At 39.1% G+C, this 70,359-nt stretch overlaps 3 protein-coding genes and 1 pseudogene across 3 annotated transcripts; all 4 read right to left on the bottom strand.

Moving 5' to 3' along the window:
- Positions 1–10,620: 10,620 nt before the first annotated feature.
- Positions 10,621–11,556, bottom strand: OR8S32 (olfactory receptor family 8 subfamily S member 32). Its single transcript, NM_001391067.1, is given in 1 exon segment — positions 10,621–11,556. A coding segment is annotated over 1 exon segment (936 nt).
- Positions 11,557–35,710: 24,154 nt separating this feature from the next.
- On the bottom strand, positions 35,711–36,649 carry OR8S25 (olfactory receptor family 8 subfamily S member 25). Its single transcript, NM_001391063.1, is given in 1 exon segment — positions 35,711–36,649. A coding segment is annotated over 1 exon segment (939 nt).
- On the bottom strand, positions 55,364–56,298 carry OR8S7P (olfactory receptor family 8 subfamily S member 7, pseudogene; annotated as a pseudogene).
- Positions 66,492–67,448, bottom strand: OR8S15 (olfactory receptor family 8 subfamily S member 15). Its single transcript, NM_001391059.1, has one exon. The coding sequence runs from the start codon at positions 67,446–67,448 to the stop codon at positions 66,492–66,494; it is 957 nt and encodes a 318-aa protein (NP_001377988.1).
- Positions 67,449–70,359: the final 2,911 nt, after the last annotated feature.

Genomic DNA, 70,359 nt, shown 5'->3' with positions numbered 1-70,359 from the left:
GAGTTGTATGAGTTCTTTGTAGATTTTGGATATTTACACTTTACCAGATACATGGTTTGCAAATATTTTTTCCCATTCTATAGGTTGTCTTTTCATTTTATTGATGGTTATTTTTTTCTGCACAGAAGCTTTTTAGTTTGATGTAGTCCCACTTGTTTACTTTTGATTTTGTTGCTTGTGCTTTAGGTGTCATATCCAAAAAATCATGACCAAGACCTATGTCAAGGAGCTTTATTCTTATGTTTTCTTCTAGGAATACCTTTGAAATAGTCTAAGCGGTACTCCAGTTGTCTTTAATTAGATAAGTCCCTGACTGTGATGTTGCAGAGATAGATTCTGGTGTGGAAGCTAACCTTTGGTGGCTTAAATGAATAATCAGATGAAAATGTGATATTCAGGAAAAAAACACCACCTCCAAATACAGAACCTGGTGGACCAAGTATAGTTGATTTCCAGTCATAAATGTCATCTCTCTTAGGCCCAGCACTGCATTTAGGAGGAGGATCAAGTGTTATTTACCATTATACCACAATAGCCAAGCAGATAGAGCCCATTACATACATGTTCTCATGATAAACAATAAGTAGTGCTTAAGTAAGAGAACTTGACAGCACCATTTACCATACATATGCTCATTCTAGATTTCCTGGTAATTGAGGTGATCATTTGTGTTTGCTAATTGGCTTTATCCAAAGAAAAACAAACTTCTCACACCATTAGGACAGGAGACAGTTTTGCAACTTGGAGTGAGGCCCCTCTGAGGTTAGGCTCCCATCATTCCACAGAAACTGGGAGACGGGTGCTATCTCCTCTGATCATTACATTTTAAAGAGATGGTCCTTGAGAAAGACGGTACTGGATAGTAAAGCTGACAAGAGACTTATTTAACCTTTGAAAAGATTTACATACATTTCAAAGAGACACAGAAAGAACTTAGAAGTTTTCTAAAGTGCATGCTCTAAGAAAAAGGGTAGGAGGAGGGAAGTCTCTCCCTTATTTTCAACAGAGAGAATTAGCCTTTTATTTTTAATTTGTATTTGCCCTACATCATCCAATTCTTCTACCACTACTTGTTGAAAAGACTTCCATTTCTCCACTGAGCTTCCTCTGCACCTTTTGAAAATCAGTTAATCATATTTGTGTGGATCTATTTCTGGATTCTTCACTCAGCTTCGTTGATCTACATGTCTAGTCCTTTGCTATCCTTTTGAAGATACAACACTGTCTTGAATACTGTAACTTTATAACAAGTCCTGAAATTGGGTAATGTAACTTGTTCAGTTTTGTTCTTCTTTCTCAGAATTGTTTGGATACTTTTGTACCTTTGCCTTTCCATATTCACCAATTTCCTCAGGCTAAGGTTTTGAATCCTTTTCCCTGGCTGCAATGGGACTGCACGAGCGCTCAGATGGGCTTTGATGAATTTCCTGCTTCAGGACAAACCTTTTGTTCCATAGAGGAGATAGTCTCCTATCTCCTGGGCCTGGGAGAATTTGATAGTGGCTGCTGTTCCCTGACTGCAGTGAGCACCATGGGAAAGCCTCACAGTCTCACATCAGCATACATTCTGCCTCTAGCAATTTGTCAAAATTTCTGGTTTAATTTTCCTACTAGTTTATACGACACCAGGCAGCTTCTGTCCAAGGTAAGCAAGTGCTCAGGTCCTGTGTCTCCCTCCAGGCACTCATTTCTCTCCAGATTATTGTAGGCCATCTGCCCTGTGACAGTTCTTTGATGGTCTAAGATAAGTTGTTGATTTTCAGTTTGTCCAGCTTTTTTCTTGTTGTAAGAGTGGGAGTGATATCTTTCCAACCCTCTATATCTCTGAGCTGAAACTGGAAGTCTGAGTTTTTAAATGAGAAAATTATAGCTCTTGGTTCCAGAGTGTAAAATTCTACTGTATTTGAATCTCTTTAACTGCCCTGACTATTTTTTTTTTTCTGTGCTGGTTGTTTAGGGCCATGTCTATCTCCTTTGACATTTTTTATGAGGTGGTTCTGATTATTCTACTTGATGTTTATCTCTCTGATTGTCTCTCTGTATTGTTTCGGTTGGCTCATTGTGGCCAAAGGCTGGCTGTTTGAGTTTCTTAAGTGGCAGCAGTCTGGGAAAGAACAGAATCTCCACTTGTGTGCGTGTGGGGTAGAAGTGGGCAAGTTGCTGGTCTCACTTTCAGGTACCTACTTCTGCACTCTAGTCTCCTCATGCTTTCCCATCCTCAAGATAGGAAGACTTAGCTTTGTTTTAGTTCTTGCTTAGATGCTTGGGAGTCAGACAGAAAGATACATTCGCATGCAGTAATACTAACCTTTCACCTGTAGGTCCATCACTTGAGTGCTAATATTCCCAGGAACATCCATGTTCAGCCCCTGGAAAGAAAGGCCTGCACACACTCCTCCTAACAGAGGGGCCTGAGGGCCTGAGCCTTACTATCCCCGGCTTGATGGCTTTAGCTGCAGCTCAGTTCAGGAGCTCCAGGAAGTTCAAACTTGGGATTAGAAGGTACAATGGGACACATTCAAGCTTCCAACTCTACATTTTTAGATATAGTAACACACTGGATATATTAATGGTCAATCACGTTGTATCTTAAGTTGATTTTGCCTATTACTGGCCTAATGTATTAAGTGTTGTTTTTGTTGTTCAATGCTCAGAGAGAGAAATCTATTGCTTTTACTTCCAAGTTCTTATGAGAACTTCATTCAAGTCCTTAATGACTTATAATGCATTCTTCCTCCAGATAAAATTTCCCCAAACCCAGATGTCTTCTAATTTCTCCTTTTTTCAAAACCCCCAGTGTTCTCTTTGCTTATGGGTTTAGGGAAAAATAATCCTAGTTCATCCAGACTTCATTGCAGAGGTCTAAATGACCAACCATTTCTCCCTAAGGCTTATGAGAAACTTGCCCTGCCAGCCATGCTGGACCTCCTTGCTGATCCCATACTTGCTATGCAGCTCCCGCTAAACTTCAAACTCCATGAAGGCAAGAGGTTTTTTTGTACTAATGGTGACAGGCAGGGTTCCATTGATAAAGAAGACTCAAAGGATCTAAAATGACAATGATTACAAATCAATGATGTGCAGGAAAAGGATATAATTTGGCAACAGATTTAAAGTAAGGATATGCATCACAACCAAGGGCTGCCTCACAGCAAGGACTCCAGAGAGGACTGAATGGAGCTCAATTTCCTTCCCTCTGCAGGGCCATACCAGCATGTGCTTTCTCTCTTGATCAGAAACCATAAATATGTGTGTGAAACACATCGGAACCAGGAGCTCAGACAAAAGTGGGTATGTGAGAGGTCGTTCCCTTGATCTAGTCTAGTAAGCTAGTAGCTGCCCCACAAAACATCCCTGCAAAGGTAGCAGCCATTCAAAGATCCAAAGTGCTTCCAAACATTCCCTCAGTAGCTAGCAAATGTTCTCCTCCACTCAGCAGTGTTCAAGGACATTGCCCCTTGATCTAAAATTCTCAGTAGCTGTTTCAATAACGGCTCATCAGGGAGCTGCTTTTAACATGCTACAAGAGTCTCAATTCTTTCACTCAACACTCCCTTACTTTCATGTTTCTTGCCCTCCATTGTCAGCTTGTCCCACTTGAATTACATTTTTTAATAGTAATTGGTCTCACAGGTGTAGCCAATTTATCATTGTGGTTGCTCAGGTTCCATGGTTGGAACTTCATCTACTGGCCAGAGGGTAAATGAAGCTCAACCAAAGGAGATTCTGAGCTTTTTTTTTGCTAACACTGAGTGCAACAACCACGGAACTGAATTTTAGCGGACCTGCCATCAGTTTGAAGTTTCCTGCTAATGCATTTTGCCAAATCCCAAGGTTTGAGTTTTATCATTTTCAGATTCCATTGGAAAGTTTTATTATCAGTAGCAGATTTCAAAGCATGTGCTACTTCAAACCAAGGGTTTCTTGACAACCATCTGACATCAGTGAGTCACTTTCGCCCTCTTTACCAGAATCATGCTTTTTGTATCTAAACAATGCTTAGCCATATTTTTAGCTAAAAATAAGTTGGAGTAGGCATGGACTTCCAATCCCACTTGTGATACCAACTGAACTAATGGCAGCAGTAAGATAGTGTTTGATGATTAAAGGACACTCACAGGGCCCCAAATAACAATGCTTACAGATCTATGATTATTGCAGGAAAAGGATAAACATGGCAATAGCATCAGGTAAAGGTAAACCTCACAGGCAAATGCTGTCTCACAGCAAGGCATCCAGAGAGAGCTGGCACAAGCTCCAATTATCCTCTCTGCCATATCAGGACATACGTTTTTCTCAGATCAGAAATCCACTGATAGGGTCATGGAACACTTTGGAATCAGGGAGCCCAAAAGGAGCCTGGACTGATCTTACAACCTGTTGATCATATAAGCATATTCTTGCTATGCAACCAGCCCCAACAGCAGAGGCCTCTGTGAGGGCTCACTGAGACCAGATGCAAATCATTAATCTCATTATCATCAACAAAACAATGTTGACACATTGGGATGGGCCACCTCAAAACTCACACTGGACTTCTGAATACAAAGCAATACTATTAATCAATATGTTTCATACTTAGACCAGGGATCAGTGCCATTCAAATATGTCTCTTATTTCAGTAAGAAGTTCAGACTCATTCAGGTCTGCTGGAATTAACCCTCACAGCACACTTTTCTTCTTCAGTGTTAAATGCCTGTCAATAAGCACAGTGCCCCACACATTCTAGATGTTTAAAATAAACTTGAAAGATGAATCAGTGAATCAGTAAACAGAATTTGAAATCTCAGGCTCTTGTTGACTGATTTCTCTTCCCCTTCTTTTCTTTCACTTTAGTGCATGTTTTCCATATTAATGACTTTTGGACACTGCTCACTGTTTTTGAATTGTTTCAGTTCTTTCACCATGGTTAGATCATCAACTCCTAGAAGTCTGAGATATTTCCTTCCATCACTACCTCTCCTTTCTAAAGCTCCCAGTCTCCCAGCTGGGTTGTCTGCTATAGTATCTGTCTCTCATCCATGCCACACGGTAGATATCAACAAAGCACTTATTCTCCACCACATGGTGGTTCCTCAGTGTACCATCAGGGAAATGAACACCTCATATTTCCTGGATCCACAGTATATTCTCAGTGAATATTTACCAAAAGTGAGTTACTCTCAGTTTGTATATATGTTTTGATTATATGTAGTTCCAGGAACAATAGATATGTTCCTAGGTTTGTTCATGATATCACTGAGTCCTTATAAAATCCACAAGAAATGTGTATATTATTATGCTCATTTTAGAGATAAAAGAAACTCATGAAAATTCAGTAACTTATATGAGCTCACACAGATGTTACATGCTTGAGTAAGGGTTTGAAATAGGATCTGTTTGAGATAAAATTTTTGCTGTTTCACATCACTACCACAGTCTCTCAGGATAGCTAAGAAAGCAGTGTGGGTCACATAAGCTATAAAAGGGAGGTCAAGGCCTTCTCTCTTTTCACCCCATCCCTGGTCCAGGGTTCAGAGGTGAAGCAATAACCCATGCAAGACACAATAAGGCCACCACAGCAGATGTGGACCTTTCAGTGGAGGAGCAAATGATACCAAACTATCAAAGTATCTTTCTTTTTCCATGTAGCTTGAGTGTCTCTATCAGGAGGGCCAAGCAAAGCCAAGGACCTTGGACCTTGCTTTACTCTAGACCTCAAGGGAGAGTGGCACTGCAAGTCTTTTCCATGGAGTAGGGGTGGTAAGCTAGGTATGGCTGTCTTGGGAGTCTCTTAGCTGAAGAAGCCGTGAGGACCCACAGAGGGTTGGGTCTAAAGGAAATGAAGAATGGAGAAGACTCCTTTGAGCAACTCAGTCACAGGTTCCAGAGAAGAAGGGTAAAATAAGTTTCCGGAGTTCTTTCAGGGCCTAGATTAGCTCACAAGAATAGGAAAGTAGGTTGAAATTTAAGTTAGATGCTCTAGCACAGTGATTCTCGACTAGGGTCAATTTTGCCCCCCAGGAGACATTTGTCAATGTCAGGAGACCTTTTTTGATTGTCACAACTGGCGGGGGGGTTCTACAAGTGTCCCGTGAGTAAAGGCCAGGGATGGTGCTAAACATCCTACAATACACAGGACAGCCCACCACAACAAAGAATTATTCAGTCCCAAACATCAAGCATGCTGAAGTTGAGAACCCTTGTTTTAGCAGAAATACAGTGTGTGTATTTGCCTTTTGTGTCCCTTACTCATTCTATTTCTTGGGCACAAAGTGAATGATCTCCCATACTGATCCCAGGAATGGCTGATTAGATCATTTACATGTCTAGTTCTGAGCTTCTTTTAATTTCAAAGAAGATAGATTTTAAAGTTTGGTACTCTGTAAAACGTCTTTGCTAAGACACTTTCCATGGGTCACTTACACAAATACACAGGGGTGAGGCATCCCTTGGGAAAGCAGCCCAGACTCAGTTCAACTCTGCAAAACGCGGAAGCAAGGCCTCCCAAGCAGTGACAGCAACAGTCAGGAAACAGGGAACAAAGGGTTCCGTCCACAGGGCCTGTCTCCAAAGAACATGGTAGATGTAGAAATCTAGATATGATCTGCCAGGCCAAATTTGTCTCTACCCTCCATTACTTTTGTTTAGAAACCGTAAAACCTAACATTTGCTGTCTTCCAAAACATTCACATCTGCCCTCCAGTGGTGAGGAACAACAACAGCATCTGCCTCCTTTTGGTCTTTGGTCTTGCGTGAGTGCATCTCACTGGCCAAAACTTCAGTTGGCAAAGGAGTCTGGGAAACGTAGTTTGCAAGCTTCTAGTTTCTGTGATTTGAGGTACTCAGAAGCCCAAAGATGCCATTAGGAACAAACAGACAATGTCTGGCTCAACTGTATTTCTTCTATTAGTTTTAGACTGTGTCTTTATTCCTGTAGTGCAACATAAGGAAATTATTTTCCTTACATTTCATTTCTCCTTTCCTGTTATATCTTTATCATTATTTGTATTGTTTGCATTATTTGCATTGTTTAGGATTTTAATATTTACATCACGCTTGTGGATTGATTATGAGAACTGAAAACCGAAAGCCGTGTTCTGACTGAGGCGATGTTATTCACTGAAGTGTAGGAGTGTGATTTCATCTGACAGTGGTCCTAAATATGTGCTGCTTTTGGGAATATGCATGCATCAAGTTCTAATTAATTATTTTTCTTATAGTCTATCAATTTCTTAGAATCATGCTACATTTTAGTATGCTTCATACTGAGCCATGACTTTCATGCATAAATTAGTTTTTTCCCCTTGATATTCTTATTTTCTTTATATTTCTTGTTAACAGCTTAGAAAATTCCTTAATGCTGTTTCCTAGTCAATCCATTCTGCATTTTATTCAACCTTGACCTTCTGAAATTTTATAATGCTGTATCTAGATGTGAGTCTTATCATTTATTGTGTGGGAACTAATTGGACCCTTTCAGTGTGAATATCATCTCTTTTGTCTTTTCCAGGAAACTCCTCTGATTTTTGGGAAGATTCTTCTCTTATTCCTCAGTTCTTTATTCCAGGGACTTGTCATAGTTAGACGATATTAGATTTGTGTACCTTATCTTTTCATTCTTCTTCTTCTTTTTAATGGATCTGCTTTATGGAAGATTGACTTCATTTTCCTCCTGACTAGCAGAGCACAGAGTTTCTGAAAACGGGGCCAAAATCAAGAGGACTTTGTTTGGAATAACAAGATTGCGGTGTCAGGCATGCTCTGGAATCTTTCACACACTCTCTCTGACACTATGGAGTGGGAGGGGGTGGAGAGAAAAGAGCAAACGCAAAGAAATGCAATCTTCTCAGTTTTGCCAAATGACTTAGAAGAACGTAAAGTGAACAGTAACATTACACCTATAATCTTTGTTAGATGAAGAGAAGGAAAGATGAAATTACCTCACACATGCACATATGCGCAGCTCTTATATTGCATGGTTTATCTGACAATTCTGTTTTTCTATTTCTTGATTAATTTTTTGCTTTTAATATTATCATTTTTATCCTGCTGCTTTTCTTAAGTTAATTTTGTTGGCCTTGACATTTGGAATCATTTATTCATTATGACTTTATTTTTAAATTTTCTGTTCAGTAATATAAGTAGTTAAGACTATGCATCTTAAATTCAATTCAGTTTTGGTCATACAATGTATGTTTTAATACTCAGTAGTGCATTATTTCTATTTCTAGTTAGTTTTTATTTTCAGTTTTGAGGTCCTCTTTGGTTCAAGTATTTTTAGTAGAAGATTTTAAAATTTCCAGATGATCATGTTTTTTGTGGTTTCTGTTTATTCGAGGAACATCTGCTATGAATTTGTAATTTTATCACATCATGAAATGAGAATTTAACTTGTTGCATTTCTACTTTTTGGAATTTTATGAAATTTTTTATTTGATCAATTTTTGTAAATGTTCCATAGACACTGATTTGCAGGGTGTATAGTTAGATATAATGTTATTAGAACATTATTGTTAATTATATTATCCTGTTTTTCCTTACCATTGCTTTTGTTTTGTCTATTTAATTTAAAACTCTAAAATCTCTATAAAAGTGTTTTACAATTATTATAAATTTGTTTATTTTCCTTATTATTTTCTACAGTATTTTCGCTCTGTGAGTTGAGCAGTTAAGGTTCACATCATTATATCTTCTTTGTGGCTTATAGACGTCATTGTGGATTGTACACTTCCAAATTTGAGAATTATATTCATTCAGTTAGCAAAATATTTATTGAGCATTTACTACATGCTTGACCACTGTGCTAAATTCTTTGTCTATTTTTTTTTTTTACTTTGAATTCAATTTTGGCTGACAGTTATACCTTTACAACTGCTTTCCTTTTGTATTCATTTTCTAGGTTAGATATTTGAATAATTTGAAAAAACTTTCAACATTTATGAATCACTTTGAGGTCTTTATTTTGTATATAGCGTATAGCTTTTATAGTCCAATCTTAAAGTCTTTTCCTTTTAATTCATGAGTTTATATTTCCATTATTGTTACAGTATACACTTATTAAATTTTTCTGATATCTTTTTTTAAACTTTTCTTTTTGTTTTTTACTGTTTTTGTGCTCTCTTGGTGCCATTTTGTTTTCTACCTTTTGTTTGTAGCAAAACGTCATGCTGTCCTTACATTTCTGAAGACCAATTGACACCAGATGACAATATATAATATATACAGAGGAAAAAAGATGGGACCCCAAAATTCTATAATGAGGCAAGTTTTCATTCATATGTGGAGTCAAAATAAAGAGATTACCGGATATGCAAGGTCTTGGACTATTTCATAATATTCGTTTCTTAAAAAAGTCCAGATAAGTGCACATTACAACAAAATAAAAGCAGAATGAAATACAGAACTCATGAACAATGATGGGTAATGCTCAAATGGTGGCTATTAGTTTTCTAGTTCTTAATGTACCATTTCATCTGATTCTCACAATATATGAGGTAGATACTGTTATTATCCCAACTTTATATATAGGAAACTGAGGTGCACAGAAGTTAAGTAATTTGTCAGGGTCATAAAGCTTGGGCAGAGCCAGGGTATGAACACATGCAACTGGGTGCTTAAGACCAAGTATCTAACTCTTATGCCCTCCTGTGGAAAAGAGGAAGTGAAAACATGCTATGAAAGGGATGGAGTGAATATTAAATACATTTATTTATTCATAGAATGAAGCCAAATAACTATAGATTATGATTAAAATCCGGAATATAATTGATTCTAAAGTCAAATAATGAAAAGATAATAATTTTTTGATAATATCCAGGGACAAAAGTTTCAGAATGTAAGAAAAGAAAGAAGGCGAGGAGCAGATTGAAGTGGCAGCAGAAGGAGGAAGATTGTTAAAGTAAAATAAACTTATGATCTTTCACGGAGGTGTCAACATATTTTGTTTTAAAAGTTAAAATTCATAAATATAGATTTAAGACTTTAATAAAAATAATATTTAATAAAAATAAGTAAAGAAGGAATAAAAATAGTCTAAATACTATAGAGGACAATGAAGTGGATGAACTCTTTAACAAAGTGTATCGAAAAGATGAAAATAATAAGGGTGACAAGATTAGATACATAAATGATTAATTCAGGAGATATAACATTTAGCTATGAGTTCTAGAAAGAAAGTGGTGGTAGTGATGTGAGGGAGTTGAAGAAAAAATAGACCATAGGTATACCCGTTATAAACCAGAGATAATTTCATATATATATATTTTTTAAGATTTTATTTTTTCCTTTTTCTCCCCAAAGCTCCCCAGTACATAGTTGTATATTCTTCGTTGTGGGTCCTTTTAGTTGTAGCATGTGGGACGCTGCCTCAGCGTGGTTTGATGAGCAGTGCCATGTCCGTGCCCAGGATTCGAACCAACGAAACACTGGGCCGCCTGCAGCAGAGCGCACAGACTTAACCACTCGGCCACGGGGCCAGCTCCCGATAATTTCATATATTTTACTTTTAATTGTCATTATAGCTGGGAGAGGGTGGTACAGGGCTCCTTTCAAGTTAGTGATCCAGAATTCAACCTTAAGTTCAAACACTTACTCATAGCCTACACAAACTCATATCCTACTATTCTATCTTCTTGTTCACTACCTAAAATATTGCAGATATTTCCCCAATGTCCTTTTCACAGCTGCCTTCACCTCCATGTTTTTTAGGCTGTAGATGAGGGGGTTTAGCATGGGTGTGACTGCACTGTATTGCAGAGAGGAGAGCAAATCTAGGGAGGAAACAGAGGTGGGCATCAGATAGCGAATCAAACCTGAGCCAAAGAATAGGATCACTGCAATGAGGTGGGAGGAACAGGTGGAGAAGGCCTTGCTTCTGCCTGTGGTAGAGCTGATGCTCAGGATGGTGGAAACAATGCGAGTATAAGAGAAGAAGACTGGGAGGAAGGTTCCAAACCCATGCAGTAAGATGGAGCAAATCAAGATGTCAATACTGATGGAGATATCAGAGCAAGACAGAGGGAAGAGGGAGGGCAGCTCACAGGTGTAGTGCTGTACGGTTTGGGCCTCACAGAAGTCCAGGCTAATAGCCAAGAGCACAATGACGACTGAATTGAGAGAGGCCAGGCCCCAGGAGGCCAGCACCAGCTTCACACAGAGCTGGTTGCTCATCAGTTGGCCATAAAGCAGCGGGTGGCAGATGGCAACATAGCGGTCATAGGCCATCACTGAGAGAAGAAAGGCTTCAGTCCCCGCAGTGAGAAACACAAAGAAGACCTGAGTCAGACAGCCCTCTACTGAGATTGTTTTCTTCTCAGACAGGAGGTCCTTCAGTAGCTTGGGCACAGTGACAGAAGAGAAGCAAAGGTCTGGGAATGATAGATTACTCAAGAAGAAATACATAGGTGTATGGAGATGGGAATCAGTCCTGACCACCAGCAGCATCGTCAGGTTCCCCATTATGGTCAGAATGTAAATCCCCAGGAAGAGCACAAACAGCAGAGCCTCGATGTGGGGGTCATCAGATAGTCCAACGAGAATAAACTCAGTGATGATGCTGTGCTTCCTCAAGGCCATTGTAGAGGATGTTTCCCTGGAATAAAATAAAACGAGAGGTGAGATCTCCTATGATTGTCCTTCTCATATCATTATCTCCTTCACAGCATCACCCTTTCTTCTCATCCATCTCTCCCTGCTCTGCCTGGACGCTGTGGTCAGACATCTCAAAGCTGCCCTCACTGTATCCCAGTAAGTTTTTATCCTGTTTTGTTATCACAGGTTTGAGTCACAGTTTTCACATACTTCAGAGAATGCTATTCCTCTTCCACGGGGATTTAACTGGAAAAATGAGTACCTCTGGCTCACCTACATGTTCACAGTATTTAGATGCTATTGCATTCTTCCTATTGTCTAGATATCCTAAAAATTCTAACACATATCCGCTGTGGTTTTCTAAGTCTGCTCTCTTCAATTTCTCAAACATCATTTTTTTGCTCAAAATCATCCAGTGGCTCCTTACCAAAGTTGGTACCCATGAGGCACAGTAGGTACAGTGCCTAGGGCCACAATTCTTCTGTGGCTGATGAAAATGTTTTTATTTATTTTAAGATCAGAGAAAATAATGAATATAACACAGAATGGATTATATTTGTCTTTATGACTACAATCATAAAGTATAAATTTTAATCTATTTTTATGGAAAAGTGCCCTAGAAAGGCAAAAGTGCTGGGGGCCCATGAGTCATAATGTGTTCTTGTTCCTTGTTTCATAAACAGCACATTTAACTTTAATAGGATTTCATTAAATATAAGCACTTTCTTAAACACTATCTCAATTGTTTCAAAGCAATTCTGTGAGACTTGACCAGGAATTATTATCCCTGGGGTAAGGAATTTTATCTCCATTTTACCTGTGAGAAGTCTGATATTCAGGGATATTTTGTAATGTCATGTTGACAATAAGTAGAAGAAACAGGAAATAAATTACATTGTTTTTGTCTAGTTATCAGGCCAATGTCTAGGCTTAGTTCGTAGTAATAAGGAAGACTTTTCTTTGACATTCAGTTCTTCCTCATCGGCCCTTAACCTTTCAGCCATTTTGGCTGCTTTTGATACCAGAAAGATCTTTTTGTGTTTGTGACTTTGCTCACCTTCTTCTCCACTTCAAATGTCCTCCTCTTAATTCCAAACTCTCATGGGCCTTACAATGTCACCTATAATCCTGCTTATTTACTTATAGGCTGTCTTGACTGCTCCCTCTTCTAACCCACAGCTCTCTGTTCTTATGTCATAGTTTGAATTCTATTTATTTTCTCATGTTAAACATCTATCTGGGTTTTCTTCTCCTGACTATGAGCTTCTTGACAACATGGACCACAGTTTAACAACAACAATCACAAATCAGCATTTCTCTGGCTCTGTCCTCACCCGTTAACTTCTCATTACCTCTCAAATTCCTCTCAGACTATTTTGGGAGCTTCTATATGGCATCTCACGTGTGCCTCAGACAAGATATCTTGACTACTCTAAGCACAATCTCATCCTTTCACTCCAGTGGCCCCAGTAGCATTAATGTCTGGTAGCAGTATTGCTGACATTGTTGTCCATCAAGGTTACCATGTTGCCTACCCATGTTGCATGTGGGCTACTGCTGCTGAATTTCAAGGATGCTGTTATGTACACAGAGCATGCTGTCTCATGTCACTGCAACATCCTCTGATGCTCTCTCATTTTTGTAGAATCCACGTGTACTTTTGCCATCATTGAAAGAAGCTTCTTACATTCATGTTGTGGATGTATTCTTCTTCTATTTTTTTTTAAATCTTTTTTTTTTTCCTTTTTCTCCCCAAAGTCCCCTGGTACATACTTGTATATTCTTAGTTGTGGGTCCTTCTAGTTGTGGCATGTGGGAAGCCGCCTCAACGTTGCTTGGTGAGCGGTGCCATGTCCGTTCCCAGGATTTGAATCGACGAAACACTGGGCCGCCTGCAGCGGAGCGTGCGAACTTAACCACTTGGCCACAGGGCCGGCCCCGGATGCATTATTCTTTTATTGTCCCATGAGGGTCAGAGTAAAAATTCTTATAGTTTTTAGAAAAACTTTTCTTGCATCCTCTTGTTATAGGTATCAGCTGTGTGTATAAGAGGGCCAGATGATGAGCAATTTACGTTAATGATGATACTAAGAATTGTTTTAAATCCTAATTTCTGGGACTATACAGTAAGTCATTGTCCTATGTGAAGATCCCTGCCTCAGCTGGACTTTTTGAGGCTAATTTACCAGTATTCTGTTTTTGTCTGTCAGTCCACAGTCTGATCCTATGGTAGGCTTTTATCCCCACAAAAATATTTAATCTTGATGATTCAGAGAGCCCTGTTTCTGACCCTTCTAGCCAGGAATCTATGACCAGGAGCTAACTTATATCAAGAGAAACTTAAATTCTGATCCCATTAACAAACCCATCAGCCCAGCTTAAGACCATCTTAGACCCAAGTCTATGTTACCTGTGTGCCAGGAGAAATAGGGCAATGTTCACCTTTGTGTGTCTGCAGGATTTTAGCTTAGATCCAGAGATGGTGAAGCATAACCAGTTGGAGAAGTTATTCTTGAGGATCCTGCATGGATAAAATTGAAAATTCTTTTGAGAGCAAACACTTTATCTTGAACCTATGCAAGCAAAGTACAATGATGAATGGAAGTCATTCTTTCCAAAGATTTGGATGTTTCAAAATATATGTAGATGTGGCTATCCTGAATTGCCTCTACTCTTCCACTTTCAGTCACAAAGGAGACCTGGATACAGGGCTTCAAGCTCTCATCTTAAGAAGACCATAGCATTTGTGGAGAATCATTTTCCGTCTTGTCTGACATCCATGTTTTGTGTGAATGAAGGCAGCAGGTATTTCTCTCACATGATTTTCAAGTCATCATAGAGAAAGGAATCTCCCTCTGCTCTCACCATCCCTAAGTAGCACCTCCAACTGATGTGTGAGATTTCTTTAATAACTAGGGACAAATCTTCTCATTTAAGTCCTAGACCAGTTAAGCATAAAAATGAATCAAACTTGCAATCACTCTTGAGAAGGGAAGATACTGGCTTCATCTAGTCCTGAAGTAGAAAAGACTGATGCCAGATTTAGAATATGGGGTAAGAGCAAGAAAAGACTCAAGGAATAGACAGGGGGACCAATCATGGAGGGGTAGAAGATGTAAGAGGAGGACTTCAGAAGTGTCTTAGATAAGCACCTGTGTCACCATTTTGCCAATGCAGACACTTCATACCCATGGCACATCTAGTCATTTGATCAATTTCTCTTACAAGGGGATGAAGCAGAATATTGGATATGTTCGTGATTTTATGGCTCTCAGGAGACTCACTAAAATAAGCGTCTTTCCCAATTCAGCTGTTAGTGCAGAAAATCACAGATTTACTTCACCTACTTAAGGATCAATCCCAAAGTTAAGAAGAACAACTCTGATGGAGATATCTTAGTTACCCGATCTTGCCCAAAGGGGTCAGCTATTTGACAGCAGGTTTCCACAAAATGAGAGATTCTTTAGGTGTCTGGCAAAGTGCCTTGCTTTGCCTTTGCTTTGCCTTTGCACACTGGCTGCTTAAAGATGTTTTTGGGATGAAGAAATGAGAGAAAGGTGTGTGTGGAAGGTCAGGCTGGACAAGGTGACTTGAGGGATCCAGTGGGCTGAGGGGTAATGTTCAGCCTGGGTGCACCCTGGATGCATGGGAGAGGAATCTGAACTGGGGAGAAGACTATCAGTCTTCAGGAAGGACCAGTGACAAACTTCATCCACTTGAAATTAATCTCGGAGCTGTCCTCTGCTGTGCTCCCTTGCACTATTCACATCTCAGTGATGACTATATCTGAGGATGATTTCAGTAACAGGAAAAAGTCTGCTGCAGTTCTCCTAAGTGAAGTACTGAGGAAGAGGGAAAATAAGTACCTCAAACAATCTAGTATCTATCTCTGATATCCTTATTTCATTCTAGGCATCAGCTTTCTGCAGCCTTTCAGGATCCTGAGGCATGAGAGGATTTATGCCTAGGCTTTAAAGTGTCACTGTCCTCAGCGTTAAGCAGGGAGAGAAGAAAGACCTTCCTGAGAAGGTGTCCAAGGCACCTTGTGCAAATGCACTGTTTGGAGAAACAGATATCAGAGTCCCATCCGGGAAGATGGTCTGCCAAGAAGCAGGACGTTTCCACCTCTAGCTTAGGGACAAGGGATGGATGAAGCAGGACCCTCAGGTTTTAGGATGAATGGAATGGATCATGCAGTGGCAGGAGGTAGAGGTTGGGGAGAGGGTAGGCAGAAGGATTAAAACATACACAGAACTTTAAAGGTAGAAAAACAGGGGGAACACCAGAACATTAGAGAAGACATTACCGTTCTCCTGGTTTTTCTTGAAAGAGGCAGCTCCACATGTTCTGTCTTTCCCATCACTGGTAGACACATCAGAGCTAAAACCTCCCGATAAGATAACTCCTGTCACAAGAATCTGACTCTTCACAGAGTGCATAGCTTTTTCTCTTTGCTGTCAACGAGTGAAGAAAATTAGTATAATTCAAGCTCTGAAAGCATTGGATACGTCACAGGATCGGGATTATTCTCTTGAGTACCTTAACTTAGAGTGGTATCGTTGTGCAATGCAGGACACTGTGTATATGGGAAGACAAGGACAATCTCACTAAAGAAGCTCGTATTCGGAACAACAGACGTGTATTTCATTAAAACCTTCTCACGTGATCTCAGGTGCAGTCAGGTGTCTTGTCTTCATTTATTTCCTCTGTGATTCTGACTACTCTTTCAAGAGCATCACTTAAAGAAAGAGCAATCTAACAGAACCAATCAGAAGGCCATCTGTGCTTAGGCAGCCATGGGCTTGGTCAGGCATCCGGGGGAAGCCGGGCCACTGCTGTGTATTCCCTGAAGTCTCAGCCTGAAGTTGAACTCTGACTCGCTAACTACATGGTTTCCAGTTAACTAGAAAATTAACTTAGTAGGAGCCACAGGGATTCTCTCCAGGGCGGTATTGGAAGTTTCTGAATGGAGACAAATATTTAAAACTGAGAGGAGACTATTATTAGGCTTGGGAGGCTGAAAAAAAGAAGAATAAGCAAGAGATTTAAAGAAAAATTTATCTGCTGGAAGATGGACATTTTCCTGGTGGCAACGTGGGGCTCGGAATGCCCTTTAGGAATTGTCAAGAGAGCTGAGCTGTGACACATCACTGAGCTCCAGGTCATTTTTGAAGGTACATTTGAATTTTCTTTATTTCTACAAGATTGTCCACTATAATAACTAAATGAGAGCAGATAACTCTGTCCTGGGAGTATTACTGAGCCTTAAGTTTCTAGAGTTTCTATTTTAAGCATATAATGAATTTTTAAAAGAGTTTCTTAAAGAGTAGTAATTCAAGTATATAATGAATTCTTTTCAATAAACCATGCAATGGGTTTTTGAAATGTCTAAAATCAAAAATTTGTATTTCTTATTTGAGGCAGAAAAGAGTCATCAACACTTGAATGGAATTTACATAGAAATAACAAACACAGAGAACTTGTTACCCTTACATTAGCCCAAGTGATGCAGACATCAATGAAACATGTATTCATTCAGCCTTTCTTTGGTAAAAGTGGGTGCCAGGCACTGGGAGAGATGGGAGAGCCTAGAATAAACAAGATGTGTTCTTGTTCATCCACTGAAGTCCTCCTGCGTGGCAATTGCATTATCTTTAAATGTCATCCTTTTTTTTCTCTTTCATTTGGTTTTATTGAGCCCCTGTTAGGTGTCAGACACTGGAGAACAGCAGTGAACAAGACAAAAATCTCTGTCCTCCTGGAACAGCTACTCTGGAGATAAATACGTACATTGTACAACAGGAGGTGATGGCAAGCACTATGAAGGAAAATAAAACAGGATAAGGAGAGAGAGTGATGGGGCTCATGCTTTAGACTGAGGAGGCTAAAGAAAGGCCTCTTTGAGGAGGTGACATTTGAGGAGAGATCTGAATGAAGGGACAGAGAGTCATGTGAATATCTCGGGGGAACAGCAAGTGCAAAGGCCCTGAGGTTGGACTTGTAGGAAAGTTGTATAGAACCAGGTATCACAAATGAAATCAGGCCTGGGATCTGGGTAGCTGGGACCAGGGGGTAGTTTCTTCAGGATCCTGCTGATGGGATGATGAATTCCTGTGGCTTGCAGTTTTTGTGTCACTAGGGGTTTAAATTCCTGACTACCACCTTCCAGTCCCATTTGTTGGCCAAAGGATGTCCTGGCCTCTTGATTGACAGGCCCACAATGGCATAGGAGTGGCAGTCCCCAAAGAGAACTGAGACATTGTCACCAGAAGGAGGGAGGGATGGCTGCCCAGCACGTTCAAGTAGGAACTGTTCCTAAATGGAAGCAGGCAGTATGGCATGGGAGCTGGGAGCCTGTCTGGGGAAGGATGGGTGTTCGCCGAGGGAGGAGTAGCTTGGTTGTTCAGTCCATATTCACTGAGCATCTGCTCTGGGCTGGCCCTGTCACTGTGGGGCACACTGTGCACAGGAGACACGACTCTACCCCACAGTGACAGTTGAGAGTGTCAGGGCTGTGATGGGAAAGCCCAGCCTCATGGAGGGAGCCCAGAGGAGGCTCCTAACCCAATGGGAGTGGGGGTTTGGGAAGGGTAGGAGTTGAGCAGGTGAAGAGGGAATTCGAGGGTGATCTGGCTGTGGGCGCAGCATGTGAGGGGAGGGTATGGCCTTGGGAACTAGAGGTGTTCTTCCTCCCCAGCTCAGCATATCATGAGTAGGGGCCAGGGGCGGAGAGACAACAAGCTCGTGGGCCAGACTGTGTGCGTCTCTCAGGGTCCCTACAAAGGTGACCTTCGAGGCCATGGGAAGCCTTGGGAGGAGCATGGTGAAGCAAAGGCCCACCCAACCTGACCTCCTGCCTCCTCACTAGGCTACATTGGTGTGGTGAAAGATGCTACGGAGTCCACGGCCTGTGTGGAGCTGCACTCTCCTGCCAGACCACCTCTGTGAACCATCAGTGGCTCACCATGGTATATGGGCCAGGCCAAGGCAGGGCCAGGAGGGACATTGTTGGGCAGTGAGAGGGTCCTACTCACCTCACTTGTTCTCTGTGTCCACAGGGGCTCCTGGATCCTGGGTGGCATGACCTCGACTTATGGGCGGATGCTCACGTATGGCTCTGCCTCTCATGTGCCCATGTACTATTCCTAGACATCTTCAAGATGGTGAGTGCTTCCCAGGGACAGGGAGGAGGGGCAATGTGGGGGCAACTAGAGACAGGACAGAACTGAGGGACACATGCATCTCCCCAGTTCCAGGCAGCCTCACTCTCCATTATGGGTGGCAGATGCCCCTGCATGATGACAGCTGCATTCCTGCCCAGAGTGAGGCCCGGGACCCCATCAACCCTAACACACCATCACAGTGAGGGCCAGGAGCTGGGAGGGCAGGGTTCCCGGAACCACTGTGTGTGTGCGCCTGTGTGTGTGTGTGTGTGTGTGTGTGTGTGTGGGCTGAGAGTTAGTGGTTATGTCACCCACCAATTGCCCCGAGGAACTCAAGGGTGGGTTTAGAAACATTTAACTGTTTAAGAGACGCAATCACCAACCACCCTGAACCAGACCAAGCCCCATCACAAGATGGTGGCCTATGACCTTTGCCTCATTTTTTTTTTTTAAAGATTTTATTTTTCCTTTTTCCCCCAAAGTTCCCTGGTACGTAGTTGTGTATTTTTAGTTGTGGGTCCTTCTAGTTGTGGCACTTTGCCTCACTTTTAATGCTAAGATCTCCTCTCCAGGAGGAGCTCAGGCCTTATTACCATAACCTGCAGTGTGTGCGGAAGCATGTTTTCCACGTAAGCCTGCACAAGCGAATATCCCCCTCTCCCTGTGGAATATTCATTCCCCATCCGAGATAAAAGGTCCCTGCTTCCCTTTGTTCGGAGACTCCATGACTTTGGAAATGATTCTGTGTGGCCTCCTATTTACTGTGAATAAGTTCTACTTTGTGTGACCACTACTTCTGGTCGAGAGTCTTATTTTAACTCTGCCAGGAAAAGAACCTACTTGGTTCAGTAACAGTTACACTGGGTGTTTGGGGGATGGAAGGCTTTGCATGGCTCACCCTGAATTCTCTGCTCCCAGCCCCAGGCTGGTCACATAAAGTAGGCATGGCTGGAGCTGGGGGCAGAACAATCTCCTCTCCAGCCCTGACCACAGTAGCACGTTGTAGTTAAGACCTGGGCTTGGGGACAAATTGTGTGACTTTAGTCATGTGACTGATTGTGTGACTTTGGGCAGGCAACCTCGTTTCTCAGCCTTCCAGTCTCCTAAGCTGTGAAGTAGAAGCCTGTGGGTGGGCTGTTGTGAGGATGAAGATGCCTCAGTTCTGCATGGTGTTCAGTGCTGTTCTGGAAGCATTTGCTACATTGTTGTGATCACCACAGTCATTATCAACAGACTTCTCTCCCCAAGAGGGCTGGATACCAAGTGGTGGGGCAGACAGGAGTCATCCACAGTGTCATGGGAAGTTGGATCCATCCTGGTGGGTGGGCAGGCATCCTCTCCTTTGGGGCCCCCAATCTTTGTGGTTCCAGGTATTTTTTTCTTTTTAATTAAGTACATTTTCCAGTACCCACTTATAGCCAACTTTGGAAGGGATCAGGGAAGGCTTTTTGGAGAAGGAGACATCTGTGCTGGGACCTCTGAATAGGGGTCTCCCAACCCATCCTTTGGCAGAAGTGATGTAATGTCCCATGTATGGCCTGAGTTGTGTGGTGCCATTTGACTCTTTATTCCAGTTGGCACCCCTCCCCGGGGGCAGCCAGGAGGATGGCCCTAGGCAAGTGCACCTGTGGCATTCACCAGCAGCCTTTTGTCTCTCTCAGTTTCCTGTAAATGTCATCCTTTGAGAGATGTTAAATCCAGACTCAACTGATTGCTTAATATCTGATGGTGTGCCAGCAAATAAATATCTCAATTCTGGGAAGCAAACATTACTCCTTGTAATAAAGGCCAATTTAGTATGATTCTGTGGTGTTTGGAACATGTTAATCCTTGGCTGGCATTGCACCTGTAAAATATGAGTGTAAATAAGATAAGAGTCCTTAGCATTTCTGGCAGGATAGGACTAGACATGCTTGGGTCATGAGAGAAAGGACCACCGATGGAGCAGTAGGGATTTCGTGCAGCCTTATTGGCAGGTAGGTAAAAGAGGGGCACAAGAGAGTGGGGCTACATCTTCTCAAGCCCCCAGTTAATGCAGAGAAATTCTACTTTAATCACTATTTTATAATTTTATGTAAGATTTAAAAAATAACATAGTCAAGGCTAAAATACGTGTGAAAACATTTGATTTGGTGTAGCACTTTATTTTAAATGAAAAAAAGTGACTTCTGTCAGATGAGACAGTTGGTGGCAAAGCATGATTTTCATGCAATAAATTTTTGAGGTACTCATAATTTAATTTACACCACCAGTCATATGCAACAAACAGAAGGACTATGAGAGTTTCAGACTTATTAACGAGAAAAATGCATGAGGATGACATAATGGGGGATAGGTTTCATGGAGTGCTTGGTTCATGGTAGTTATTTTCATAAATATTTGTTATGTAAAGATATTAATAAATATACTCTATATTGTATATGATGCATTTGAGATATGTGTATAACATCTGGGAGGATGTGTATGTCTTGGTCAGGAAGTTAGTCTGGACTAAAGATATAGATTAGGGAGTCATAAGCATGTGGGTCATTGGAAAACCATGGTGGTGAATAAAATAATGCCGGGAAAGAATGTATATGGAAGGAGAAGTTTCCCAAGGACAGAATTGTGGGAATGGCATCATTTACAGAGGTGGTAAGGAAGTAGAAACTTCAAATAGACTGAGGTGGAGTTGTCTTTCAATCTAGGAGTGACATCCAGAGGATCCAAAACCAGAGTTACTAAAGAAAGAAAAGGATCATCAATACTGTCAAACTGCCATCAGTTACTAATGATAAAGACTGAAGAACCTGGAGGCACTACTTTAAGTCCATCGATTTATGTAAATTGCTTTTGAAGTTCCCCACCCAGATTGCGTTAGGTACCCATCCTCTGAGTTCTAGCAGTACCCTGTACACAGTCTGAAAACAAAATTACACTATTGTGATATAGTTACCTGTTTATACATCTGTTATTCCCACTAGACAGTCTGCCTGAAGGCGGAAGCTGTGTCTTTATTCATCTTTATATCTTGACAGTCCTAGATGGTAAATCAATATTTTATGAATGGATGAGCAGGAATTTAGAAATAGGAGAGAGATAAGGCTGAGGACAATAGAGTTGAGGAAGGATAAGTATTTTATTTTTTAAGATAGGATAAAATAGCTTGTTAACACCTGTGGAAAAATGTTTATGCCTATAGATATAGTTTATCCCTATAGGGCTGAAGAAGGTAAAAATGTAGCATAAAATGGTAAACAATGATGAAACAAGGTCCAGGAGGAGGTGGTAAAAGATTCACACAATCCATACACACATACACACCCACACACACCCACACATACCCACCCATCCAGGTATATAAGTTGTCCTTATGGAATTTTTTACTGGCACTGAAAGTAAGTATTTAAGTTATGTGCAGATATAGATAGAATTTTGGGCATGGAGGAAATGGTTAAGATATTCTTCATCAAGTGTAAAGGAACATCATATTCTATGATCTCCTTGTTAGCTTTATGGAGGGAGGAGGATATTAATTCTGAGGGTCAAGCTATGTTTGAAGCATAAACCAAATTCCAGGGAAGTTAATGTCCTGGATATGGAAATGGAGAAAGTATGTGGGGCTTGTGAATGCAGTGAAAGAACAAATGGGCAAGACACTGAAGGCACAGACATGAGCGTTACTAAAACGATGCACCATGGGTTCAGGGGAGAAAGAAGTAAAATGAAGCTCTGATGGTGATGGAGTGATGGATAGAATGAAGGCATGGACTGAAGAACTAGAATTTTTAGAGAGCCACAGTGTAAATGAAAAAGTGAGAAGCTGGGAGAAGAGAAGATTACAATCAGAGATTAAATATAACAGTGGTGGTAGCATTCAGATAAAATGAATGATCAGATCTTGAGGGTCACCTTATTAGTATGATGCTGAAATCAAGTTGAGCAACAGGGGAAAGAGTTAGACATTATAGAAATTCTAGATCAGGTTATTGGGTGACTTATCAACATTAATGCTCAAGTCGGCTGTTATGACACTGGGAACTGAGGTTTAGGGGAACACTGTGAACCCACCAAAGTGCAGTACGAGTGGGAGGAGGGATGAGAACAGTTGGAAGGTCAAAACAGTGAAGATAAAAAAGGGTATGTTTTAGGGATGACCTCCACCCTGTGGGCTTAAGTGCACCTGAATTGTGGTAGCCCAGCCTCCATTCTCTGATGGGCCCACGACCTGGGTGTAGACAATCATAGCACCCAAGTCTCTTGGTCACAGTGATTAGTCTAGGAGCAGAGATTGAACTTAACCTGCCTAACATGAAGGGCTTCCTTGGCAGTTTTTCCATTGGATCGTCTCAATTCCCTATCTTCATTTCTCCCTCTGCATTGCCTTCCCTCTACATACATAAATATGGCCAAATTGTTTTCTCTTATTTTTTTATGTTTGTCTACCAGGGTAACTTTTTTCCCAATTATTTTATCGAGGTCATAATGGTTTGTAAACTTGTGTATTTCAGGTGTACATTATTATTTATCAGTTTCTGTATAGATTGCATCGTGCTCACAATCAAAAGTCCAGTTTTTTTTTTTTTTTAACAAGAGTGTAGTTTTTATCCTTCACCATACATATGTGCCTCTTTACGCCTTTTGCACACTCTTCCACCTCCTTCCCCTCTGGTAACCACTAATCTGTTGTCTTTATCCATGTGTTTGTTTGTCTTCCACATATGAGTGAAATCGTGTGGTGTTTGTCTTTCATCGTCTGACTAATTTCACTTAACATCATACACTCAAGGTCCATCTATGTTGTTGCAAATGGGATGATTTTGTCTTTTTTTATGGCTGAGTAGTATTCTATTGTATATATACACTGCATCTTCTTTATCCATTCATCAATTAATGGGTACTTGGTTTGCTTCCACATCTTGGCTATTGTGAATAATGCTGCAATGAACATAGGGGAGCATAAATCTCTTTGTATTGTTGATTTCATATTCTTTGGATAAATACCAGTAGTGGGATAGCTAGATCATATGGTATTTCTATTTTTTAATTTTTTGAGAAATCTCCATACTGTTTCCCATAGTGCCTGCACCACTTTGCATTCCCCCAGCAGTGTATGAGGGCTCCCTTTTCTCCACATCCTCTCCAGCATTTGTTATTTATCCTCTTGGTAATTATAGCCATTCTGACAGGTATCAGGTGATATCTCATTGTTGTTTTGATTTTCACTTCCCTAATAATTAGTGATGTTGAACATCTTTTCATGCACTTGTTGGCTATCTGCATATCTTCTTTGGGGAATGTCTGTTCATATCCCCTGCCCATTTTTTGATTGGGTTGTTCATTTTTTTGTTGTTGAGTTGTATGGTTTCTTTATATATTTTGGAAATTAACTTCTTGTTGGATATATGATTTGCATATATTTTCTCCCAGTTGGTGGGTTGCCTTTTCATTTTGTTCATGGTTTCCTTTGCCTTGCAGAAGATTTTTAGTCTGATGTAGTCCCATTTGTTTACTTTTTCTTTTGTTTCCCTTGCCTGGGTAGACATGGTATTTGAAAAGATGCTGCTAAGACAGATGTCAAAGAGTGTACTGCCTATATTTTCTTCTAGGAGTTTTATGGTTTCAGGTCTTACATTCAAGTCTTTAATCCATTTTGAGTTAATTCTCATGTATGATGTAAGATAATGGCCTACTTTCATTCTTTTGCATGTGGCTGTCCGGTTTTCCCAACACCAGTTATTGAAGAGACTTTCTTTTCTCCATTGTATGTCCTTGGCTCCTTTGTCAAAGATTAGCTGTCCATGGATGTGTGGTTTTATTTCTGTGTGCTTTCAATTCAGTTCCATTGATCTGTGTGTCTATTTTTGTGCCAGGACCATGCTGTTTTGATTACGATAGCTTTGTAGTATATTTTGATGTCATGGATTGTGATGCCTCCAGCTTTGGTGTTTTTTTCTCAGGATTGATTTGGCTTTTCTGGGTCTTTTGTTGTTCCATATAAATTTTAAGATTTTTTGTTCTATTTCTATGAAGAATGTCATTGGGGTTCTGATTGGGGTTGCATTGAATCTGTACATTGCTTTAGGTAGTATGGACATTTTAACTATGTTTATTCTTCTAATTGATCAGCATGGAATATCTTTCCATTTCTTAATGTCTTCAATTTCTTTCAATAATGCCTTATAGTTTTCAGTGTATAGGTCTTTCACTTCTTTGGTTAAATTTAGTCCTAGATAATTTTTTATTTTTTTGTTGCAATTGTAAATGAGATTGCATTCTTGAGTTCTCTTTCTGCTAGTTTGTTATTAGCATATAGAAATGCAACTGATTTTTGTAAGTTTATTTTGTACCCTGTAACTTTGCTGTAGTTGTTGATTATTTCTAACAGTTTTCTGGTGGATTCTTTAGGGTTTTCTGTAAATTGAATCATGTCATCCACAAAGATTGTGAGTTTCACTTCTTCCTTTCTCATTTGTATACCTTTTATTTCTTTTTCTTGCCTAATTGCTCTGGCCAAAACCTCTAGTACTATGTTCAATAGGAGTGGCAAGAGTAGGCACCCTTGTTTTGTTCCTGGGGGATGGCTTTCAGTTTTTCTCTGTTAAGTATGGTGCTGGCTGTGGGTTTGTCATATATGGCCTTTATTATGTCGAAGTACTTTCCTTCTATACCCATTTCACTTAGAGTTTTTATCATAAATGGATGTTGGATCTTTTCAAATGCTTTCTCTGCATCTATTGAGATAATCATGTGATTTTTATTCCTTATTTGTTAATGTGGTGTATCACACTGATTGATTTGCAGATGTTGAACCACCCCTGTGTCCCTGGTATAAATACACTTGATCATTGTGTATGATCCTTTTAACGTATTGCTGTATTCGATTTGCCAATATTTTGTTGAGGATTTTTATGTCTATGTTCATTAGCAATATTGGCTGGTAGTTTTACTTCTTTGTGTTGTCCTTGTCTGGTTTTGCTATCAGGGTAATGTTGGCCTCATAGAATGAATTAGGAAGCATTTGTCTTCTTCAGTTTTTTGGAATTGTTTGAGAGCAACAGGTATTAAACTTTGAATGTAGAATTCTCCAGAGAAACCATCTTGTCTGGGACTTTTGTGTTTTGAGAGGTTTTTGATTACTGCCTCAATGTCTTTACTTGTGATTGGTCTATTCAGATTCTCTATTTCTTCTTGATTCAGTTTTGGGAAGCGGTGTGAATCTAGATAATTTTTTATCCCATTAATTGTGTTCTTCATATCCAGAATTTCTGTTTTTCCTTCTTTTTAAAGGGTTTCAATCTCTTTGGTGAAGTATTCCTTCTGCTCCTTAATTTTATTCTCATTGAACATTCTGAGTTGAGTTTCTTTATGACAACTATTTTGAATTCTCTGTTGTTTAGATTGTAAATTTCTGACTTCGGGATTGGTTTTTGGAGACTTGTCATTTTCCTTCTGCTCTGAAGTGTTATTGTAGTTTTTCATGGTGTTTGATGAACCGAACCTTTGCCAGTGCATTTGTGATAGTGTCAGGTCTCAGATTCCACCTGTCAACACTGGTAGGAAGAAGGAGCTGTGTTTCTGATCCCACACCATCTGCTGAAAGTTGTGCAGGTACGGCTGTACAGGCTGGCCAAAGCTGCTTGGTGTGTTGCTCTCTTGGGGGCAGAGTCTCTGTGCCTCTGTGCTCAGTGTTTGGGTTGCACAGGCGTGGGCTGGCACTGTGCTGGCTGGTGGTTTTGCTGAGCACTGTACTTGGTGGGTGGGGCGCCTTCCCTGGGGTCAAAGCCTGGCAACACAATGGAGAGAATTCCCACTGGCAGGGTTGCCAGGGTGCAGTGGGTGCTCTCACAGGCTGGGCTACCCCTCTGAAGGCATTCACACAGGCGGGCTGTCCCTGCCTCCTCTTACAGTCAAGCTGGCCACCGTGCTTGGTGTGTAGGGCTCCTTCACTGGGGCTGAGCTGCAGCCACTTGGTGGGGAGCGTTTCCACTGGCAGGGCCACCACAGCAGGGTGGGTGCTCCTGTGCACTGGGAATGCATTTGCACGCAAGAAGGGCTGTCTCTCCTTCCTTTTAGTGTTGGCTAGCTGCTATGTGAGGCTTCAGGACTTGGCTTGCTGCTGCTGTGGAGGGTGAGGGATGCACTCATCTATCTCCACTACTTCCTGGGGTTCCAGTCCATCCACCTTCAGATGTATAGCTGTGTGGGTCTCTCAACTGTCCTGTTGTGCTGTGTGGGCATCCTCTGTTGGTCAAAGAATGTCCATTTAGTTGTAATTCAGAGGGGGCGAGACAAAGGGAATATCTCTCTCTGCCATGTTGCTGACATCATCTAAATTTTTTTCTTATGAAAAACAATAATTCCTCACTTTGACACCATTTCTTGTTACTTTACTCTTTCATTCTCTTAATGCTAAACTCCTCAACAGTGTGATCTGAATTAACTGCTTTATTTTGTAACTTCCTACTTATTCAACACCCTGAAGTCTGGCTTCCACCCCACTGCCACTGCCACTGATACTGCTTTTACACAATTACAGAAAAAGAGAATATTTCAGAGCATAAGGAACCAGTCAGTGGATGTGGACAGCCCAGGATTAAATTGGCCCTAACCTGTTCTCCTCAAGACAAATCACTGAAAAGCCCATTTATGTAAATGTGCTTTTGCCTAATATGTCTACTGCTAAATTTAGATTTCACATATGATGGATGGTTTCAATCCTTCTGTGACTTGACCAATTCTTAATGCTGTTTTTCTTTTTTTTCTTTTGCCTTTTAGCATTTTAGAATTTTAAAATTCAACTCATTTTAATGCAAATAGACATGCATATAGATAATTGTAAGTGGTAAGGTTATGCAAATAGATAATTGTCATGCCAATAGACTCCCTTAAGGTCATACAAACAGACAACTGTAAGTGGCAAATCTGAAGGTGAGTTTATCTAGCGAACATTCTTTCCCAACTAGAGAAACAAAAATTACAGCACTTCTTACTTTTTCTTTTACTTGAAGCAATGAGTGTAAAAAAGCTAAAGGCAAGTGAAAGGAGATTGAAGTTTACCTTAAGGTCTTCATGCTCAAATCCAAAAGCAAGTTATGTGAGCATGTTCTAGTCAGTTTGGTTTCAGAGAATAAACCTCACTCAAGTAATGGCAAGTTTATTGTAATGACACTTGTAAAAATGATTCCAGGAAAAGCCAAACACTGAAATCTTGTGAAAAACAAAAGGTATTACAAAGCTGGGACACAGGAAGAAGAGAACTTATATTTGAGCTGGACCACATCATCTTCATTTAGGCATTTTCCCATGACAATTATTCACTGCATTAGTGTTTCCCAGTGAAGGATTATTCTAGGACTTCCAGTTTAAGTGTTAGAGAAAGTGAATATATTTGACTCAGGCTATAGTATATTTACTTAATTTGAACAAGGTCCCATCATAGGCTTCTGAGTAATGTACAGATTAGGTCCCTTCTAATCATTGGCTTGCTTGAGTTTTGTAGTTTCTGAAACTAATTTCCACTTCACATGTTTAAGAATATATTAATGTATACATCTTTTTATTTAACATAAATAAGATGGCACTAATCATATTGCACGCCACTTGGAAGAAGTTCATTCTTTTGAATTATGTATTATGAGGTAGGGAGTACCAAGATAGGCAGGTCAGATCACAGGGACTACTTTGATGCAAGATGGGACTTGAACTTTATTCTTTAGCAAGGGAAAGTGACATAGTCAGATTTGTGTATAAATTGATACTCTTGACTGTGTGTGGGGATATAAAGTAGGAGGAGAACGACTAGGGTGAAGAGATTGAAGAAAGAGGAATTTTTCTTGATTAGAGTAGGGGCAATTAGGACTGGGTAGTTTCAAGAACTATTTAGAAGGTAAAGTTGGAAGGACTTGATAGTTGGTGTGGGAAGTGAGGGAGAAAGAAAAGCAGAGGATTGCTACTAGGTTTAAGCTTGGGTGCTGGGTAATTGGTGTCACTAATGACTGAGATACCAAATAATACAAGAATTAGCTTAAGGGAGAAAATAATATATTTTAGACTTGTTGAGATTGAGGCGTCAATGGAATGTAAAGAGAGAGATATCTGGTATCCAGATGGATAAAGAAGTAAACTCTAGGGAGGGGTCTGATCTAGAGATGTGGGTTGTGGTATTAGGCTGGAAATTAAACTAGAAGAATGGGTGTGAGTACTCACTGAGAATGAGTAGAATGAGGTGAACCACAAACAATGAACAGAACCTTGGAGAACTCCAACATTAAGGGAGGGACCAAAGAGCAGTTCTAATCACCACAGTCAAATACAGCTGAGAGCTTTGGAATGATAGAAATTTCAAAAGACTATTGGATTTGGCCCTTAAGAGATTTTGGAGCTAAAACAGCATTAGGACTGGGGGTCAGATGGGGAGAAAATATTAGGTTTATCAGATTTCACTGGGGCAGCAAATAACCCCAAACCCTCAGTGAATTAAGAACAAACAATATTTTCCTACTCATGAATATGGTGTCCATCTTGGCTTGGCTGTGGTTTGACTGAGCCCATTTGGGATCAGATTCAGTTCTGTTCTATATGTCTCTCATTCCGGTACCCAGGATCAAGGATTGGTAGCTATTCAGAGCACATTATTTCTGTGGCAGAGGGTAAGCATTCAGGAAGTGAATGGAAAGGCACATGCCTTAAAATTTCTACTAAAACTTGCACACTGTCACTTCTGCTCCCATTTCGTTGGTCAAAGCAATCCATATGGCCAAGCCCAATTCAGTGGGGGTGGGAAAGCATACTCCAATTCTAAAGGCAGAGGGAGGAGGTAGTCAATATTTGATGAATGGTAAACTTATCTAAATATAGTTGGCAAAAATGGGTAAAGGGAAAGGTCAAATGTTCTTTAAGAAGTTTTAAAAAATAGTGAATAATTATTAACAATTATTATGGGTCAAGCACTGTTTTAGGTTTTTAACTTATAAGGATATAATTTAATCCACACAACTATTCTACAAGGTAGGTAATATTACCAACCCTATTTTATAGATTAGGAAACCAAGGCACAAAAAGGCTCAGCAATATGTCCAGTCATTCAAGTAAAAATACCAGAGCAAAGGATGTGAAGGGACCATGAGTTTTGGTTAAAGTAAAAGACTGCTGCCTAATCCCAAAATACAGACGTGTATTCAACTTTCTCCTACTGTAAATTAGGAGGTCATGTTATCTTCAAGTGCTTCTGGAGGCACATCAGCTGAGTTCAGTGATTTCAGTGACTGAAAATTCTTTTTGATAATCTGTAGGCACACCAGAAAGTTCATCATCTTTGTCTCTTGGCCATAAATACAAGATGCCTCTGCATGACATAAGTACCATCTCATCTTTGCTTGATGAGCTGTGTGTATTAATTTTTTAACCTGTAGTCTCAGGAGTGTAACTATACAACTTTATTTTTTATATCTGATAATTTTTCTTTCAAGCTATCATTTAGGTCTGTATAGAAACTTAGCCCAGTCACTTAATTATGAATGTCGTTACATTCAGTAATTTCTCATTTACATTTTAAATCTTATTATAATTCATGATTTTCACATTCTTGTCTCTTACCAGGGATCAATGTTACACTCTTGGTCTGGCACCAACTGTGATGTTGGTGGGGAGGGCCATCTATTTCTCAACAGTGTCTGCCTTCATCCTATGTGGATCTCCTACTCCACAAGTAAATCATCCTTTCTTGTCCTCAGACATCTCTCTCTCTCTCTCTGCAATCTCTCATGACATGAATCATCTTCATCCATTTTCTGGCAGGTCTGACCATCCTGAATCTTCTAATTCAAGTATATCTTATTCCCCTCATAGGACACTTTGCAGGACACTAGCTCTCTCGCATTGAGCTAATTGGCCTTGAACCTCCAATAGAGTCACCGAAATCATCAGCTATCACCCCATGCCATTCTGAGACCAAAGAGAGTCAGGAGAATGTATCTTATCCACTTACATGTACATAACTCATACTGCCTTTTCTGGTCTTGGTGGTTACATTGATATCGAACCTGAAGTGAGTTTGGTCACCCGTTGCACAGCAAACCAATCTCTGACACTGGGTGTAGTGGAAGAAAGTAGGAATTTTATTATTGCACAGTGCTGAGCAAGGAGAGAGGGCAGCTAATGCTGAAATCCCAAACTCCCCAAAAAGCTAAAAGGAAGGGTTTTTATTTGGAGTTTTAAGTGGGGGAGGGGGAGCATATGGCCTTGTTGGTTGAAGCTTTCCCACCAGCCTGTCTTTGGCCTTGGCCTTGAGAAGATTTGCAGAGAGGAGGGAGCCTGTGACTTTGCTGGTCAGCAGCTTTCCCACCAGCCTGTATCTCTTTGTGGGGAGGAGATAATGAATCAGGTGCTTGTCCTTGACAGCATCTGTCTCCATGGAGGATAGTGGATTCTGGAGCCAGGAAGCCAGGGAGCAAGCAGGGAATGAGTGTTTTGGTTTTAAGCCCATATACGTTGCGATTAATGTAGGGAAACTGATATCAGGGTTGGTATCAACGTCATTTTTTGTGGGGAATTCTTACAGAGATTTACATCTTCCTGAGCCACACATAGAAGCAAGACTCAATTCTTCTTTACTCTTATATCTCTAAACTTAAAGGGGGGGTGGATGTTTAGTAACCCTACAAACACATCAAAGATTGTCCAAGGGTAGGAGGCAGAGCGGCAGAGACCCAAATGTTCACAACTAACTCTCCTGAATTTTCTCCCATCTCATCTTTCCAGTTTAGTGAGGGAATGCCTGGTTATATTTTCTGAAAAATATTTTCAAGCCTTTTCAACTTAGAATCCAAGGATTTTTGTGTCTTTGTTCTGGTTTCTCTGTGTCTGGACAGGAGAAATAAATTTGAAGGAACAAGTGAATAAAGCATAGGGTGGGAAGAAATATCACAGCTGTATTAGTATGTTCCATAACATCCTCTCACAGATGCTTCGCAGTTGTCCTTGGCCATTTGGCCATCTCACTAGGTCGATAATGGTCATAAATCAGTTATTAGACTCTAATAATGGCATTCGAGCTTATTACATGGGAGCTCATTTCCCTGACTAACCATTCATGCAATGACTAGCACATATTTAAAACTGATATAAATATCATTAGCTTTTTCTAACCTATTCACAAAATTGATTGAGAAGCCTGTCTCTCTTCTGTTTTTATGTAACACCATCTTTTTCTTTACTACTTTGCCATGTCTTACAGACAATAAATCTAATGCTGTTTTGAAAAATATTTATCTCTTCAGACTGGTTTTCAGTTCCAAAATTCTTTGAATGGATTAATTTATGCTGGAAAGGCTGGAAACTGGGGTTCATTTAGGGTGATAATTTTGTAACACAAATCACACAAAACTATACCAAACCAAACCAACTGAAATCAAGAGCAGCCAACCTTAGACTGGTGGGAGAACAGACAGGTTTTTGATGTGCTAGCTCATTTGTGCATATTTTTCTGCCCAGTTCCACTTCTTTTTTCTGCTCATGTTCTCTAGAGGAACCAATCTGAATCAGACTGGTGGATATGCTAGGGACTGGAAAGGATTGGAGCAAGAGAAATCTCACCATTGCCAGTCATGTTATGTCAGCTTTTCAACCTTTTCCTCTTCCTTTGGGATTGATGGATACTTTCTGGGTAGAGGGAAAATATACCTAAATTAATTAATTTTAAATATTGATTATTCCAATCACTTGAAGTCTGGGTCTAATCCAATAAATCAGAATTAAGGTAGAAAAGCCTAATCTTTCTGAAAACTCCACTGAATTCTGTCCCTAAATCACTGGTATTTTATTAAGGATGATTATCAGTGGACCAGGGGTGGGAAAGTGATTCCTTGGTTTATTTCCTTTCTCTTCCCACATTCCCCCCTACCCCAAACAATGCAATCCTTCTCAAAAGAGGACTCAGTTTTTTTGGTTGCTCTCATGGATATGAGATTTAGGTACAGTTATCTAGCAGCAGTGAGGATGCCAAGGAATGCCTTGAAGTTCTTTAGACTCTCCATCTCTTTAGCACCTTCATCCTTTGATCAAAAATTTCTTTTCACAATCTGTCATGAAGTACTGTGCAAACTCACCTACCTGTTTGCCACTCTAAATCTACTTTTGTGTAGAATTTTCATATTCTTCACCATCAGGCAATATTTTTGGGAGACCATAAAGGGGAAGCCTTCTAAGAGCATGAGGTATCATGACTATGCTGGTTGGGGGCTTCACCTGGCTTTTTCTTTTTACATTGGTGGATGAGGGAATGAAGTTTTAAAAGTCTTTAAGTGTAAATTAAAGGATAACTCAAGACGGTTATTGAGTTAGGAAGCAGTATTCTCTATTTTATGACTAAAATTTAAGAATTTGTTTTCTAAGTGTTATTGGAAGAGATGCCAACATTATTATGAGCCTGTTAATTTATTAGCACCTGCTAATAAATTTGTGAGGTAAGAATACTTTGTGAGGTAGGAATACTTTTTTGTCGACCCCAGGAATGGCTTTTTAGGTCTTTTACTTATTTGCTTCTGGGTTTCCTTCAGATCTCTGGGAAGCAAGGGTTTAAGCTTTAGCATCCAGTAACATATCTTTTATAAGAAGCTTCCCCTGTGTCTCCTAGCCAAGTACACAAGGGTGAGGCATCCATTGATAAAGCAGTACAGGCTCAGTTCAGACTCTGTAAAATGCAGAGGCGAGGGCTCACAAGCAGTGAGAGCTGCAGTCAAGAAAAAGGGAACAAAGTGCCCCACAGATAGGGCTGTCCCCAAAGAATATGGTACACATAGTTGTGATGTAGATGTGTAGTTGGCCTGGTTGTGATCTGCTGGGTCAAATTAGTTTCTGAGTTCTCCATTAATTTTGTTCAGAGGCTGTAAAATCTAACATTTGCTTTCTTCAAAAGCACACATCTGCCCATCAATGTTTAAGAGACAATGATGACATGCCTCCAGAGGAAGTGGGGAAACTTGCCTGGGAATAGATGTTTTTTGTTTAGTTTAGTTTTCTTATTTATTGAGGCTTAAAACACAGAAGTGAGGTGTAGTTAACAATAACATGTTGTGCACTTAAAAATTTGTTATGACATAGATCTCAAGTTAAGTGTTCTCAGAACAATATAACAAAAGTGATTAAGTGCTCTCATCTTGAAGATACAGCTTGATGAATTTTCATATATGTGTGTACCTGTGTAACCACCACACAGATCAAGGTACAGAACCTCCCATAGCTCAGGAAGTTCCCTCAGAGACTGCCCAGTCAATCCATTCCCTATAGGTAGCCATTATCCTGATTCCACTAAAAAATTATTACTTTTCCTGTCTTTAAACTCATGTAAATGAAATTGTAAAGTATGTACTCTTTGTGTCCGGTTTCTATTATATAATGTCTATGAGATACATCTATTTGTTGTCTCCTGTTTTTAAAAAATTTGCTGTATAATAGTTCATTGTATGAATATTTTACATATATGAGTTTATTTATACATTCTCCAGATGATAGACATTTGGGTTTGTTATAGTTTTTTGTACAATGAATAAAAACTGTCATGAACATTCTAGTCTAGTCTTTGTTTGATAATTACACTCATTTCTTATATATACCTAGGAATGTAGTTAATGGGTTTTAGAGTAGATATATGGCTTTTGATTTAGTAGATACTGTCAAAAATTTTTCTGAAGTGGTTGAACCAATTTACAATTCCACTACCAATGTTTTTGAGTTCAATTGCTCCACTTCCTCATCAAGACGTGAAAACTTTGAGTATTTTTAATTTTTAGTATTTAGAATGGTTTCATTTACATTAAGTTCAAGAATGGGCTAAACTAATTTCCCCTTCTTGTAGCTTTGTTTCGTGTTGTATAAGACCATGATGCCTAGAGCTGAAGCAGCATGGACAAGGCTGAGAATGAAATCCATTGCATGAAGATGGCATAGCAGATGGAAGGAAAGAACTTGATTCATTGGTGATTCTACTGAACTACTCAACCACCTTTGGAACCATCTATCTCCAGACCTATTGCTCTTTCAATGATAGATCTTCTTATGCTTTATGTCAATGTTTATCACATTTTTTGTTATTTGAAGATGAAAGCATGCCTAATAAATATATCCTATATTAACAAGTATTTTTTATGTCACTCAGTTCAATTTTGCTGTTCTATTCATATGAGGTCTAAGTATTCATTGTTAAGTTTAATCTGGAGGATTTTATATTGATCTTGCAACAGCAAATAGATGCTTTTCTGTGTAATACATATTTTTTGTTTGTTCAATAGCTTTTTGGTATATAGCAACTACTCATTCTATAAATATTTTAAAATTTTAACATTATTAAAGTCTCTTAGAGTTCTAATAATTTTTCATTTCTAATAGAGTTATTTGATTTTCTGGGTAGATAATTATATCATTGTCAATATTCATGCATTTTTATTTCCCCAACCAAAATTTAAATCTTATATCTTACTTTCATCTAACTGCTCTAGGGATAAATTACATAATCTTGTCGAGTAATGTGGGTGATGGTAGCTGTTCTTTTCTGGCTATTTTAACTGTAATTCCTCCAATCTGATTTTATCATGAAGCATTTCGTTGGCTATTGATTAAAGCTAAATATTTTCTATGAAATGCAAGAACACTCATTTGAACCTTTTATTTTAAACATTTTAGGTAGAAATTTTTGTGAACTTTATTCTAGGCTTCTGAGAAATCGAATCATATGTGTATTTTAACTTTTCACCCTAATTATTTTGTTGTCTTGTTGATGTACTTGTGGAAGAAAGTCTTCACATTGTTTTTGGATTAGCAGAGCACAGACTTTCCAAATGGAGATCCAAAATGAATGCCTCTACTTTGCAATAACAAGACTGAGGTGTTCAGGCAAGCTGTGGGGTCTTTCATGCATCCTGACACAGTGTAGTGGGAGGAGGAGGCAACATAAGACGAAATTGTATCTTTGCAATTATGCTGAGTAAATGTTTCTTAGTTCACCACCTAAAATATTGCAAATATTTCCCCAATCTCCTTTTCACGGCTATCTTTACCTCCTTATTCTTTAGGCTGTAGATGAGGGGATTCAGCATGGGTGTGATCACACTGTACTGCAAGGAAGAGAGCAAATCCAGGAAGGAACCGGAGGGAGGCGTGAGATAGCGAAGCATACCTGAGCCGAAGAACAGGATCACTGCAATGAGGTGGGAGGAGCAGGTGGAGAAGGACTTCCTTCTGCCTGTCTTGTAGCTGATGCTCAGGATGTTGGATATAATACGGATGTAGGAGAAGAAGATTGGAAGGAAGTTTCCAAGCCCAAGCAGTATAGTGGAGAAGGACAAGATACTGATATTGATGGAGATATCAGAGCAAGACAGAGGGAAGAGGGAGGGCAGCTCACAGGTGTAGTAGTGTATGGTTTGGGCCTCACAGAAGTCCAGGTTAATAGCCAAGAGCACAATGGCCACTGAGTTGAGAGAGGCCAGGCCCCAGGAGGCTAGCACCAGCTTCACACAAAGCTGGTTGCTCATCACTTGGCCATAGAGCAGGGGATGGCAGATGGCGGCATAGCGGTCATAGGCCATCACTGAAAGCAGACAGGCTTCATTTCCTGCAGTAAGAAACACAAAAAAGACCTGAGTCAGACAGCCCTCTACTGAGATAGTTTTCTTCTCAGATAGGAGGTCCTCCACTAGCTTGGGCACGGTGACAGAAGATAAGCAGAGGTCTAGGAATGACAGATTACTCAAGAAGAAATACATGGGCTTGTGGAGGTGGGAATCAACCCTGATCACCAGCAGCATCATCAGGTTCCCCATCAGGGTCAGGAGGTAAATCCCCAGGAAGAGCACAAACAGCAGAGCCTCGATGTGGGGGTCATCAGATAGTCCAACGAGAATAAACTCGGTGAGGGTGCTGTGGTTCCTCAAGGCCATTTGTGGAGGGTATTTCCCTGGAATAAAATAAAACAAGAGGTGAGATCTCCTCCGATTGTTTCTATCTCCTTCACAGCTTCACCCTTTCTTCTTATACATCCCTCCCTGCTCTGCCTGGATCCTGGTGCTCAGACATCTCAAAGCCGCCTTCACTGCATCTCAGTAAGAGGTTTTATTCTGTTTTGTCAATCACTGTTCTTGGATTACAGTCTTTACGTACTTACAGAGAATCCCATTCCTTTTCTGTAGGGATTTAACTGGAAAAACAAATACATCTGGCTCACGTAGACATTCAGGGTAGTTAGCTTCCACTCAGATTTTTCCTATAGTTTAGAAATCCTCATAGTCCTTTGGTTTTAAGAAACATTATAGCAAATATTTGCAGCAATTATTCTAAACTTCTCTCCTTTACTTGTTTCTCAATCATTATTTTTTTTGTTTTTATTCATCCAGTGACTTCTAACTTTCTAAACAGCACATTAAATTTTAATAAGACTTTTTTTGGTGTACTGAATAATTTCTGAATCACTATCCTAATTTTTTCTCACAGCAATTTATAGTTTATTTATGGCAGGCAATCATATCCATTTTACTCTTGAGAAATCTGATATTCAGGGAGATTTTGTAATGCCATGTTGACAACAAACAGAAAAACAGGAAGTAAATTCCATTGCTTTTTCTAGATCGGTGTCTAGGCTTGATCCACAGGTACATAGACCATCTTTCTTACCCAGACATTCAGAGTTCTTCCTTATCTGTCTTTAAGCTACCTTTCAACCAAATTGGCCACTTTCGATACCAGAAAGATCTACTTTGTTCTGTGTCTGTGCTCACATTATTCTCCATTCAAATGTTCTTCACTTTCGTCTATTTATCCAAACTCTTATGAACCTTCAAACTCACCTCAAATCCTGCTTTTTTCTTATCGTCTGTCCTGACTGCTCCCTCCTCTAAACTCACAGGCTTCTGTGCAAATCACTGGACTCCTTGTTCTCAGTTGCCTTATGTCATGGTCTGAATTCTAATTTTTTCTCATTAATGTTAAACATGGTCTCAGATTTCCCCTCCAGACTGTGAGCTCACTGAGAACCTGGATCACATCAGTAACACTCACAGATCGTCATTTCTGGTTTTGTCCCCACACATTCTGTGTTAGCTTCAGATTATACCTCTTAGAGTATTTGAAAATCTCCATATGGCATCTCATGTGTGCTTCAGAAAAACCTTCTTGACTGCTTAAGGCACAATCTCATCTTTTACTCCAACGCTCCCAAAATCACCAAACCCCTGATAGCACTGATGCCTGGCAGAAATATTGCTAATATCATCCAACCAAGTTGCCATGCTTCCGCATATGGACCATAGCTCCCGAATCTCAAGGATGCTTTTATCTGCACAGAGCAGGTCATCTGAGAATCTTTTTCTCTCCTGTTCTAGCATCCACATTTTTGTACACGAAGACAGCAACTAACTGTATCACATGATTTACGGAGCATTACAGAGAAAGGAGACCACCTTCCCTCTCCATCCTAAATGACACCTTAAACTGAGGGGATAGACTTTTGAATGACCAGGAGTAAAGCGTTGCAACTCATTCTAGGTCAGCTTGTCAGGAAAATAAGTCTGAACTTTAATCACTACGTGGAACAGCAGACGTCAGCTTCATTTCACTGGGACATGTGAGGGACTGACACGAGGTTTACACATGAGTGAGAATAGGGAATTCAAGTGAATGAAGTGGTGGTTGATCTCAGCAGAGGGTAAAGGATGTGAAAGGAGGATTCCAGAAGTGTCCTAAAAAAGTCTTGCCCGCACTGTTTGTTCAAAGATATTTTTTGAAATGGAGAAATGAGTGAAGGAGTATGTGGTAGGTCAACCTTCAAGGTGGCTTCCCAGAACAAAATTCAGGTCCTAGATTTATGGGTGGAGAATCTGACCTGGGGAGAAAGATCCTAGTGCCGAGAAAGGAAAGAACCAAGTGTCAACCTGATCTAGCTGAATTATTCTCAGAGCTGTCCCCTCCTCTACTCCCTTGTACTCTACATTTTGTTGTGACTGTATCTGAGGTTGGTTTAAATAACAGAAAATATTTACTGCAGTTCCTCTCTTGGAGTTCTGGACAAGCAGGGGAATAAGTAATTCCAACAGTCCAATATCTATCTCTAAAGTCTTCTCCCAGGTGGCAACTTTCTGAAATACTTTGAGATCCTGAAGCATGAAATGATTTAAACTCAGGCTATAAGATATCCTTATCCTGAGAGTTATGCTGGCAGGGAAGAGGGACCATTCTGAGAAGACGTCCAAGGGAGCTGGAACTAATGGAACATTTGAAGGAACAGAGATTTCTGGCCCCATCGAGGGCAGAAGATGGCATGCCAGGCAGTGGGAGAGAGGATGTTCAGCAGATTAAGACACACACACAGATCTTTCCACGAAGAAAAATAGACGGAACGTTAGAGAAGCAGGGAAGACATTACTATGTTTTTGATTTTTGTAAGGGGATTGCTTCTGAGTTCTGTCTTTCCCTATCATATGTTGAAACATCATAGCCAAAATCTCCCCACAAGAGAACCTCTGTCACAGGGGTCCGATGCTCGACATACCAGATTGCTTTTTCTCTTTGCTGTCAGCGAGTGCTGGTCATCAAAATAGTTCAAGTTCTGGGAGCCCTGGAAATGCCACAGATTTGGGATCATTCTTCTGAATATCTTAACTTAGAGTGGTATCTTTCTTCCATGAACAACAATATGTGGGAAGAGGAGACAATTTCTCTAAAGAAGCTCATATTCTGAACAACAGGGACTTCTCACATGATCTCAGGTGCAGCAGGATGCCTTCTCTTCTTTTATTTCCTCTATGATTCTAACTACTCTTCTAAGAGCATCATTTAAAGAGAGAACAATCTAATGGAACCAATCAGAAGGCCTTCTGTGTTTAGGCAGCCATGGGCTGGATCAGACATCCAGGGGATGCTGGGCCACTGCCCTGTATTCCCTGAAGTCCCAGCCTGAAGCTGAGCCTTGGACTCACGAACCACACAGTTTCCAGTTATCCAGCAATTTAAATTTAGTAAGAGCCACAAAGGATTCTCTCCAGGGAAGTATTTCAAGTTTTTGAATTCAAGCATTTATTAACAATCTAGAAGAACTGTTATTAGGCGTGTCCAGGCTGAAAAAGAGGAGAATAAGAAAGACATTTAAAAAATATGTAATCTACTACAAGGGTCATTTTCCTCATGGCCGCTTGGGGCTAAGAATGTCCTTTAGAAATTCTCAAGGGAGCTGAGTTGTGATGCATTACTAAGCTCCAGGTCATTTTCTTTTTTTAAAATTTAAATTTAAAATTTTAAATGGAAGTATATTTGATATATAGCACTGTGTAAATTTAAAATGTACAGCATATTGATTTGATGCATTTATGTATTGTAATATGATTGTAATTGTAGCAATGGTTGGGACTTCTATCATACATATATCATTTGTTCTTTGTGATAGGAATAAAGATCTAGTCTCTTAGCAAGTTTAATGATTATACTACAGTAATGTTTTCTATATTCACTTACTGTAGATCTCCAGGAGTTAATTATCAACTAGTTGCGAGTTTGTACCCTTAAACAACAATTCTCTATTATCTCAGCCCCCAGCCCCTGGTAACTCCCATTTTACTCTCTATTTGAATTTCCATACTTTAATAACGAAACGTCAGAAAGACAAAATAAAGAAAACCACCCCATTCACAATAGCAACATAACAATAAAATGCCTAGGAATAAATTTAACCAGGGAAGTGAAAAATCTGTACAATGAAAACTACAAGACTTTGTTGAAAGAAATCAAAGAAGACACAAACAAATGGAAAGACATCCCGTTTTCATGGATCGGAAAAGTTAATATTTTAAAATGCTCATACTACCCAACACCATCCATAGACTCCACATTATCCCTATCAAAATTCCAATGGCATTCTTCACAGAAATAGAACAAGCAATCTTAAAAATTTGTATGGAACCACAAAAGACCCCAAATAGTGAAAGCAATCCTGAAAAAGAAGACCAAAGCCAGAGGCATCATACTTCCTGATTTCAAACTATACTACAAAGCTAGAGTAATTAAAATAGTATGGTACTGGCGTAAAAATAGACACATAGAACAATAGAACAGAATATAGAGCCCAGATTTAACCCCCACATATAGAGTCAACTGATATTTGACAGGGGAGCCAAGAATACCCAATGGGGAAAGGACAATTTCTTAAAAACCGGTGTTGGGAAAACTAGACAAACATATGCAGAACAATGAAATTGGACTCCTATCTTACACCACTCACAAAAATTAATCCAAAATTGATCAAAGACTTAAACATAAGATGTGATGCCATAAAAGTCCTCTAAGAAAATATACGGAAGAATTCCTTGCTTTGGTCTTGGCAATGATTTTTGGCTATGACATCAAAAGCACAAACAACAAAAGCAAAAGTCAACAAGTGGGACTACATCAAGCTCAAAAGCTTCTGCACAGCAAAAGAAGCAATCAACAAAATAGAAAGGCAATCTACAGAATGGGAGAATATTTTTGCAAATTGTATATCAAATAAGGGGTTAATATCTAAAAATATAACTCATACAATTCAATAGCAAAAAAACCCCTAATTAAAAAATGGGCAGAGGACCTGAATAGATATTTTTCCAAAGAAGATATACAAATGGCCAACAGGTGCATGAAAAGGTGCTCAGCATCACTAATCATCAGGGAAATGCAAATCAAAACCCCAATGAGATATCACCTCACATCTGTTAGAATAGCTCTCATCAAGAAGACAAGCGATAACAAACGTTGGTGAGAATGTGGAGACCAGGGAACCCTTGTGCACTGTTGGTGAGAACATAAATTGGTTCAGCTACTATGGAAAACAGTATGGAGGTACTTCAAAAAAATAAAAATTTTTTCATCTTGCAGCACTGAAACTTTACATCCATCAAACAACAACTCCCCATTTTCCCCCACCTTAAGCCCCAGGTAATCACCATTCTAGTTTCTGTTTCTACAAGTCCCACTACTTTAGGTACCTAATATAAGTGGAATCATACAATATTTGTCTTTTTGTCACTGGCTTATTTCTCTTACCATAATGTTGTCAAGGCTCATCCATGTCGTAGTATGTAACTTGATTCCCTTCTTTTGTAAGGCTGAATAATTTTCCATTCTATGTCTATATCATATTTTCTTTATCCATTTATCTACTAATGGACATTTGGGTTACTTCTACCTCTTGGTTATTGTGAATAATGCTGCAATGACAGGGGTATGCAAATATATCTTTGAGATCTTGCTTTCAATTCTTTTGGGTACATACTCTGATGTGAGGTTGCTGGATCATGTGGTAATTCTGTTTCTAATTTTTTGATGAACTGCCATGTTTTCCACAGTAGCTGCACTGTTTACATTCCTACCAACAATGCATAAGTGTTCCAGTTTCTCCACAACCTCCCCGACAATTGTTATTTTCTGTTTTTTTCCTGATTTTTAAAATTCGAGTTATAATAGTTTACATCATTGTGAAATTTCAGTTGTACATTATTTCTTGTCTGTCACCACATAGGTGCTCCCCTTCACACCCTGTGCCCACCCCCAACCCCCTTCCCCAGGTAACCACTGAAATGTTTTCTTTGTCCATGTGCTTGTTTATATTCCACATATGAGTGAAACCATCTGATGTTTGTCTTTCTTAGTCCGGCTTATTTCTCTAAGCATAATTCCCTCCAAGTCTTTCCATGTTGTTGCAAATGGGATGAATTCGTCTTTTTTTTTTTTTTTTTTTCTGGTTGAGTAGCATTCCATTGCATATATACATATATGTATATATACACACGACATCTTCTTTATCCAAACATCATTTGATGGGCACTTGGATGGTTTCCATGCCTTGGCTATTGTGAATAGTGCTGCAATGAACATAGGGGGTACATATGTTACTTTGGATTGCTGATTTCAAGTTATTTCAGTAGATGCCCAGTAGAGGGATAGCTGGGTCATATGGTAGTTCTATTTTTAGTTTTTTGAGGAATCTCCATACTGTTTTCTGTAGTGGTTGCACCAGTTTGCATTCCTACCAGCAGTGTATGAGGGTTCCCTTCTCTCCATACTCTCTCCAACATGTGTTATTTTTAGTCTTAGTGATTATAGCCGTTTTAACAGGCGTAAGGTGGTATCTTAGTGTAGTTTTGATTTCCATTTCCCTGATGATTAGTGAAGTTTAACATCTTTTCATGTGTTTATTGGCCATCAGTATATCTTCTATGGAAAAATGTGTGCTCATATCCTCTGGCCATTTTTCAATCGGGCTTTTTGTTTTTTTGTTGTTCACTTGTGTGAGTTCCTTATATATTACGGAGCTTAACCCTTTATCGGATATATGATATGCAAAAATTTTCTTCAAATTGGTGGGTTGTCTTTTGGTTTTGATCTTAGTTTTCTTTGTCTTGCGGAAGCTCTTTAGTCTGATGAAGTCCCACTTGTTTATTTTTTCTTTTGTTTCCCTTGTCTGAGAAGACATGGTATTCAAAAAGAACATTTCTCAGATTCTCTATTTCTTCTTGATTCAGCTTTGGGAGGTTGTAAGAGTCTAAGAATTTATCCATTTCCTCTAGATTGTCTATTTTGTTGGCATATAACTTTTCATAGTATTTTCTTATAACTCATTGTATTTCTGTGGTATCTGTTGTTATTTCTTCTCTTTCATTTCTAATTTTATTTATCTGAGCTTTCTCTCTTTTTTTCTTTGTAAGACTGGCTAGGGGTTTGTCAATTTTATTTATCTTCTCAAAGAACCAACTGTTTGTTTCATTGATCTTTTCTACTGCCTTTTTTGTTTCAATAGCATTAATTTCTGCTCTGACTTTTATTATTTCTCCCCTTCTGCTGACGTTGGGCTTTGTTTGTTCTTCTTTTTCTAATTCAGTTAGGTGTAGTTTGAGATTTCTTGTTTGAGGTTTTTTTTTTTTTCTTTTTTTTTTTTGTTAAAGTGAGCCTGTATTGTGATGAATTTCCCTCTTAATACAGCTTTTGCTGCATCCCATATGAGTTGGTATGGTATGTTTTCATTTTAATTTGTCTCCAGATATTTTTTGATTTCTCCTTTAATTTCTTCAGTGATCCATTGCTCATTCAACAGCATGTTGTTTAGTCTCCATGTCGTTGTCCCTTTCTCAGTTTTTTTCTTGTAATTAATTTCTAGCTTTATAGCATTGTGATTGGAAAAGATGCTTGCTATTATTTCAATCTTCTTAAATTTATTGAGGCTTGTCTTGTTTCCCAACATATGGTCTATTCTTGAGAATGTTCTGGGGACACTTGAGAAGAATGTGTATTCTGCTGGTTTTGGATGGAGTGTTTATATATGTCTATTAAGTCCATCTGCTCTAGCTTTTCATTTTATCCCTCTGTTTCCTTGTTGATTTTCTGTCTGGATGATCTATCCATTGATGTGAGTGGAGAGTTAGGTCTCCTACTATTATTGCATTATTATTAATGTCTTCTTTTAGGTTTGTTAATAGTTGCTTTGTGCACTTTGGTGCTCCTGTGTTGGGTGCATAATTTATAAGTGTTATTTCTTCTTGATGGAGTGTCCCTTTGATCATTATATACTACCCCTCTTTGTCTTTCTTTACCTGTCTTATCTTGAAGTCTACTTTGTCTGATATAAGTATTGGAACACCTGCTTTCTTTTGTTTGTCATTAGCTTGAAGTATTGTCTTCCATCCTCTTCACTCTGAGACTGTGTTTGTCATTGGAGCTGAGATGTGTTTCCTGGAGGCAGCATATTTTGGGGTCTTGTTCTTTAATCCATCTCGCCACTCTGTATCTTTTTATTGGAGAATTCAATCCATTTACATTTAGGGTGATTATCAATAAACGAGGGCTTTGTGCAGCCATTTTATCACTTGTTCTCTGGTTCTCCTGCATTTCCTTTGTTTCTCGTCCCGTGTATTTTGGCCTACCAATAGAGTTGTGTAGTTTTTTATGTTGTGTTTCTTTGTTTTGTCCTCATTTATTATTTTTGTCTCTGTTCTGCTTTTTTATTGAGTGCTTACCTTGAGGTTTGTATTCAAGATCTCGTGGATAAGATAGTCCCTTTTCTGATGGCCTCTGATTTCCTTAGACTCAATCAATTCAGTCCCTTTCCTTTTCCCCTCCTAAGTTATTTTTCTCACATCTTATTCCATCTTGTGTTATGAGTTTGTGGTTAAAATGACAAGAGTATCTTTGTTTTTGGTGTTTTCCTTCCCTTTGTCTTTAATACTATACTTGAGTATTTGCTGTCCTGCTCTGATTCTATCTGTTTAACTCCTTACTCTGTGCTTTGTAATTGCTTTCTCCCCCCCCACTTTGTTTTTCAGTATGAGGGACTTCTTGGAGGAGGGGTCTCATGGCTACAAACTCCGTTAGCTTATGTTCATCTGGGAAAGTTTTTATTTCTCCATCATATCTGAAGGATATTTATCCTGGATAGAGTATTCTTGGCAGAAAGTTTTTGTCTTTCAATGATTTGAATATGTAATTGTAGTCTCTCCTAGCCTGTAAGGCTTTTGCAGAGAAATCTGCTGAAAGCCTCATGGGGGTTCCTTTGTAGGTTATTTTCTTCTGCCTTGCTGCCCTTCGTGTTCCTTCTTTGTCATTCAGTTTTGCCAGTCTTGCTACTATATGTCTTGCAGTAGGTCTTTTTACATTGACATATTTGGGAGATCTGGCAGCCTCTTCCACATGGATTTCCTTCCCTAGGTTTGGGATGTTCTGTGCTGTTATTTCTTTGAACAAGATTTCTATTCCATGCTCCTTCTCTTCTCCTTCTTGAATACCTATAAGTCTTATGCTACATTTCCTAATTGAGTTGGATATTTCTCAGAGAATTTCTTCATTTCTTTTTAGTCTAACGTCTCTCTCCTCTATCTGGAGCATTTCAACAAGTCTATCTTCAATTATGCTGATACGCACCTCTATGGTGTCCGCTTGAATGTTCAGGGAATCCATATTTTGTCTTATTTCTTCCATTGTGTCCCTCTTTTCTAATATTTCAGATTGATTCTTCTTTACAGTTTCAATCTCTTTTGTGAAGTAGCTCCTGAACTCATTGAATTGTTTCTCTACATTCTCTTTTACCTTGTCGAGCTTTTTGATGAAAACTGTTTTGAAGTCTTTTCATTTAGACTACATATTTCTGTATCCTCAGGACTGATTTATGGGTACTTGTCATTTTCTCTCTGGTCTGGAGATTTAATATAGTGTTTGATATTTCTAGAGGAGGTGGCTCCATTCTTACACATCCTGATATTATTTGGTTGCAGTTACCACCTATCACCACTGGGTGGGGTTCAAAAGCCATGTATTCTGAGCCCTCTGCCTTCAGCTGAAATCCCAGGGGCTGGAGTGGGCATTGGGTGGGTAGGGGGAGGGGCACTTTTTTCTGCATGCTCTTGGGGCTTTCTCACTCTACTCTCCTGGGGTGTTGGTTTGATAAGGTCACCCCCCATGAAAGCTTTCACTCTTGTAGAGGGCTTCCCTCTAGGCTGCAAGGGCCCTTGGGAGTACTTGAAGTTCCCACAAATGAATGTCCTCTCCCCTGTTTCTTCCCTCTCAGAGGCCACCTGTGGTCCCAATGGCACTCTTTAGGGGAGGAAGCGAAGATTTCTCTTACCCTGTTCCACCTCGTCCAAGGGGGGCTCCAGCCTTTCTGCCCTCTGTTGTACAGCTGTGTGGGTCTCTCTGACATTTTTGTGTTGTGTTTGAATGTTGTCTGTAGGAATATGAATTTTTTTTCATTGTGTATTGGAGGGGAAAGATTTCTAAGAGACATCACTCTGCCATGATGCTGATGTCACCTTTTTTCTGTTTTTTTAAAAAATGTTTTTACTGATGTAACACTGATTTATAACATTATGTAAATTTCAGATGTACATCATTATATTTTGACTTCTGTGTAGACCACATTGCGTTCACCACTAAAAGTCTAGTTGCTGTCTGTTACCATACACATGTGCCTCCTTACCCCTTTTGCCCTCTCCCCGTCTCCTTCCCCTCTGGTAACCCCAATCTGTTCTTTGTCACTGTGTTCCTTTGTTTCTCTTCCACATATGATTGAAGTCATATGTCAACTGTCTTTCTCCACCTGACCTATTTCGCTTAGTACAATACCCTCAAGGTCTGTCCGTGTTGTCCAAAGTGGCAAGATTTCATCTTTTTTTTTATGGCTTTGTATATATATATATATATCACATCTTTAACCATTCATCTGTCGATGGGCACTTAAGTTGTCTCCCAGTCTTGGCTATTGTGAATAATCCTGCAGTGAACATACGGGTGTGTATATCTTTTTGAATTAGTGTTTTAGTGTTCTTTGGATAAATACTCACAAGTGGAAGAGCTGAGTCATATGGTAGTTCTATTTTTAATTTTTTGAGGAATCTCCATACTGTTTTCCATAGTGATTGTACCAATTTGCATTCCTACCAGCCATGTATGAGGGTTCTCTTTTCTCCACATCCTCTCCAATATGTATTATTTATTGTCTTTTTAATAATAGCCATTCTGACAAGCATGAGGTAGTATCTCATTGTGGTTTTGATTTGCATTTCCCTAATAATTAGTGATGTTGAACAGCTTTTCATGTGTCTGTTGGCCATCTGTGTATCTTCAGAAAAATGTTTATTTAGATTTCTGCCCATTTTTTGGATCAGGTTGTTAAATTGTATGAGCTCTTTGTATATTTGGGATATTAACCGCTTATCAGATATATGACTTGAAAATATCTTCTCCCAATTGTTAGATTGTCTTTTTGTTTTGTTGATGGTTTCCTTTGCCATGCAGAAGCTTTTTAGTTTGATATAGCCCCATTTGTTTATTTTTTATTTTCTTTCCCTTGCCTGAGGAGAGATATCCCAAAAGATACTGCTAAGACCAATGCCAAAGAGAGTACTGTCTATGTTTTCTTCCAGGAATTTTATGGTTTTAGGCCTTACATTCAAGTCTTTAATCCATTTTGAGTTAATTTTTGTGTATGATGTAAGATAGCAGTCTACTTTCATTCTTTTGCACATGACTGTCCAGTTTTCCCAACACCATTTATTGAAGAAATTTTCTTTCTCCATTGTATGTCCTTGGCTCCTTTGTCAAAAATTAGCTGTCCATCATTGTGTGGTTTTTTTCTGGGCTTTCAATTCTGTTCCACTAATCTGTGTGTCTCTATTTCTACCAGTACCGTGCCATTTTGGTTACTATAGCTTTGTAGTATATTTTGAAATCAGGGAGTGTGGTACCTTCAGCTTTGTTCTTTTTCTCAGAATTGCATGGTTATTTGGAGTCTTTTGTTGTTCTATATAAATTTTAGAATACTTTGTTCTATTTCTATGAAAAATGTTGTTGAAATTCTGATAGGGATTGCATTGAATCTGTAGAGTGCTTTAAGTACTATGGACATTCTAACTATGTTAATTCTTCCAATTCATGAGCATAAAATATCTTTCCACTTCTCTGACTTTGATTTCTTTCAACAATGGATTATAGTTTTCAGTATACAGGTCTCTCACCTCTTTGGTTATATTTATTTCTAGGTATTTTATTTTTTTTGTTGCAATTGTAAAAGGGATTATGTTCTTGATTTCTCTTTCTGCTACACTGTTGTTAGTGTGCAGAAATGCAACTGATTTTTGTAGGTTGATTTCATACTCTGCAAAGTTACTGTATTTGTTAACTATATCTAATAGTTTTTTTTGGTAGAGTCTTTAGGGTTTGTATAATAGCATCATGTCATCTGCACAAAGTGACAGTTTTACTTCTTTTTTTTTTTCCAATAGGGATGACTTTTATTTGTTTTTCTTGCCTAATTGCTCTGGCTAGGACTTCCAATACTATGTTGAATAGTAGAGGGTAGAGTAGGCATTCTTGTCTTGTTCCTGATATTAGATAGCTTTCAGTATTATGTTGAGGTGCATTCCCTCTATACCCACTTAGTTGAGAGTTTTTATTATGAATTGATGTTGCATTTTTTCAAATGCTTTTTCTGAATCTATTGAGATGATCATATAATTTTTATTCTTCATCTTGTTAATGTGGCATATCCCACTGATTGATTGGTTGGTGTTGAACCATCCTTGCATTCCTGGAATACATCCCACTTGATCATGGTGTATGATCCTTTTAATGTACTGGTGAATTTGGTTTGCTAATATTTTGTTGAGGAATTTTGCATCTATGTTAATCAGGGATATTAGTCTATAATTTTCTTTTCTTATAGTGTCCTTTCCTGGTTTTGATATGGTGTAATGCTGGCCTGGTAAAATGAATTTGGAAGTGTTCCCTCTTCTTCTATTTTCTAAAAGAGTTTGAGAAAGTTGGTATTAATTCTTCTTTAAATGTTTGTTAGAATTCACCAATGAAGCCACATGGTCCTGGGCTTTTGTTTGTTGACTGGTACTTTTTGTGTCTGGCTTAATAAATCCTTTACTACTTTGCTATTACAAAACATTTTTCTATATTGTCTCTAGCCCTACTGTCTTACTTTTCACTTTTAAGTGGATAATCCACCTGCATTTAAATTTTGTGTATGCTGTGCTAAGGTTCCAGTTTCATTTTTTCTCACATGGATAATGTCCCATCCTAGCAAAATGTATTGACTACTATAAACAAAGTTCTATATATGTATGGTTGTATGTTGACTATTACTATTTTCCATATAAATATTAGAATTAGCTTGTTAAGTTTTATGGCAACTACTGGTGAGATTTTTCATGGAATTAAATTTTTAAATAAATAATAATTAATAAACTAAATCTATGATAAACCTGGGGAGAACAGATATTTTTATTTTATTGAAACTTCTAACTTATACATAAATCTGACTGAGCTTTATTCCATCTCTCCAACTTCAAAAAAAGAACTTTTTAGAAATGTTATTTCTTCTTGAGTCAGTTTTGGTTAATTGCCTTTTTATGGTAGTTTATCCCTTTTACCTAATTTTTCAAATTTGTTGACATAGTGTCATTCACTTTATCCTCATGTGTTCAGTATTATTTGTATCTCCTAAGATTGTTTATTTGGGGCTTCTCTCTTTTTTTTGATTAAACTTGATGGAAGCTTATCTGCTTTGTTTGTGCTTTCAAAGAACCAACCTTATTTTTTTTTAACTGAGAAGTAATTGATATATAACATTATATTAGCTTCAGGTGTACAGTATAATGATTCAGTATTTGAATATACCATGAAATTATCACCACAACAAGTCTAGTTAATATCCATCACCACACGTGGTTACAAAATTTTTTTTCTTGTGATGAGAAATTTTAAGATTTATTCTCTTAGTGACTTTCAAATATACAACACAGTACTATGAACTATAGTCATCATGCTGTACATTACATCCCCAGGACTTATTTATTTTATAACTGGAAGTTTGTACCTTTTGACTCCCTTCACCCATTTCGAACACCTCCTCTTGCCTCTGGGAACCACCAATCTGTTCTCTGAATCTATGAGTTTGTTCTTTATTCAATTGAATTATATTTGACATATAACATTATATGAATTTAAAGTATACAACATGCTGATTTGATGCATTTATATATTGTAATGTGATTTCCATTGTAGTGATAATTAGCACCTCCATCATGTTACATAATTATCATTTCTTTTTAGAGGTTGGAATAATTAGCTTCTAGTCTCTTAGCAAGTTTGATGAGTGTAATACAATGTTGTTGTCTATATTCACTATACTGTGCATTAGATCTCTTGGACTTATTTACTACTTGTTGCACATTTGTACCCTTAAACAACATCTGTCCTATCCCCTGACCCCTATCCCTTGGAAACCACCATTTTATTTTCTGTTTTTATGAGTTTGGCTTTTTTAGATTACACATATGAGTGATATCATACTGTACTAGTCTTTCTCTGTCTGACTTATCTCACTCAGCTTAAGGTGCTCAACATCCATTCATGTTGTTGCAAATGACAGGATTTTCTTTCTCATGGCCTCATGGCTGAATAATATTCCATTATATATATATGTCATCTTAGTAGAGACCTGGCTTTGGATTCTCTCAATTGTCACATCCAAAGTGATTATTCGGGGAGGTTTATTCTGCAGCAAGAGGCTATGGGTGCTGCTGGCATTGGAGAAGAAGCAGGGTAGAGGAGAGTGAACCAGAGTCAGGTCTTCTAGGTAAGAGAACTATACAGTGAGGTGGATCAGAAGAATCTTCCAAAGAACTCCCGCATGCCTCCACCAGAGCCAACGTTTGTATAACTACTGCCCTCAGGTCATTTTTTGGGTCCAGTCATTGCTGAGGAGAAAACAAAAGACAGTCAACAGTGAGAAAATAATAACAGGGTTAATTGCAGGAAGTCACTTGTTCTATTTCTTCTGCCTTCTTTTATGCCTCTCAAATTGGAGGAACTGGGTCTTGAAGAGGTGGTAGAGGGGATGACTCTGGATCATATTAGGCTTCTTCAAAATAGTGAGATCCCAGTTCAAAGCTGCAAGTGAGGAAGTAGCGGAATGAAACTTCAGTTAAATTTGGAGTACATGTCTTAAATTAGAATCCATATTTATTAAACAAAGCACTCAGAACATTAACGATTTGCCTAGTATCTCTTTAAACAATAGGAAATGGAGATTACACAGCCCAGTTGAATAAGGTGACTGGGAAAAGACCCAAAACAATTTCATGTATATATGCCATGCAGTTGGGACTACTCAATAAACAAATTACATTAAAATATTTACATATAGGTGGCATTAGAAGAAAATATATACCTAAATATAGGTAGCGGAATTATTTTTGATAATCATCTTTTCTTTAGCATATAAGCTTTCTTATCATAACTTTAAAAATTAGAAATACAGATGTGTTATTAATTAGTACATGATTCAGTGTGTGATATATTTACATATGAAAAAATAAAGTAAAATTCAACTTAAAGCGTTTTAACCTATTAATCATGTGCATGTGCTAATATTCTCACTATTGCTATTAAGAAAATAACATTGTGTGAGTGCAAGTTATCATTCTTTAAACCACAATTTTGAGGAAAATCAAAAATAATATGGAAAAGCTTCTCAGAAAATACAAATTTGGTGAATCATAGAACACATACTGTATATTTTACATACCCTTGCTAAAACATATGAAAAGGAAATTACTCAAAAACAATTGACTAAAAACCTCACATTCTCTAAGTGGGCTAAATGGAAAAAACAATGCTTAAAAGAGGTGAACTGACTGCTTCAATTTCAGTTCCAGTGAACTCCTGGATTTTTTTTTCTGAGGTGGCTTGAACAGTCTCAACCCACCCAATCAATCATATTGTAATAAATTGGTCAGACTAAAACAAAGCATAGGATGAGAAATGGCATTCTTATCCAATAGGACCCTCTCTGGAACTGTTTTCCAGAACCACCTTGAATTATTTACTATCCTGGACATGCAGGAGTGAGAGTCAAGATAGTTCCAGATTTCAGATTTTTCTCTCTCTACCACTGCTTACCTTCTTAGAGTTACCAACTTCTGCTGCTCTTGATCATTTCCGGCCAGAGGATAATTCTGGTGGCCCCACATGACCAAGTTGTTCGAAGGTGGTTCCCTCCACAGAGCTGGTGGGCCCCGTGTGACTCATCTCTCTTGTTATACCACAGCCCTCTCGTTCCCAGGAAACGTCAGGCTAGAGGCTGCATCAGGCCATGGTTAGACACCTGCTCCACCACTGCTTTCCTCTTTTGCTCTCTGTAAACTCTCCTCACTCATGATTTCTTTTCTCAAGTGTCCCATGATCTCTGTCTCTGCAATATGGCTTTCTTTGGGGATCCTCAGTCCATCAAACTGGGGCTACATACGTCTAGATTCCACTTATGTTAAGAGCTCAAGTTCTTTCCCATAAATGTTCCATGATACCCGGGAGACCTAAGAGCATACAGAGGGGCTGCTGCTGCCTAACTCTACCTGCTCACCAGTTTCAACTCAGTTTCTGCCAAAATATCCCCTTAGACCACTGACAGATAATGGACCCATATTTACACATCACTACTATATTCACCCATTCATGTTCCGTCCATGAAACTCATATCCCCCTCCAGATTCCCTCAAGGGACTCACAGGAGCCCTAACCAGAAGGACCCTAATTCAATCCTTCCAGTTTGCATACAATGAAACTGAGTTACAATAAGGCAAGAGGAATGTCAGGTCCAAAAGAGCCAAGCAAGAGTAAGGGGAATTCCTTTGTAGGATCTACCCTCCTCAAGAGACAATGTGGTTTAGTTCAGAGAATGCTGATTGAAGCCAATTTGAGCAGTGTTATGCAAGAAACTATGACCATACAAAGATGAGTAAAGTCTAGTCTTCTTCAAGGTATTTGTAATCTTGAAGGGAGATCAACCCACATATTTATATGATTAGATAAGCATTTTCACATGCTGCATCTGAGGCAGAAATAAAGTGCAATAGCAACCTAAATCAGGAGTGTAAAAAACTAAATGTGATCAGGAAGGACTCCAAGGAGATGACGGAATTTTGGTTAATCCTTGAAGGTCCTCAGGCTGCCAGTCTCAGCTTGAATGTTGCCTCCTCACATAGGCTTACATGACCTCACCGGCTGGGTTTGTGCCCTGGCTATACAACCCCATAGTACCATGATTGATCTCTCTCATTTTCATAACTGACTCATAATCTTCCATATTTTTCTCAGTAGATGCAAACTCCATAAAATCAGGAATCTCATCCTCAGAACCTACCAGAGTGCTTTGCACACTACAGATACTTAGTAAAGAAATATATGTGTGTGTGTGTGTGTGTGTATTGAATGAAATAAAGTTGGAAATGAGTAAGATATCCTACATCCATCCTAGAGAAGGAGATGGTACAAATGGGAACTTTCAGAATAGTCTCTGCAAAGGCAAAGAAGTGAGAAAAGAGCAGAAGCAGAGAGAACTGGCAAAGGGGAAGGATAACATAATATTAGCATCAACTAACACTTACTAAATTCTTACAACTAGCCCTGTACCTGGACTCTCCCATTTAATCCTCCCAACCACTCAACGAGGGAGGTAATATTATTATTCCTATTTTATAGATAATGAAATTGGGGTAGAGAGAGTTCAAGTAATTACCCAAGGTCACACATACCAAGGTCACACTGAAAAATAGGAGCCAGACTGAAACCCACACAGTCCAATCTCAGAAGCTGAACTCTTCATCACCACCTGACAATAAATTTGGAAAACAACAAGTAGACTTTGTGAGAAGAGAGAGAAAGAAGCCTAGATTTGGTGTTTGGAAAAGTACAGGAGCATCTCCTCTGAGAGCTAGCTTCTTGAAGGTGCAGACCCAGCCACCGGCATCCTGAAAGTAATTCAAGAAAAAGTGGAGAAATAGAAGAGCAAAGGACAAGTCCAAGGACATCGAAGCTTAGATATTTCCCTATCTCTTCCCACTGTGCCCTACCTGCCCCAGCCTTGGTCACTCTCTTTAATTTTCCAATAAGAAGACATTTATGGATCCTGAAAATAATAAAAAGCAAAATCTTTTTGCAAATTACAACATGGAAGTGGATTTCTGATGTTTAAAATATTTTGTTATAAACAGCCTAGAGTATAAATTCTGTTTGGCTGGAAGGTTAAGAATTTATCTTTTACTCTTTTAACCTAACTTTATTTAGAACATAAATCAGAATCAAATCCAGTAATACCAAATGTCCAACAATTAAAACCATTTAGCACAGTGGTATTTAAAAAAATAGTTTAAAGGACCTTCCAAAGCAGTGACTGCTCAAATAATTGTCTGACATTTAAAGTAAGCCAATGACATCTATGACTTTCTGTCTCTTGGTAGATTTTGAAGATTCTGAAGTGGATACAATTCAGTTTTCTGTTTTGTAAAATATCATCCACTTTGCTGCCTGGTTTCCTCCAAAGGAGCCACAGATAGCTGGCTTGTTCTTTTCATCCACTCCCTTTGCCTTTCGAACTGCACACTTGTGATAGGAGCATCTGGTTGCAACCACATTTATACTTTTGCTGCCAGCTATTATCATTATTCTAAATAAATACCTTAAATGGTTAAAAAAAATAAAAGAGGTCAACTGTGGGAGAGGGCTAAGTTTTCCTGTCTTTCCCTAGGATGAGGCACACTTTCCCTCATCTTCCACTTCCCAAGTAATAGAACAGCAGAGTTCTTGGTATCACTCAAGTCAGATTACGATTGCTCTGTCCAGAATTTTTAGCACTTTTGTCTATCTCCAAGGGCTTCTCAGTCAAAGCTCAAACCCCTTCATGAATGCCAAATTTATAACTTTTCTGTCCCCAAGATTCAACACTTTTTGGTGAAAACTTCCGGTTTTCAGTGTCTTTCTGTACATTTAATTCCAAAAAATAATTCAATACACAGACATTTTTACTCAGTATCAATAAAATGATAGAGGAATAAATTATAATTAAATAAAATTTTTTGTCTAGATGGCTATATATTCTATTGATCTACTTTTGAGCAGGATTTTATCTGAACCATCCTCTCTTACCCCGACCCCACTCTCAAAGTACCATTGTGCCACTTTCTTAAGCTTTTCTGTGGTATCCTTCAGCATCTAAAACAGTTGCCCATCAGGAAGATTTAGTGTCAACTCACCAGATCTCCTTAAGTCTGTAGTTCTTTCCTAATTCATCAACTCTTTATAGCTTGCTACCTGTGCCATTGCAAACATTTCCCCAAAGTTCTTCTCAGAGCTGCCTTTACTTCTTTGTTTTTCAGGCTGTAGATGAGGGGATTCACTAAGGGAGTGAGCACACCATACTGTATGGAGAAGATCAGCTCCGGAGATGAACCTGAGGTTGGCATGAGACGACGGAGGAAAGCTGAGCCGCAGAAGAAGCTCACTGCAGTGAGGTGGGAGGAGCAGGTAGAGAAGGCCTTGCTTCTGCCTGTGTTGGACCTGATGGTCAGGATGGCGGAGACAATGCATGTGTAGGAGAAGAAGATCAGGAAAAATGTACCAAAGCCATGAGCAGTGTGGAGCCGACCAGGACAGTGACATTGGTGGAGATATCAGAGCAGGACAAAGGGAAGAGAAAAGGCAGCTCACAGCTATAGTGGGGGATGGTATGGACCTCACAGAAGTTCAACTTCACAGCCAGGGGAATGTTGATAACCGCGTCCAGAAAACCCAGGCCCCATGAAGCCCACACCAGATTCATACACAGCTGGCTGCTCATCACCTGGCCATAGATCAGAGGGTAGCAGACGGCAGCATAGTGGTCATAGGCCATGGCAGAGAGCAGGAAGATTTCTATTCCTCCAATGTCAAACACAAAGAAGGCTTGAGTCAGGCATCCCTCTTTTGAAATGATTTTTCTTTTAGACAGGAGGTTCTCCAGAAGCTTGGGCACTGTGACTGAAGAGAAGCAAAGATCCACGAAAGACAGGTGACTCAGAAAGAAGTACATAGGCGTGTGGAGGTGGGAATCAGCTCTGATTATCAGCAGCATCATCAGGTTCCCCGTCAGGGTCAGGAGGTAAATCCCCAGAAACAGCACAAAGAGCAGAACCTGGACTCTGGGGCCAGCAGACAGCCCGATGAGAATGAACTCAGCTATGGTGCTGTGGTTTCTCAAGGCCATTTAGAGATGACATTTCCTAGAAATAAATATAAAAATGGACTTGAAACTTTTCTCGACTACACCTAATTATAGAGGTAGGGGTCCACTTTTATGTACATACCTCTAATTATTTGGATTTCATATATGCCTTTAATGACTATCTAGAATCCTTTCTTCTCCTTCTAGTGCTCTGTTTCAAACTCACTATGATATTTCCATATGGCTGCTATTCTATTTTAAAGACTGCTGAAGAAATTTGCAATTTGTCCCAAATATCCATGACCAATTTATTCTATCTTCTTCAACTGGGCACTGTGTTGTCAGCAATATTCTGTGTATGTTTTTTTACACTGTAGTAGAGTTGCTATTTCAACATTTGTCTTCCCTCCTCTGTTTTCCAATCTGTTCTTCCCCCATTTCAAAACCCTCCTAAGATTCATAACTGCTTAATAATATTATTTTGTCTTTAGCTTTTTATCATTGATACTACACATTATCTTATATTCTCATTTTGACCCTCTGGGACAAGATTAAAAGACATGTGTGTGTGTTTAAATGTTGGAATTGGGGAGAAAGAATAAATAAGGATATTGTTCCTTTTGCAAATTGAAAAATTGAGTATCATAAATTATATAATTCGTCTGTGTCCGCAATTTGGATACCTAGACTCCATAAGACCCTGAGACACCAGGCCTTTCTTCCACACAGTGACTTTCATTTAAGGCTTGGCCTTCAAGTCCTCCGTCACACAGGGCATTTAGGCAACTTTACAGTTGGCTATCTTCTTCTCTTTTGGTCTCAATGCTGTGAACAGACAGGTCTACTTGCCTCTGAGCACCTTACAGGAGTACCTTTCTCTCTGCTTTTTCTTGAGCAACTGCTCTGCTTAAAATGCCCTGCCTTTCAGGTAACTAATCCAAATCCTATTTATTATTTTAATGCCACCTTAATTTTGACCTCTTTCTGAGGCCATTTGCTTCTCTGAACTCTCATAATATGTAACAATAAGAAAAAAATGCTGTCGTTTATTGAGGGCCTAATATGTCTTAGGCATTCTTAAAAATTTGACACATCCTCATTTAATTTCACAAAACATTCTAGGTAGATCATTATATCCTAATTTTTCAGATCTAGAATTAGAAGTATGTGTGTATCTTGCCTTACCAGAGTGAATGAGTGGCTATACCAGTATTTCACCAATGTCTTCATTATTGTGTTCTCATTTGGCACCTCTGCCTCCCCTTTTCTTGTGTATTTCTTAAGGATGTGTATTTCTTAAGGATTTCTTAAGGATCTCTCTTCCTACGGCAGCATGGAGGTGCTCCACTTAACATTCATGGATTGCCTGCTGTATGTCAGATTATGCTAGACACCTAAAGGAAGACAACTTTGCATATACTTAGGTTGAACTATTATATGCATGCACTTTTTTCTCCTAGATTTTAAGTCATTCCTGTCCAGTATCCAAGGATGACCTCTCTTTCTAGACTTTTCCTCATGCTCAGTTTCAAACTTGATATGGGACTCTACACTTGGGTTACGCCTCTTCATGAAACCTCCTTGCTTGGTAACTTCACATGGTCTTCTGACCAGTCCCTTTGACCTCTTGGTCTGCTCTTCATTCTCCAGCTTTGTCCTGACACCACAGAGTCTGACACTGGTTGCCCAATGGACTCACAACAGCAAATTAAATCTTGTGAAAATAGCCAGTTTTCCAGGTCTCTTTCTTTTCTTTACTTGGACAAAAAAGTAGAGGTTTTTCCTCCACTCCTAATCTTGAAACATTCTCAAAGATTCCCAAACTGTGAGTTTCACTTAGACCTTAGATCCAGATTGCATCTCAATCTGTCCAGCAGGTGAATCTGTAGCTTAGGATGACCCAAATTAACTCTGATTTACCAGAAAATGAGAGCAACTTACTGGAAAGATCTATTTTAAGAAGCCTCTCTCATCTCTGAGTTTGTTAAGTCCTTTCAAAGTGAATACTTTCTCTACTATCTTCACTAGCAAAGTAACAATCACAACAAACAACAATAATTAATTTCTACCATTCTCATCTAGAATTTGAAAATTTCTCCAACTACTTAGCATTTTCTGAATGAATTAGGCAGGCAATTGCTTCAATCATTCTACATTTACTTTTTAAATTATACCCAACTACAGTGTTTGTGTTTCCAACTCTGCACCTAAGAACATACCAGCTTCTGAAGATGATAACGGAGAACTATCATTTAAGGATCCAAATCTGGAAAACTGTGGTCCTGGAATGAGGGTCTATGCAATGAGGCAGTCTGTGTATTGTGGTTCTACTTGCTTATAAAACAGTCCTGAGATAGGCCTTTTTCACAGATGAGGAACTGAGCCGCATAAAAATGAGGTAACTTTCCCAAGGACATAAAGATGGTAAGAATTAGAGTTGGGGGGCTGGCCTGGTAGTGCAGCGGTTACGTTTGCATGGCCTGCTTTGGTGGCCTGGGGTCTGCCGGTTTGGATCCTGGGTGCGGACATGGCACCGCTTGGCAAGCCATGCCGTGGCAGGCATCCCACATATAAAGCAGAGGAAGATGTGCACGGATGTTAGCTCAGGGCCAGTCTCCCTCAGCAAAAAGAGGAGGATTGGCAGTAGTTAGCTCAGGGCTAATCTTCCTTAAAAAAAAAAAAGAATTAGAGTTGGACTTTCGGCTCAGGAATGTAGCATGCAACAAACATTGTCATATCCTGTTCAAGTGGACAGGTCTCTGGGATCATTCCTTGGAGAAGGAGACATTTAACATATAAAATGAGGTTTTCCTTACATGTATTGTTACCCCTACATGTATTTAATTAAAAAATATTAGTTAGTTGTACAAATACTGGAATTGGTGGATTATTGAGAACAAGAAGAGCGAGAAGTCCAGTGCTTCCTCTCTTCACTGAATGTGGGAATGTTCTGCATGACTGAGTGCAGGCAGGGTATGGTGGAGGGAATTTGGATACTCAGCACAAAGTGGTATAAAGACCCTGGGTGTCTAGACAGGCACCTGACCTGGGGAGAAGAGATGAAAGTTGGAAGAAACTGAACAAGAACTTTTTGAATTTAGATATTTCCCCTCAAACTTGTTCTCCTGCTCTCTCTGTGCTTCACATCATCAGTATTTGTTGGGGTCAAGGGGAGTTTGTAACGGCAACAAAATGAACTTTCTATAGTATATGTTTCTTGGAGTCCTAGAAGAAGAGGGTTTCCTCTGAGTTACCATTATTTACTGTCTACTCTGTTTTGTTCTCTGGTCTATTCTGATCTACTCTGGTGTGCTCTCTACTACCAACTCTCTACTCTGGTATACTCTCTCCATCTACTGTGACCTTTATGAGTCCATCTGCCGGTCTCAGGTTTATTGCACTGCTAGAGCCCAGGATAGCCCAGAGTTTGAACCCAGGATGCAAGACCTGCCCAATCCCAATGCTCAGTGCAACTCATTGAGACTACAGAGTTCTTCCCAAGTAACTGCTCAGAGTAACTGAGCACAAAGCCACGACTGTATGAAAAATGTGATTTCTAGATCAGGAAGCTCAATCTCTAGCAGATAGAAAGTTGATGAGAAGACAGGAAAAGAAGGCTGAATTAGGAGAGGGAAAGATGGGTCCAGAAAAGAGAGGGGAAAAACTTCAGAGCAATCATAGCAAACATTACCAAGTACCAGGCCTTTTATGATTCAGAAGATTTCCTGTCACTCTGGTCTTTTCATCGTGGGATTTCCTCTGAACTGGGTTGGTCTCTATGCCCATGAGAACCAATGATTCTGTAGCCTACTTACAGGAAAGGCAAGCAGTCCTTTTTTTCTGGTTGGAAGTCACAGTGAGAGCAGAAAACTGATTACCCCAGAGCTAGATACTCTTAAAGGCAGAAGCTTCAAGACACACATCTTCTGAGCTCTGGCTTGGTCCTGTCTTTCTCTTCTACTACACACATGGAAAGACTATTAAATCCTCAACAAAAGGTGTGAGGAGCTTCTCTCCAATGGTCTTAGATCCAACCACATAAGCATCTATTTATTTAACTTCCTCTCTGATTCTAATTAATGTTGTAGGAGAATCTGTGAAGTGAGTGATTCTCGTATATAGTCCTTCAGAAGGGTATGTATAGATTAGGTAGTCAGTAATTGGCTTGCTGATCCTGGCAGCCCAGGAGATGAAGGAGTCAATGTCCTTTATTCCCTGAAGTTACAACTTGAAGCCCAATTTGAAACTCATTAACTAGAGAAGTTGAAGTTTTAAGAGCCTCAGATGATTCCATTAAGTATGATCTTTTGGAACTCCTGTGTTGAAGCTATGATCTAGGACGAAAACGCTATGCCAAAATACAGCACCTCGGCAAATTGAATATTTCATGCTGAAAGCATTTGAGAAATGGCATATGCAGGAAGGACTTTCTGATCTTTCCTTGAAGCAGATCATAAAACCCACATGTGAAAGGTGCCCTCCCTATTCCTGGAGGAAAGGAGCATCCTTATCTTTGAAGATGAAGGGGCACAGAGAGGAATCTGAATGAACAGGCCTTGCTAATCCTCCCTCCCCCTCAAGTTTACTACACTTAGCGCACCTTTGTCCTATCACATCTTTCCATGACTTTCCAGCCTTTCCATAAAAACACTCAGGTTTGTACCCTTTGATCAACAACTCCCCATTGATGGAGGCGTTAGCTAACACTGCAATGGCAATCATATTGCAATATACAAGTATATCAAATCAACATGTTGTACACCTTAAACTTACACAATGTTATATGTCAGTCGTATTTCAATAAAGCTGGAAAAATAACCCCACTCAAGTTTAACTGTTTCTTAGGGTCTTCATTTCGTTATGAAGGCTCCCATGTCACGTAAAACTAACATTAAAATAAGTTTGTGTGCTTTTCTCTTGTTAATCTGTCTTTTGTTACAGGAGTCCCAGTCATGAACTTGAAAGGGTAGAGGAAAAAGATATTTTTCCTCCCTACAGGTGTAAATACCCTAATTGATTTCAGGAACCTTGTGTTCATAGAGTATTTAGGGAATTAGTTAGCAACATTTTTTCCTTTAATCTTGAGAAATTTGAAAGAAACCAGAATTCAAAAAGAGAAAGACAAAGTAAAGAACACAGACACAACTCAATTCCCTTGATTTAATTGCTACATTCTCACCTACTTAAAAACAAATTTGCTTTTTATAACACCCAAATTATGATATAAAGTCAAACAGTGTGTTATAAATATTGTCTTACAGTATGTTAGACAAAATTCTTTTCAAAGGCTGGAGTTTTAAAACAAATAATATTGTTATTTAAATATATTATTTAGTACCATTATAATATTAAACACTTATTTAGCGCTCATTAAATATATATATTATATACATACACATATATAGATATCGAAGTACATTAAAGTTACTAAATAAAAATAAATTCATGTCCTAGAAGAGTGTGGTGTGGTACCTTAGAGGAAATGATTTTAAATTTGCAGATTATTTTCAAAATGAGGTAATAAGACGTTCTTTGTATGCATGAAATAATAAGTTACTTCACCTAAGTGTGTACTCTTCTCAAAATTCTGTTAACATGTTGACTCTCACTATGCTTTTGTGAATTGCAAGACAAGAGATAGTCATGAATACCTAAAGGTTCTTTAATGGTCCTATGTTACCTTCTGCTGAGGCTGTTATAAAATATTGTTATTTTGGATAAAAAGGCAGCCAATATTGACTATTTCTAGTACTTAAGCACGTTTGCATGTTGATCAACAAATCATTTTCTGTGCCAACTCATTTGCCTGTTGGCAGAATATAATTAAAACCAAAGTCTCCTCCCAAACTGGAAAACCTCCACAAAGGTAGTAGAGAGAGAAAATAATTTTATTTTTGAATTATCCTTAAACCAGGGTGTGATGTGTATCATAGGCAATCTGCTAAGAGATTGTAAAGACAGAAAGAAATTTCACTCTTTTATATAACCAAGCAGATACAACTCATTACACACATGTTCTCAAGCTAAATGATAACCAGTCACCAAGTAAGGGGACTTGGCAGTACCATTTGTTAACATAGTTCATCCTAGATTCACCTGGTAATTTGGGTGGCCACCTCTGTTTGTTAACTGGCTTTATCTAAAGGGAAAATAAACTTTTAATATCTTTATGACAGAAGGTGGTTTTGGAGGGAGGTGCATATTTTATTCACTTGTTTCTCTGATGAATTTATTTTAAAAAGATGGCTCCTGGCCCTTGAGAAACACATTTGCTGGTGACAAAGCTGACTTATTTAGCTTTAAAAAAGATTTACATACATTTTAAAAAGACAGAGAAAGAACTTACAGTTACATTTTTCTGGAGTAAATGCTCTAAGAAAAGAGGGAGAGGGGAGAAAAGTCTTTTTCTTTATTTTAAACAGAGAGACTTAAGTCTCATATTTTTAATCTTCTTTGCCCTTACACCTGTCACCCTTCTCCAAGATCAGGCCCCATTTCAGAACTTTTGCTGAATAAGAAGGTGTCTTTTCCATCCAGACCATCTGTAGTGTTCCCTTCATGGCTGCTTAAAAGACTGTATAGATTTGCTCTCCTATTTTGCATGTGTAACCCATGGCTTGGAATATGCAAATAAAGAGGAGATGAAGTCACAGTTAGGTAAGATTTTAATATTACTGTATGTCTGGGTGAAATTTGCATCTTAAAGGAAGAAGGTATGTTAAGGTGTACAGGTACCTTTTTCATTTGTGGAACATTATGGATACTTAACAGTAGTCACACAATTGGCATGGCTTTTGCAACATGGGAGGTTGTTACCACTGCCATGCATGATTTTCACAGAAGGAAAGGTTCTAATATCCCTGACATAAATGAAACACCTTGATTTGAGGAAATAAAGTTCCTAAAAAATGAGGCTGTATGTTCTATTGAGAGCTCAAAGACTTGGTTAACTGTTTAGAGTTAGTAACTACTTCAACATTCCCTAAACCTGTTTACTGCTGAGAGCTATTGGTCATTAGAAATACAGTCCTATAGGTTTATATGGCTCTAGATTTCACACTAGCTAACAGAGGACAGGTGGTGATCTGAACAAGAAGAGGTGCTCAGTCTATATTCCTGACAAAGCATTAGCCCTCCGTGATAAGGCACATTCAAAAAGAAGTTGACAAGTGAAAGCATATCTAAAACAGAGAGCACACTTACATGGGAGTTTAGGGGAAATATTTTATAAGGATTTGAGGTGATACTGGAAATAAGTTTCATATTTAGCAATAATGCTTTAAAAATGTCATATTATCTGTAACCAAAAAAGGGTGAATTACAAATTCTATAAGTCAAATTTTAAGCACTAGTGCACAACAAAAAAGGAAATCATGTGTACAAGAGATAAGACATATGATGCAGATTCAAATATAAGAAGATGTATATCTAAGAAGGAACACTATTGTAATGTTGTGTGGCTCATATTCATTTTGTAAAGTTATCCTATTCTTGCCTTTAACTAAAGTAATTTCAATGCTTGCCTTTAGAAACTCCAGGCCTTCCAGTCGTTAGTCAAAGAAATCTCAGCAAGATGAAAAGAAGAAGATGGTTCTCAATTCCAGCTTCAGAAAAGCAGATACTAGTCTATGTCAAAGGTGTCCTTGTAAGGCTGCAGAACTTGAGAGATTGCTGCTCTGGTGTGTGAATGCAACTTTTAATCTTGAAAAATGTATGATTTCAATACGTGGGTTTGGTTAGCTGTTTGTTATTTTGGAAATAAAATTTAGAGTGACATTCTGCTTTTGAAAGTTATATGAGTTTTTGATATTCATTTCTTAGGGCAGAACAGAATAATTGGAACTTCTTTCTTCTCTCACATGCTGTAGTTAAAAACAAAGTCCATGAATCTGTTGGACTTACCACTGAGAGGGTTTGAGTTCTGACTCATTTAAATTGAACAGTATCGAGAATCTTAATGGTGTTCATAAGCTTTGACCTAGTAAATTAGGCACTGAGAATAATCCTAAATAGAGAAAAGTTCATGCTCAAATTGTTTAATGCAGTTTTGTTTATCACAGTAAAACTCTGTTCTGTTAGATACAATTTGGAACAACATAAGAAATAACGAAAGAAATTGGTATCATGGTAAAAGGTTGAAAACATGTCTAATATAGTAGATTTTTACATCAAATTTGGGATGACTGCTTAATGACACTGGATAATAATTGAAAATTAGATTTTTTTAAATTGGAAGTAATGGTAAAATGTTTATGTTATTATCCTTGGTATAATTGTGGTATGTTAATAAATATATCAAAGAATGCAAACAAAAACATTTTCTGTAACAAATTTAGAAGGCTAGAAATGTAATTATTTCTGTTGCTAGTTTATTTAGATGATTGATCTATTTTTAATATTTTCTTATTTAAATATTTATTTACATGTCAGAAAAGCCAATTAGTGTTAATTAGTATAATATGATTCAATAATTATTTATAATTTAAAAGAGTGAAAAATAAAGTGCTAACAAAAGTGAGAGATAAATTGGCCAAAATCTCCCCAAAGAAGCATAACAGGGAAATTTAGATTGAAAATGAAACAAAATGTTGAAATGAGCTGAAATATGTTTATCTTATATGAAAATCTAAAGTTTGATAATTATAGATTTTAAGAAAATGTTTTACAGGAAGAATCGACAATTGGCAAAAATGGTGTTTGGACAAATATCCTTTAGGTGAAAAGTCAAAGGAGTCCTGCAGAAGGTGGTTTGAGGCACCAGGTGGGCACAGGAACACAGAGGTAGGCTACGTGCAGAAAGAGAAGAAAGACCACAGGGCTTCTCAGAACTCTTAAGGTCCCGGTAATCTCAAAGAAGTTATCACAGGCCTTGTGTGGGAACATGTGTCTGTATTTTGTTTAATTATAAGTCCAGGGCTAAAATCTTTCTTCATTATCAGTCACAAGCGTTGGTGCAGTGAATTCTTTAGATTCATACTTAGTTCTGCATTTGACACTTCTTCAGTTATCTCCCTCTCAAGATGGACTCCTTCGCTAACACTAACACTATGTACTCTTATGGAATCCTTTCCCCTTCCGCATCTCACATCATTACTTCTCTGCTCATCACTCTAGATTTAACCCCTTTATGCTCTATTCTTGTACCAGGAGTGTCACATTTATATGTTTATTTGGTGTGGAAGACAGAATTCCAAAGACACCCCTGACCCCCACCCCGGATTCCCATTCTCTGGTTATTCAAACAGAAATCTAGGAACTGCTGCAAAGGGATTTTATAGATTTAATTAAAGTCCTAAGTCGGTTGACCTTAAAACAGGATATTATACAGGTGGGCCTAACGTAATCACAGGAGCCTTTGGAACATGAGAAGTATGTGATATACTATTGCTTTTTTGAAAATGGAGAGGGCCATATAAGAAAAAGTGAAGGGGCCTCTGTAAACACAGAGCAATCCCTAGCCAACTGCCAGCAAGGAAACGGGGATCTCAGACCTAACCGTTTCAAGGAACTGAATTACGCCAACAATCTGAATGAGCTCGGAAGAAGGTTCTTCTCCAGAACCTCTACATAAGAGCCCAACCCAGTCAACACCTTGATTTCAGTCTTGTGAGACCCTAAACAGAGAACCCAATGCAGTCCACCCAAATTTCTGACCTAGAGAACTATAAGGTAATAAATGGGAATTATTTTAATTTGCTAAATTTGTGGTAATCTATTATGGAAGAAATAGAAAACTAGTATACCTAGTAAATTGTGACTTCCATCTATTGACCACATTTATGTATTTTTGCCTGTTTCCAGAGACCTTACTGCCACCCATACCCTTTCCTCCAGCCCATAAAGCCCAACTCCTTGTTTTCCCTTCTTCAGAGACCCAGGATCTTTTATTCCTAGAAAATCTTTTCCCAGGCACATTAATTCAAATAAAAAATTCAGCACACAAAATATTTCATGATCCATCCTAATTTGAGTGATTTTCAAAAATGTGAATCATGAATTGACATGTCATTAACTAAATCTATGAAACTGAGAAGGTTTTCTGACTCATTTGCTCTACCTCTGAAAAGGATTGATTCTGAGCCATGGCAAGCAAAATAGCTCCTTGCACTTTTCTTGATAATTTTTAAGAATGGGGAATTGGCAGTGAACATTGCAACACATGACAAAATAGGAAATCAGGGACTTCTTAATGTCAACCATTAGATTTCTTGCTGTGGTTCTGTTCTACGTTTCCTTCATGTTATCTCTCTTCTGTGCTGTCTGAGACATTGTAAATATTTGAGCATCATTCTTCTCAGAGCTGCTTTCACTTCCTTGTTCTTCAAGCTGTAGATGAGAGGATTCACTAGGGGGGTGATTACACTGTACTGTATGGAGAGGATCAACTCCAGAGGTGAACCTGAGGTTGGCATGAGATAGCGAAGGACGGCTGAGCCATAGAACAGGATCACTGCAGTGAGGTGGGAGAAGCAGGTGGAGAAGGCCTTGCTTCTGCCTGTGGCAGAGCTGATGCTCAGGATGGTGGACACAATGCAGGCATAAGAGAAGATGATCAGGAGGCAGGTCCCAATGGCGTGGAGGATGACAGAGCAAAGCAGCATTGCAGAGTTGGTGGAGACATCCGAGCAGGAGAGAGGCAAGAGGGAAGGCAGCTCACAGGAGTAGTGGTGGATGGTTTGAACCTCACAGAAGTCCAAATTCAAAGCCAGGAGGATGTTGATGAGTGCATCCAGAAAGGCCACAACCCAAGAGCCCCACACCAACCTCACACATAGTTGTTTAGTCATCACCTGGCAGTAGAGCAGAGGGTGGCAGATGGCAGCATAGCGGTCATAGGCCATCACTGAGAGCAGGCAGGCCTCAATCCCTGTAGTGGCAAACACAAAGAAGACTTGAGCCAGGCAGCCCTTTACTGAGATGGCTTTCCTCTGCGACAGGAGGTTCTCAAGCATCTTGGGTACAGTGACTGAAGAATAGAAGAGGTCTTGGAAGGAGAGATGGCTCAGGAAGAAATACATGGGTGTGTGGAGGTTAGAATCTGTATGGATCACAAGTATCATCAGCAGGTTCCCCAGCAGAGTCAGGAGGTAAATCATCAGGAACAGAGCAAAGAGCAGAGCCTGGACCTGGGGGTCGGCAGACAGTCCGAGGAGGATGAACTCTGTGATGCTGCTGTGATTTCCTGAGGCCATTTATGGTCACTGTTCTTTAGAGAAAAATCAGGAGGAGGACTGAAATGACTTCTTTCCACAGAAGTTGCCAGAAGGCATCACTCTGTTCTTTTTCCTTATATATTCCTTCCTGCCTGGTCTGATCTTTATTTTCATAGCACTCATATCCTCCTTCAGTCATTCCATTGATTCCTTCTCCTCCCTGGCTTTCTGCTGTGCCGTCTCTGAGCTCTGGATCAGCGTCACCAGACTTTTTTCTAATAAGGCTGATATGGAATGGTATCATTGACCATACAGGCCTACTGGAGAACTGCCCTATGACTAAATTATGCCATGTCCTTTAGCTGGGCCCTTGGATTCCACAGCACTCCTCCTCTCCTTTTAGCAACTCCAGCAGACATCCTGGAGAGGCTGATGCAGATCTCTGCTCACCTCCATTACCTGGCCCTTACTCCCCTATTCAAAACCCTCTCATGGTTCATTAACTGACTAATGATAGCATGTGGTGCTTGTGTAACAGTTTATCTTGTACAAACAACTTTCACATGTTTTTCACTTTGTGTGTGTGTGTGTGTGTGTGTGTGTGTGTGTGTGTGTGTGTGTGTGTGTGTATGTGTAGGGGATGGTGAGAGAAGAAACTGAACTCATTTCACAGGTGAGAAAATTTAAGCTCAGTCATTATATGACTTGTTTAGATCCCCAAACTGATCAGTTCTCTGAACAGCAAGGATTTGAATCTGCCTCATTTGATTGTAAAACAAGAGCTTTTATACCATACACCTGCTTAGAGAAAAAGCCAAACTTCTAATGTTATATTTCAAAGCATTAATCACCTAAGGTTCTCTAGAGGCCCTGATGCTGAGGCCAAATAACTTTGCTTGTTTCTGATCCTCCCTTGAACATTCCTGTTTTCTCTGACTTGGTTCAGGGTGATATATTTTGTGTTCCTATTAATTGATTTCGTCTTATTTACTTTAAAGTTCCCACCTTATTTACTGTTCCATGAGTTCTTTGATCAGTCTTTTCTCTGTTTTCACATAAATCTAGGGAAAATCATTATTAATCTCATTTTTTTCAGTTGATGAAAGTAAAGTTAAATAAGCTAATTCAAGATTCTAATTCACCTCTTTCTAGTCTAGGGACTTAGAACCTTGTCTTCTTTTCTTTCCTGTCATCAGCACACTATAAGTTTTGTCATCATTTGCATTACCATCTTGTGATATGTGTGAGTGTTGCTTCTTGTCTCTACAATGAGATTGCAGTTTCACGGAGGGCAGAAATTGGGCTATTACTTTCTATGCCTACAAACATGCTCTCTCACGCACACTCATTAAATATATAATGAATCCTCAATCAATTATTGTTAAATAAATAAACACAAAAAGTAAGAAAATTGGACAGATTATGTAGTAAAAACTCCTGGGGATTATCTCCAGACCCAGAAGTTTAACTTCAGAGTCAAGGGCAGAGCAGTAGGGGGCCTGAAATGGGGAACGAAAGAGAGGAGGTGAAATGCTTATTTTCTTTTTGCTATAACAGACTGGCAGAGGGCTTATTCATTATGAAATCACCAACACCTACAGATTCTTGCTTCAGAGAGATCACCTCACACTTTGCTTAACCATACATCCATTCATCCACCCATCCAGTAAGCTATTTAATAAACATTTCTGTGTCTCTGTTCCCTGTTATGTACGGTGTTGCACATGTAGTTGAGGACAGTTCTGCATTGTGCTTCTGTTGTACTGTTGTGTGAATGCACCTGCCTGATCAACTATTCTCCATTATCTAGGTGTGATCAATCCCCCTAGGCTGTTTTCTCCTCATCAGATGGAACTCTGACCTATGGTTATACGTTTACACTCAGTCTTTCCTGGGGTCCTCATGTCTGCTTTGCTACCTATTAGAATAACTCTGATTTGCCCCTTGAACTCTGAATCTTTCCTGGGATATCCAGCTTCAGTGTCTACCAGACAAATCTTATCTTGGTGTCTCTCACAGGACTTGCAATAAAAGGTAGGATTCTGCTCAGAAGGTAAATTTCCCAGTCCTTGAACTTTCTTTCTATCCTACCCCATCCGTGCCACTTTGCGTATGAAATACTCACATAACTCCCAAACTTTGAGCCCTTATTTAGAACATATATCCAAATCACCTATGAGTTCTGTCTAATGTGTAATCTGTAGTTTAGGGAGTTGGCCCAAACTAATGAAGATTCAGCAATGAAGAAGCACTACCTGCAAAAGTCAGTTTTATCTCTGAATCTGTAAAATACTTTTGAAGGTAAACAATTTCTCTGGATTTTATACTAACAACATAACACAGTGAAGAAAAACCATTCTTGTCAAGAATGTAAAAATTTTTATGAATTTGGAATTTGATACCCAAGTTAGAGAAATTGGTCCAGTTCTTCCACATTTACTCTGTAATGTAGACCTGGCCATAAGAGTCAATTAATTCTTAGCCTGAAAACACTCTAGCATCTTCAGAGGATATTAGAGTAGCTGCTGATTATGGATCCAAAGTGAAAACTTTTATCCAGGAATGTAGCATCACAATCTATCAGCGAGACAGCTACATTACATGACTTTATGACCCATCCCACTCCAGGCCCCAAGCACAGACCTTCTGACTAGTGATGGCATCTTTCAAGAGAGGACAATATCTTTATGTTAATCTTTAAAGAAATGGAGAAATGATAATACCAAAATCTTCTCACTTACCTCCAAGAAGAAACACAGTGAATTCAATTCGGCCCAAAGTTTGAATGAATGGTTCCAGATCTAAAAATGGTCATGGGGTAATTCCTGAGAAGGTAGAGGTAGAAAGAGGAGCCCAAGAGATTCCCATAAGGCTGTTTACTTTACCAATTTTCCTTGAACTCCACACACAACAAGAACAGAAACTTATTCAGCATTCCATGTGTTTTTTC

Source organism: Equus caballus, chromosome 6 (genome assembly GCF_041296265.1).
Source record: "Equus caballus isolate H_3958 breed thoroughbred chromosome 6, TB-T2T, whole genome shotgun sequence".
Lineage (NCBI taxonomy): Eukaryota > Metazoa > Chordata > Mammalia > Perissodactyla > Equidae > Equus > Equus caballus.
The sequence above is the reverse complement of the archived record's forward strand: the minus strand, read 5'-3'. Positions and strand labels throughout refer to the sequence as shown.

Coding starts and splice junctions, on each gene's coding strand:
- OR8S15 (NM_001391059.1), bottom strand. CDS start 67,448: ATGGCCTCAGGAAATCACAGCAGCATCACAGAGTTCATCCTCCTCGGA.